This window comes from Heterocephalus glaber, unplaced genomic scaffold (genome assembly GCF_053883595.1).
Source record: "Heterocephalus glaber isolate CG9 unplaced genomic scaffold, H.glaber_assembly_v1.0 deba00001457, whole genome shotgun sequence".
Classification (NCBI taxonomy): domain Eukaryota; kingdom Metazoa; phylum Chordata; class Mammalia; order Rodentia; family Bathyergidae; genus Heterocephalus; species Heterocephalus glaber.
The window spans coordinates 32498002-32570090 of NW_028258305.1; positions in this window are offsets into that span (position 1 = coordinate 32498002).

Here is a 72089-nt window from a genome sequence, read left to right on the forward strand (position 1 = left end):
TGGACCTTAGGTCACTGCAGATCTATTACACTCTGTTTGTCTTTATAAGAAGCATACAAGGTTGGGCATACTACATTGTTAAATGCTTTGACAACATTTTAACAGAAAAAAAGTGCATAAGCATTTTACCTACACAGACAAAGTGAGAAAATGAACTGGACATGTTTAAAGTAAAAATGCTGAATCAATTAGTGAACCATATGACTAATAGCAATTATATTGTCCCTAATTTTTATAGCACTTTATATTTTTCAAAGAGTATTGGCATACATTATTTTATTTGGTCCGCTTATCTATCCCAGACATGGGTGAAGAATGCATTATTATGCTCAATTAGTCATGGGGATAAAGAGGCCAAGCAACTTGCTCACTTTTGCAAGGCTTGACCAAAGAGGAACTGGCTGGACTGTGTATCACTGTACTTCAGCTGTAATTTGATTTTTTTATTAATGTATAACTTTATTATCATTCACTAAGCACACACATATACAAATAATTAAAATTATTCAATGAAAAGCAATGCAAGGGGAAAAAACTGTAATAATATTCAAATATAATAGAACTCAACCAAAGCAAAACAGAAAAGTACTAAAATATTTTTCCATATAATTAAAAAAAACATCTCAAGCACTAACAAGACATCAGAAGATATGATTTGTTTTAGAAAGATTTTCAAAACTAATATTGAACAAACAGTAGTCTGGAGAAAAAAATTCTAATTAACTAGTAGACTCCACATAGGCCAAATTTTTTAAATTTAAATTTCAATACAGTCATGTGACACATGATAATATAATCTGAGAAATATGTTGTTAGGCAATTTCGTCCATGTGTATTGCAAAGTACCACACAGAGTTCCAACTTCTAAGTGCAAACTGAAAGGGTATACGTCAATCATCTGTGATGGCCCCTTGATATTATCCAAATATGCAGTTAAACACGAGAGACATGAGGGTACCACTGGCATAGCAGCACAGTGTTTTACAGTAAACTCTTTTATATAAGTAGGATGATGCTCTAAAGGATGAAAAACACAGCATGTTATGATAAGTACCTAAAACAGTAACAGTCATTTATCACACTATTGAGTACTGTGTACTGTACATAGTTGTATGTGCTTCTGGAAATACACCCTTCTCTCCTTTGATCTCAGTGACTCTTCCTTCCCAACTTACTTATGAACTCCAGCCTAGTCTCTATCTGCATCTCTTCCTGTAGTTTGAAACACAATCTATATATGGATTCTTTCCAGATTCCAGCCTGCAACCTGATCTCTCCTCTTCCTCTCCTCCCGCCCCTACCCCTTTGAACCCTTTCTTCATATTTCAAATTATCCATTATTCATTTGAATCGTTTTAATCCTTAATTATACTTTCAGTTTCTCACACTAGAGAAACTATTTGGTATTTACACATGTGTGTCCTATTTATTTCACTTAAGAGTATGGCCTCATTATGCATTCATTTAGCTATGAATGTTTCTAGTTTCTCATTCTTTATGGCTGAGTAGTACTCCATTTTATTAAAAAAAACCCCACATCTTCTTTATCCAGTCTCCAGTTGATGGGCACTTGGGTTGTTTCCAAGCTTTAGCTATTACAAAATGTGCTGCTATAAACATGGGTGCACATATATCTCTGTGGTATGATTCTTTTAATTCTTTTGGGAAGATACCCAGCAAGGGGGATAGCTGGGTCAAATGGGACCTCTAAGCCTAGTTCTTTGAGGTATCTCCACACTGATTTTCATAGTGGTTGCACCAATCTGCACTCCCACCAACAAGGGGAAAGGGTTCCTTTCTCCCCACAACTGTGCTAGCATTTGTTATTGGATTATTTCTTTATAACAGCCATTCTTCCTGAGATGAGGTGGAATCTCAGTGTTGTTTTCATCTTCATCTCTCAAATAACCAAGGACTTTGAACATTTTTTCATATATTTATTTGCTGCTTTTACTTCATCTGAGAAACGTCTGTTCATTTCAGATGCCCATTTTTGAATTGGGTCTTTGAATTTGAGAGGTCTGATTTTTTTCAGTTCTTTATATGTTCTAGATAGTAGTCCTTTGTCTAATGTGTAGCTGCTGAAAATTTTTTGCCACATAGTAGGTTGTCTCTTAGCTCTGTTGGTGGTTTCTCTTGCAGTGCAAAAGCTTTTTAATAAGATGATATCCCAGTTGTTGATTCTTTGTGCTAGTTCCTGTGCTACTGGGGTTTTGTTCATAAAGTCTTTTCCTATGCCAATGTCTTCAAGAGTTCTACCTAACTTATCTTACAGCAAATTTAATGTTTCTGTGTTAATATTTAGATCTTTAATCCACTTTGATCTTAGTTTAATGCCTGGTGATAGGTATGGGTCTAGTTTTAATCTTTGGCAGGTTGAAATCCAGTTTTTCCAACACCATTTATTAAATAGGCTATCTTTCCTCCAATGAGGGTGGTTGGCTCCTTTGTCAAAGATGAGGTGGCTGAGTATGTCTGGAGTTGTTTCTGCATCTTCTAGTCGATTCCACTGATCCTTGGGTCTGTTTCTTTGCCAGTACCATGCTGTTTTTATCAAGCAGCTTTGTAGTATAGTTTCAAGTTGGGGACTGTGATACCCCCGAGCCATGTCTCTGTTGCCTAGAATTGCTTTTCATATTCCAGGTCTCTTTTGGTTCCAAATGAATTTTTGGATTGTTTTCTCTAGTTCTGTGAATAAACTGATGGAATTTCAATAGGCATTGCATTAAATCTATATAGTAGTTTTGGAAGTATGGCCATTTTCACTATATTGGTTCTTCCTACCCAGGAGCAAGGGATGTCTTTCCATTTTCTTATATCCTCCTCAATCTCCTTTGTCAGAGTGCTATAGTTTTCAGTGTAGAGATCTTTTGCTTCCTTTCTTAGATTGATTCCTAGTTATTTCATTTTTTTGGTTGCTACTGTGAAAGGAATCATATCACTAATTTCTCTCACAGTGAGTCTATTATTTGTATATAAAAAGGGTATTGTTTTTTGAGTATTAACCTTATATCCAACTACACTACTGAATCTGTCAATTAAGTTTAGAAGTTTTTGGCCGAATTATTTGGGTCTTCTGTATAAAGTATCACATCATCAACAAATAATGACAGTTTAAGTTCTTCCTTTCCTATCTTTATTCCTTTTATTTTTTTCTCTTTTCTAATTGCTGTGACTAATGTTTCCAGAACTATATTGAACAGAAGTGGTGATAGTCGGCATCCTTATCTTGTTCCTGATTTTAGCATGAACTTTTTCAGTTTTTGACCATTTAGTATGATGTCAGCTAATGGTTTTTCATAGATGGCCTTAATCAGGTTGAGATAAAGACCTTCTATTCCAATTTTCTGTAAGTTTTTTTTTTTTTTTTATCATGAATGGGTGTTGGATTTTGTTGAATGCCTTTGCTGCATCTATTGAGATGATCATATGGTTTTTGTTCTTGACTCTGTTAATATGGTATATTACATTTATTGATTTACTAATGAATGATCCTTGCATCCCTGGGACAAATCCAACTTGGTCAGCGTGTATGATCTTCTTGATAACCCTCTTTATTTTGTTTGCCAGTATCTTGTTGAGGATTTTTGGATCTATGTTCATTAGGGAGATTGGCCAGTAGTTCTCTTTATGGGTTGGGTCTTTCCCTGCTTTTAGAATTAAAGTAACACTTGCTTCCAGGAATGAATTTGGAAGCCTTACTTCCCTTTCAATTTCCTTGATGAGTTTAAAGAGTAATGATGATAGTTCTTCTTTAAATGTCTTGTAGATTTCAGCAGTGAAGCCATCAGGGCCTGGGCTTTTCTTTGTTGGTAAATTGTTTTTTACATTTTCAATTTCATTCATTGTGATTGGGGTGTTTAAAATTTCTATATCTTCTTCATTTAACTTTGGCAATTCATATGTATCTAAGAATCTGTCTATTTCTTCTGTGTTTTCCATATTATTAGAGTACAAGTTCTCGAAGTAGGTATTGATGATGCTCTGGATTTCTTATGGGTCTATTTTGACTTCACCTTTTTCATTCTTAATTGCATGGATTTGAGCCTTTTCTTTCCTTTTTTGGATAAGGTTGGCTAAGGGTTTATTGATGTTATTCTTTCAGAAAACTAACTCTCTGATTCATTGATTTTTTGGTATCATTCTCTTAGTCTCCATTGCATTGATTTCTGCTCTGATCTTTATAATTTCCTCTTTTATATGAGCTTTGGATTTGTTATGGTCTTTTTCTAGGAGCTTGTGGTTCTGCATTAGGTTATTCATGTGAGTTCTCTCTGTTTTCCTATATGGGCATTTACTGCTATGAATTTCCCGTGTAGAACTGTACTTTATGTGGCCATTTCTTTGTTTTAATATTATTTTATTGGTACATTTTATGTATACAATATAATGACCTTCATCATTGGAAATTTGCACCTTTACATAATCTCTCCTGGTTCTTATTTTTTCCCCTTCCTCAGCCCTCCCTTCAACCCCTCCAGCCCTCCCTATTTACAAAGACTTTGTTTCCATTTTTTCATTTTCTCATATTAATTCCATTCCCTTCTTTCCTTTCCCCTACCCCTCATACATCTCCTTCCACTTTGCCCCTTTTCTTCCTATTTCACATTATCTGTTATACCTTTTAGTCCTTATTTACACTTTCAGTTTGTCACACTAGAGAAACTATTCGGTATTTACACATATGTGTCCTACTTATTTCACTTACGAGTATTGCCTCAATGTGCATCCATTTAGCTATAAATGTCTCTAATTTCTAATTTTTTTATGGCTGAGTAGTACTCCATTTTATTTAAAAACCACATTTTCTTTATCCAGTCACCAGTTGATGGGCATTTGGGTTGATTCTAAGTTTTACCAATTGCAGATTGTGCTGCTATGAACATGGGTACACATATGTCACTGTGGTATGATACTTTTATTTCTTTGGGGAAGATATCCAGCAGGGGAATAGCTGGGTCAAATGGGAATTCCAGTCATAGTTTTTGAGGTATCTCCATACTTATTTCCACAGTGGTTGCACCACTCTTAACTCCCACGAGCAGTGGAGCAGTGTTCTTCTTTCCTCACTGCCACACCAGCACTTTTTATTGGTTAATTTCATGATAGCAGCCATTCGTTCTGGAGTGAGGTGGAATGTCAGCATTGTTTTCATTTGCGTCTCTCCAATGACCAGTGATGTTGAGCATTTTTCATATGTTTATTTGCCATGTCTACTTCTTTGTGTGAGAAATGTCTGTTCATTTCAGATGCCCATTTTTGGATTGGGTCTTTAAATTTGGAAGTTCTGGTTTTACTAAGTTCTTTATAGATTCTAGATAGTAGACTTTGTCTGAGGAAAAGCAGGTGAAGAATTTTTCCCACACTGTGGGTTGTCTCTTCAGACTGTTGGTGGTTTCCCTTGCTGTGCAGAAGCTTTTTACTAAGAAGAGATCCCACTTGTTGATTGTTTGTGCTAGTTCACGGGCAACTGAGGTTTTGTTCATAAAATCTTTTCCTACACCAATGTCGAGAGTTCTACTTAAACTCTGTTCCAGGTGATTCAGCATTTCTATTTTAATATTTAGATCTTTAATCCATTTCAATTTTAGTTTAGTGCATGGTGAAAGATATAGGTCTAGTTTTAATCTTTGGCCAGTTGAAACACAATTTTTCCAGCACCACTTTTAAAGAGGCTATCTTTACTCCAGTGAGGGTGTTTGGCTCCTTCATCGAAGATAAGATGGCTGAATGTGTCTGGAGTTGTTTCTGCATCTTCTAATCTGTTCCACTGGTCCTCAGGTCTGTTTCTTTGCCAGTACCATGCTGTTTTTATCACAATATCTTTGTAGTATAGTTTCCAGTTGGGGATTGCGGTACTCCCTGCCATATCTCTGTTACCTAGAATTGCTTTTGCTTTTCGGGGTCTCTTCTTGTTCCAAATGAATTTTTAGATTGTTTTCTTAAGGACCATGAAGGATACTGCTGGGATTGCAATAGGGATGGTATTGAATCTATATAGCAGTTTTAGAAGTATGGCTATTTTCACTATATTGATCCTACCTGGGAGCAGGGTATGTCTGTCCATTTTCTGATATCATCTTCAATCTCTCTTTTTAGAGTGGTATAGTTTTCAGAGAAGAGGTCTTTGATTTCTTTTGTTAGGTTGATTCCTAGGTATTTCAGTTTTTTGGTTGCTATTGTGAAAGGAATTGTTTGCCCTATTTCTCTCAGTGAGTCTGTTGTTCATGTAGAGGAAAGCTATTGATTTTTGTGTGTTGACTTTATATTCAACTACTCTACTGAATTTGGTTATTGAGTCTAGAAGACTTTTGGTGGAGTTCTTGGGGTCTTCTATATAGAATATCTTGTCATCTGCAAATAATGACAATTTGACTTCTTTATTTCCTGTCTTTTTTCCTTTTATTTCTTTCTCTTGTTTAATTGCTGTGGCTAATGTTTCCAAAACCATATTGAACAAGAGTCTTGATGCTGGACATCCTTGTCTTGTTCCTGACTTTAGTGTGAAGGATTTCAGTTTTTGACCATTTAGTATGATATTGGCTGTTGGTTTTTCATAGATGGCTTTTATCAGATTGAGGTAGAGACCATCTGTTCCAATTTTTTGTAGGGTTTTTATCATAAGTGCATGTTGGATTTTGTCAAATGCTTTTTCTACATCTATGGAGATAATCATATGGTTTTTGTCCTTGGCTCTATTGATGCAGTGTATTACATTGATTGATTTGCATATGTTGAGCCATCCCTGCATCCCTGGGTTGAATCCCACTTGGTCAGTGTGTATGATCTTCTTGATGATCTTCTGCATTCTATTTGCCAGTATCTTATTAAGGATTTTTGCATCTATGTTCATTAGTGAGATTGGCCTATAGTTCTGTTTTTTGATTGGTTCTTTCTCTACTTTGGGGATCAAGGTGATGCTTGCTTCTAGGAATGAATTTGGGAGTATTGCTTCCCTTTCAATTTCAATGAAGAGTTTAAAAAAGTAGTGGCAGTAGTTCTTCTCTAAATGTCTTGTAGAATTCAGTTTTGAAGCCATTAGGTCCTGGGCTTTTCTTAGTTGGTAAGGTTTTAATTACATTTTCAATTTCTTTGATTAATATTGGGTCATTTATAATTTGTAGGTCTTCTTTCAACTTTGGTAATTCATATGTATCTAGGAATCTGTCCATTTCTTCTGTGTTTTCCATCTTATTGGTGTATAGGTTCTGGAAGTAGGTATTGATGATCCTCTGGATTTCTGCTGGATCTGTTGTAATTTCACCCTTTCATTCCTAATTGCATGGATTTGGGCCTTTTCTTTCCTTTTGCTGATATGGTTGCCTAAGGGTTTGTCCATTTTCTTTATGCTTTGGAAGAACCAACTCTTGGCTTCATTGATTTTTTGTGTCTTCCTCTTAGTCTCCATTGAATTGATTTTACTCTGATCTTTATAATTTCCTCCCTTGTATGAGCTTTGAGTTTGTCCTGCTCTTCTTTTTCTAGAAGCTTGAGATTCAGCATCAGGATTTTTTAACTGAGTTTGCTCTGTTTTCCTAATATGTGCATTCACTTCTATGAATTTCCCTCCTAGGACTGCTTTCATTGTGTCCCATTGATTCCAATATGTTGCATTGTCACTGCCATTTAATCGAAGGAACTGTCTGATTTCTTCTTTAATTTGCTCTGTGACACTTTGGTTTTTCAGAAGTGTGTTGTTCAATTTCCATGTGTTTATGAAATTTTTGTGGTTTCTTTTGCTATTGATCTCCAGTTTCATCGCACTATGGTCTGATAATATCCAGGTGATAACTTCAATTCTTTTGCACTTACTTAAATATGTCCTATGAGCTAGCATGTGGTCTGTTTTGGAGAACGACCCATGTGTAGCTGAAAAGAATGTGTATTCTGATTTTGTGGCATGGAACACTCTTCAAACATCTGTTAAGTTTATTTGTTCAACAGTTCGATTGAGTTCTAGTATTTCATTACTTATTTTTTGTGTCATTGATCTATCTATTTGTAACAAACAGTGGGGTATTGAGGTCCCCCACTACTATTATATTAATGCATATATGACTTTTCATGTCTGTTAGTATTTGTTTTATATAGTTGGTGCACTAGTGTTTGGTGCATAGATATTTATTATTGTCGTCTCTTCATGTTGAATTGTTACCTTTACAAGGATGAGGCATCCTTCTTTGTCTCTCTTAATCAGTGTTGGTTTGAAGTCCACTTGATCTGCAAAGAGGATAGCTACTCCTGCTTATTTTTCGGGTTCCCATTACATGGAGTATTGTTTTCCATCCTTTATCTTTCAATCTATGAGTTTCTTTTTGAATTAAGTATGTTTCTTCTATGAAGCATATTGTTGGATTTTGCCTCTTGACCCATTCTGCCCGTCTATTTCTTTTGATTGGTGAATTGAGACCATTAACATTGATGGTTATAACTGAAACGTATTGACTTATCATTGTCATACTTTTCATTTTTGTTGGATTCTCCCCCTTTTCATTTAATTTCTTGTTGCACCTGATGTGTTCATTCTGCTGTGCTTCCTGAGGTTGTGATGCTCATTGTCTGTACCTAGGATAGTATCTAAAAGATTTTGGAGTGCTGGTTTGTTATTCCTGAAGTTCCTAAGGTGCTCTTTGTCATGAAAGTATCTTTTTTCTCCATCAACTTTGAAAGATAGTTTATGGAGGGTACATCAATCTGGGTTGGAGGCTGTTTTCCTTTAGGGCTTGGATTACATCCCTCCAAGATCTTCTTCCCTTGTGGGTTTGCGTTGACCAGTCTGCTGTGATTGTGATGGGCTTTCCTTTGTATGTGATTTGTTTCTTTTCTCTAACTGCTTGTAGAAATTTGTTCTTCTGTTGGGTTTCAGGAATCTTAACAATTATATACCTATGTGTAGATGTTTTTTGATCAAGGCTATTTGGAGTCCTATATGCTTCACTTATCTGCATGTCAAGTTCTTTTCCCCTGCTTGGGAAGTTTTCTGCCATTCCTTCTGTGAATAAGTTTTTTATGTCATCTGCACTCTTTCCTGTTTCTTAGTTGACTCCAGTCAGTCTTATTTTATTCTTCTTTGCATCTTCTTGCAGCTGCTGGATTGATTTCTCATGGTCCCTTACAATTTTAAAGCAATTTTTCTTTTCCTGGTCACTAATTGCAATCTTATCTTCTATATCTGAAATTCTGTCCTCACATTGGCTCATTCTGCTGTGTAGACTTTCAATGGAGTTTTTAATTTCCTGGAAACCTGTTTGTATCTCTGTTATGGATTCCACTAGTTTCCTATGTTGGGATTCCATCATGTTCCTCAGCTCTTCTATTTTTTTATCTGTGTTCTCTGTAGATTTATTAATCATGTGTTGCACTATGGGCACAATCTCTGCTGTTACCTGAGAAATTATTTCTGATTTCATTTTTTTCCAGGTCCTCTTTTGTTGCCCATTCTGGGAGTCCAAGTGGTTGAGTATTAGAGTGTTCCTTCTCATTTCCCTTTGGGGTTGCTGTAGGTGATCTGGAAGTCTGGTTTTGAGACTTGTTTATGTGTCTTCTCATTTTGGTGCAGGGGTGTGGTGGTGCTCTTTGTGCCCATGCAGCTCACCTCCTCTGGGCTGGGAGTGGTGGAACGGCATCTTGGAAGGCCCTTCCTCCTGGCAGGGAGCAGTGGAATGGCAGCTTGGAAATTCCTTCCTCTTGTCTGGGAACAGTGGAATAGTGGCATGAAAGCCCCTTCCTCTGGGCTGGGAGAGGTGGAAAGGTGATCCAGAAGCCCCTTCCTCTGGGCTGGGAGTTTTGAAACCTATGTGACCATTTCTAAACTGCCAGGGCAGAGTTAAATAGTTGTAGTAGAACCTCCTCCAAAGCCTGTAATATTTCCTATCTTGAATTTACAGGAAACATTTGCAGATTCCTAGAATATAGGTTCTTTTGTCCTCAGTTGTAGCCAATTCTCCAATTGTTGATCAATAGAAAATATCCTTTTGAGGAATTTTGCCCCATTAAATTCCACTGGGTTGAAAAGAGAATAAGAGCATTTGCAAACTTTCTACATATGTCCTGATCTTGTACAGAGAGGAGAGGTACATTGCTCCATATGGAAGATTACAGTAGTGATAGAGAAAGAAGGAAGAAAAATTTAAAAAGATAACATTAACTGTATATTAAAAGAAAACATAGGGAATAGTTGCCAAAATTTATAATCAGGGTGATATGATAAAGCCCTCTTATTTTTAAATGAGAAGTTTCTTGGGAAAAATCAAAAGGCTAATCTTATTTTTCCAGGAAAATTTTGCTATTCACTGAATTGTGTCCCTCTAAAATCTATATGTAGAAGCTCTGACCTCTAACATGATCTGTGTTTGGAGAGATGTGGCATTTGTGAGGTGATTAATCTCTTCCTACAAGGTCATGAATCACATGTTGATGGTCACATAGGTTAATTTTTTATAAGAAGAGATACTGGAGAGGTTGACCCCCCCCCCCACCATGTAATGACATAGCAAGAAGGCAGACATCTACAAATCCCAGAAAGAGAGCTGTCAGTAGAACCCAACCTGCCTGGCACTCTAGTCTCAGATGTTCAGCCTCCAGAACTGTGAAAAAATAAATCTCTGTTGCTAAGCTATCCAGTCAGTGGTATTCTGTTATAGTGACCTGAGCTGACTAATACAGACTCCATGACAGGAAAGGAAAAGTGGAAAGTCCAAAATCCCTCCATATTGATCTCTTAGTTGGGAAACCAGGGGAGAGAGCTGAGAAGAGGGCCTCTCCAGCTTGGGAATGGTGGTGTCAGGCACCACTTAGGTCAGGAGCAATAGAGCACATAGCAAAAGCTGGACCAGCAGTAGAAGCCATGCTGTGGTAGGCAGAAGTGAGTGGTAGCTGGTCTAGCAAAGACAAGGTCACAGGGTGGGGTTCCATGGGTAGTTCTAGGCACTAAGAGGAAGTAGAGCACCTAGTGAAAACCTAGAAGTTGGCCTGGAATAGAAGATCTCATAGTTCAGCAGAAAGAAGTCAAATGACCTCTGGTGGAACCGCATGAGCTGGCTGTTGTTTAGCAAACTATACCATTTCTTAACCCATGACTGTGAAGGTGAACGCATGGATGCCAAAGACATTAGTGGAGGGAATTATTGTCCTTTGACTTGGAGTTTTGGCGAAGTGCTTTTTCTGTAGTGTATTAGTTTCCTGGTAGTGCATAACAAACTACCACACACTTTGTGATTTAAAGCAACAATTATTTACTTTATTATTCCATAGGCTAGTGGTCTGGCAAGCTCAGTTCAGAGTTAAGAAGGCGAAATCAAGGTATAGTTCAGTATGGTTTCTTGTTTGGAGGCTCTAGAGAGGTGTTACTTCCAAGCTTTTCAGATTATTGTCAGAACTCGGCTCCTTAGGGTGGTAGGACTCTGGTCACAGTTTCCCTAATGGTTGATAGGAATGGGCACTACTCAAACCCTACAGGCTACCTGCATCTCTTCTTTCTCCCATGCTCTCTTCATCTTTAGGGATCAATTGGCATCAAGTCTGGCTTTGAATGCCTTTGAATTCCTCTAGTAGCACATGTGACTATGGTGGACCTACCCTGATAGTCCTGAATAATCAATGTTAAAGTCAACTGAGTAGTAGTCTTAAATGCATCCACATAGGTTATCTGACCATCTGACACAACAGGTTCACAAACATGATGTATCACGTTCAAATGATCTTGGGTTTAGTGTACGGAATATTGTGGGGGAAGGGTAGAATTTTGCCTTCAAAGTGAATGTGTACAAGTAATCACCAAAGTTAGTGTTGCATTTAAGGCTGTTGGTGAGGTATTTATTGACCGTGTTCCAATTAAATAATCAGAAATTGCCAGTGAGATTTTTGACTAGTCCTGTTTTTGAATTAATGAAAGTAAAGAGGTTTTGACATCCCCAGTCTCTGTCTAGGAACCTCCTTTCATTTGTAGCTTGTTGATTTCTTTTTATCATTAATAGGGCAAACTTTAAACTCCCCTCTCAAGAGAAAGATAGATTATTTCCATCAGATTTGTATGGTATCCAGAAACATCTGCCATATTGGAAACCTTACTGAAGATTTCAGATGCTCTCAGAAGTATTTTTAAAACATCCCACTCCTGCCATCCCACCCTGCCTCTCACGGATTAGGATGGAAGATAGTTCTGGTGAATGGGCCAGGCTCATTGTTTCTCCTTTTTACATTTAATTCACTGGCACTAATGTTCTCGGAAAGACTTTGAGTCGATTCTATTGGAACTATTTGCTTTATTTGTTTTTAGATTAATTTTATTTTAAAAGTCAGTAAGAGCATTTGTATGAGAATATTTCTTCCAAGCAAACTGGTTGGTTCTTTCTTGACATTTAAAAAAAAATTTAGCATGGTTTTGCCTTTTCCAGACTGCCATGTACTTGGATTCATAAAGTACACAGCCTTTCCAAAGTTCCTATATGTCTTTTCCTGACTGCTTTAACTTTTGAAATTGATTTCTCCCTTTCTCTGTTTTTTTTCTGTATCAATTCAAATTCTTTAGCTGTTGTTTAAAATTTTAGAAATATCACTGACTTAACTCTTTTTTCTCTTGGCTTTGATAATATTTAATTTTCTTTTTCTATATTAGTACTTATTATCTATACTTAGATTTTCTAGCTTAGTTTTTTATATATTCTCTGTTTTTTTCAAATAGTCTCATGATATTTGTAAACCTTAAGCAGACAGTGAGTCTGTTCCCTTCCTGTTTACACAGTTTTACAATTTTAGTCATGATTAATGATGCTTGTTTGTTCAGTCTCTACTGCTCATTATAGTAGGTTGATTGTCTGTGTAACCTAGAGGAATAGATTCTTTGCTGCCCTGAGGTTAAAATATAAAGATATGTTAGCGGCACTTGAATATTCTGTGAACTTTTTCTTCATGTCTTTTGCCCAATTTATTTTAATTTTTAAAGTTAATCTTTGTCCTCTTGATTTTTTTTGTCCTCTTGATTTTTAAAAGGACTTTGCATACTAGAGATATTAGTTAAATACTTATTATCCAGTTTATTAAAAAATGTTGAATATTTGGTTTTTATATCATTGAAAGCATTAATGGATGCCAATTCATCAATCTTTCCTATAGATTCTGGATTTTGATCTAATCCAAATGCTTTCTCTATACACAGTTCAAACACTCTCATGATTGGAATTGTACATTTACATCTATGATATATTTAGATATTTTTTCTACTGAAGGATGGAGAGCTCATATAACTTCACTCTTAACAAGAGAAATAAAAACTAAAACTATCCTGAGATGTCATAGTCCATCTATCATATTGGTACATTATGAAAGTGTTTCAGTACCTTAGGCTATTACCAAAAATGTGGGGAAATAGACTGTCATACATTATTGGGAAAAGTGGAAAATGTTATTAACACAGTGGAGAAATATTAATATCTGAGAAAATTATACAAATACACTAATTCTTTCCACTGATAGGATCTGAAAGCAACGATATACTATTACCAAGGAGCACAGTTAGCTTAGATCTTTGTTTCTAAGTTTCATGCCCAAAAGGAATGGGGATGCCTACATTCACTCCCCAGGTACCGAACACTTACAACAAAAGCATAAAGCAACAATAACAAAAAACCCCAAACAAACAAACTCCAAAAACTGCAGCTCATTTGAGAAATTCAGGTTTGAGGCAAAGTAAGCCTTGAGCATGATGTCACAGAAATCACAAAAGTGGGCCGGGGATGTAGCTCAGTGGTGCCGCCGCCTGCCTCACAAGCACAAGGTCCTGAGTTTGATACCCAGTACCAAAAAAAAGAAATCAGAAAAGTGTTTGGAAACAATAGGTTCGTGTCAAAACGACAAGGAAGACCATCTGAAGGGGATCACTGGTGGTAAACTGGACAATTTTGGGACCAAAAGAATATGTGGCAAATATATTTACATGAACATCTGTGGGTTGGGAATGATGCCTGTGAGATAATGCAAGGTACAAATTAAAGCACTTCTTTTCAGAAATAAATCAGCTAGTAAATAGAGAAGGAATGGTAGATCTAGAAAATCACCTTGGCACCCTTAAATGTACTAACTAGTTTAGGCTGTATTTCTTAGTGGATGCTAAGACTTTTGGTGAAATGTGTTTAGAAAATAAGACATTTAGTCAAACTCAGTTGATTCATTTCCACAAATTATTTACTAACTTGGTTTTATAGGGGAAATGTGTGTTTATTAATGGAGATATCTGGCAGGCAGGACTTTAACTGAACAATGAGACATATCATCACTGTTATTGTAATGATGTGGTTTCTTGTGGCTGCTATTTTATTGGTAATAAAAACTACCAATATCTTCTAAGTTTTTCTTTTCAAATATGTTTAACCTGAATCCAATCATGAGGAAACAATCAAAATCCAAAGTGTTATCTATACTTCAAGATAACTTGTTTGGACCACTCAAAAAAAAATCATTATGTTGAAAAACAAAAGAAACATAAAGTATATGACTTCTAAATTATCAAAGACTAAAACATATAACAATCAAATACATTGAATCTTGTATATTAGAGAGTTAAGATACATTCTTAGAACAATTGGAGATATTTTGGATGATATATGATATTGCTAATTTTCTTCCATAGAATTATGTTTTTATCCTTTTGAGACATGTGATGAAATACGTACGGGTGAAATGTCACGATTACTGCAACTTATTTTCCCATTGTTCAGTAATAACTGTCTGATACTGTACTCACATGCAGGAAGAAAGTATGATAAAATGCTAACAATTGCTGAGTACAAATGAAGGATAGTCAAGTGTTCATTGCAGTCATCTTTCAACTTTTTAATCAGTTTGAAAATTTTCAAAATATGAAGCTGTGAATAAAGAGATAGCCACAGGCAGATGTAATGGAGATCATTAGGCAATGCACTGGTCCAAACTGTTGACCGACACACCTTGCGACTGCAGTGCAGGAGAGAGGGATGAGTAAAAGCTTTCAGACATAATCAGCCCTCTGTATCTCTGGGCTTCACATCCAAACAACAGTATATTGAAATTATTCAGGAAAAGAATTTTGTCTATGCTGAGTGTGTTCTGTTAGTCAGTTTTCCATTATTATAAGAAATAATGGGAGACAATCAATGTACAAAGATAAAGGGTTTGATATGGACTCATAGATGGAGAGATTCCAGTTCTGGGATTGGTTAGCCCCATGTGGTTTTGCAAAACTAGTCACATCTTGGTCAGGATGCAAAAGAGAAAGAGGGTGGGCCTGGAGTCCTACAGTCCCTTTCACAGGCATGTCCCCAGGGCTCTTATGATCTCCTTAGTGCCCACCTCCTATTGGCTGTATGACCTCGATAGTGCTACCCTGGAAAGCAAACTCTTACCACTCTGTGGGACAGTGAAGATCCAAACTAAGGCACTTATAGACATTTTTTCCTCATCAACATTTCCTAAACAATACAATGTTAACAGCTATTTATGTAACATTTATATTGCACTAGGTATTGAGTATGCTAGAGATGACTTGAGGTATACAAATGTACATGGCTTATGTACAAATACCAAATACAAGGGAATTGAGTACTTGTAGATTTTGAAATGGGATGGTCCTAGAACCTAGGAAAGTGTACATTCTCTTCTAATGAGATGACAGGAACAGAGTTTCAAGGATACTGAAAAAAGGTCTTCAATCTGAGTGAGAGCCTTACAATTTTTACCCACCTGCTGATCTTCAGCTGCAAGTTAGAAAGCTCTACACACTTCCATATGTATTGTAGAATTAGCACCTGAGCAAGGACTAGTTCCCCCACTAGTAGGGGGGAAACTTTCTCATGAGCACGTTTTGGGCAATAGCACCAATTTTCTTCCTCCACTCCACCCACCCCACTGTTTATTATTTTCTTTCCTTCTATAATCCCTTTGTTTTCAATTCTTTCTTTTCCACTTCTTACTCCGTCCCTGCCTCAAAATTTGCAGGAAAATCTTACACAGAAAAACAGCCCCCCAACTATGAGTTTATCAGACAGTATAGTTACCAAGTTATTTTTTTAGTTGTTTATTTTATAGAATTTATATACAACTTTATCCCATCTGCAACTTTTGGCTTATTTTTTTCCCAAAGTCCAGTGGAAAACCAATCAAGTTTAAATTAATCATTTAAATTTACATTGTAGCAGAAATATCAAGAGTAAGTGGGATAAGAAAAGAGAGATTTAGCGTTAATATAATTAACTGCTAGCCAATTAAGTTGGGTAAGGTATCTACCCTTTACTGAAAAAGGCCTTTTATAAAAAAGTGCAAACTCATTTTTCTAGGCCACCAGGTTTTGTTGAGAAAACCAAACTCTCTCTAGGAGTAATATGCATATACTATCTTTTCTTAAATGACTCATAAAAGAAGAACCTAAAGATAACAAGTTATTTGGATCTAGATAATGGCTATAAGGATTAAGCACTTAAAAATAGTAGGAAGAGTTTTGAAAAAAGTTCAGTGATCCACTTGGGGTTTGAAAACAGTGTGACATGTCTTAGCCTAAAATATAGAATAAGCTTGTTTATCCATACAAAATTTAAATTAACCTTGAAATAACTTCACTACCTCATCATTTTTCATTTGAAAGTAAATATAAGGGAATACATTTATAACACTGGGATGAAGAAATAGACATCATTTTTATATGCTATCAATTGTTGTATGTGGGCATTGCTCTTGTGAGCTTGCTGCCTAAGGCAATTGCATTATGTGATTTATTTAATGTTTCTTGGGATTTTGTTTGACCAATAATATATTCAAAATGAATTTAATGCTATGTTGAATTCACTTAAGGATCTAGTGAGCCCTTGTCTACATGAAATCCATTTATTTAGTCAATTCCTTCTTTGGCGTTCTAGAAAACAGAAAAATCTTACTTTCCTGCATTGTGAAGTAACAAGATGATGCAAATATTGTATTCTCCTTATGTATAACTAGTCTTTGATTGTTTTTCTCAACTATTATTTTAATGCAATTAAGTTATACAACTACTTTTGAAAGTAGCTATGGCTAAAACTATGTGCTGGTTTGGGTAGTATTTGTAGAAATGACAATACATAAGTCCAAACAGCAAAGAATTATCAACCATACACAAGATACAAAGCTGACCATCTCTATCACACAGTGAATCTAATATGAGATTATCTGCATAATTCTTCTAACCTCCTTGAACTCTGAATTTGCTTATGACTTTGAGTAATAGAAAGCATTCAAAAAATGTTTGTTGAATTAGATAAGTACTACATAAATATAGCAGATTACCATGTAACGCTAAACAAAGTACAGTTGAGAATGTAAAGAGGGGAATGTAGTATTACATGTTTGACGATGCAAGGCCAGGCTTCATGGAAAAGGCATAACTTGAATTGAAAACTTGAAATAGGTAAGTCTAAAATAGGTAGGGATGCTTAACTTGAGGTGGGACTCTAACCATGGAAATACAAGTATGCATAATGACCAGCGGCAAATGGAGTGATTCAGGATGCATTTGACTGTGAAAGGTGTAGACAGGTGAATACTGGTGCACAGTGAATATTCCTTGTTTGTTAAATATGCACACAAATGTACAGAAGACTCATGCTATCATTTCAACATTTAGCTTGGCTAGACATGATACTCCAAAAAGAGTTTTTCTATGAAAGGCGTGGTCTCAGGCAATACTTTTCCTGAAACATTGTGAATAAGTTGGTTTTATGTATTGCTTCAAATTTGTTCAAGTGTCACTGCTTTGTTTGTACGGAGTGTAAAAGTAGGTATTAATTCCCAATTGGTGACTTCCTAAAGGTGTCCGACAGCCTGTGGCAAGCACATCTTGGTCAGAAATCTGCCTGAATATATTTAATGTTTCAGGGAAATGAGATGTTTACTAAGAGCAGAGGGATCTTTGACTTAGAAATGAGAAATTTCTGAGGAGCTAGATGTGGGAGTCTTTAAAATATGAGGAAACTGCTGTAAGGCAGCCTGGTATGTTGTAGGAAACAGTTTAAAAACAAACATCAGGCAGTCCTGGCTTCAAATCTGGGTCCTGCTTTTCAACAATGCCATTTTCAGATAGTTTCTTAAACAATTTGAGCCTCATTTTCCTCCTCCTTTGTAAAATGGCACAAAATGCCTCTCAAAATTGTCATGAGGATTAAATGAGGTAATGTTTATACCAAGCGTTTGACCCCTTGTGCATGCTCTGTACTCCCTAGTAGGCAAACGCTGAATCAATTATGTCAAAATGTTTCCCTTAGAAAATGGAATACAAACAATGAATTCTTTCCATGTTGCAGTACTGTCAGTTTATCCTTGTATACAATATTTCTCAGAGATGTTTATAATTTATCTGTCTCTCTGGGGTCTTATTCAAGACTCTGTACCCAGGAGGAACCTAATAAGTACTTCTTAAAAATAATTTCCATCAACACTTCAGTCGGAATTTACTTTGATTCCAAACCACTCTGAACCATATCAGTATCACTGACAGGTTTTGTCTGTATATTGAATTATCAATTTGAATTGATAATGTGTCAACTTGGAAAATATTATTCCTAACAGCTTTATTAAATAAGCAAACACCAATCATGTGGTTTGCAGTTTAAAAAAGAGGCATACAAACTTCGCCCTTAAATTGTCTTCTACTGTCTCACTGATTCTGCCAAGTGCAATTTCAGTGTGCTATTTGGGATATAACCACATTGCCAAAATCAGCAAGAATCAAGCAGGTATTTGGGTACATTGTGTCTCACTTGAATTTACTGCTGACCTCCTTACTCCTGGGTCTCTATATTCTCCTCTCTGAATGTGTTTAATTACCTCAATCACTAATTTTTAAAGTATTTTGTTCTTTTGTGCCCTTTGGATGTCCTTATGCAGCAGGATAGAAATACTGCCAGTACAAGAGAAAGAAGAGCTACTTTTTTCTTTATGCTGAACAAAAGGAAGCCTCTGTTTTTTTAACCCTGGAACCAAAATTATCGAACTCTTCTTCTTTAATATATGCTTAATATCTTGTAGCAAAAGACAGTGCTTCTCTAGAGGATAAGGGAGTCAAGGACATTTTGCTCAATCTACAGGACAATATGCTGTGATTCCATTATAGGACTGGATCCTCACTTCTAAATCCTGAATAGAATTTTGCTTACAAAGGAAAAACAAACATTTTCAGATGGTTAAATTTGAGATTCTGAGTGAAATTCATTACGTTTGTAGCACTTTTATTTGATCTTAGAGAGAAACCCTCTTGAAGCTTTTGTTTCTCAAGGCAATTATTTTAAAAAGTTGAGATATTCAAACAATCATTTAAAAGTATATTTGGAGCAGCAGACTTGGATATCCTTGTCCTTAAATATTAACTTCATTTGTATTGGTAGTTGAACATAATTTGTATTTGTTAATATTTAGTCAAAGACTAATTATATGAGGAAGAGGAATTTAATTGTCTCCCTGTAAGTTCATGTAGCTAATTGAGAGTAGAAATAAAGAATTATTAGCAAGATAGTCCTTAAACCTGCCTTAGGTGCAATAAAAGGAGATAAAAAACTGGAAAATAAACAGAAAACTAAGCTCAAGATCACTTGCTAAGAGGAGGAAGATGGTGCTGTCCTTCTGGACTATGCAGTCTGTTTGTCCTGTTTTTCTCACCTGTTTATTTACAACTTTTTATATCCCATGCCCTTCTTATATTTTTGAAATTTATCTTAAATCCTAAGAATAAAAAAAGATACAAATGGACACTCAAAAATGAATTTCCACTGTTTAATAGAGAAGACAGTTAAAAAGGAAGAATTAAGTTTTCTCCTATTTGTTCCGTGAAAGCATTTTAAACATGGACCTCTTCCCATGCACATGAAACACAATATATAATGTCTTAATTTTACTAAGATAAAGAACAGAGTCACTTTTACTTTGACTGCACAAAAGTCTAGAACAAAATGCCAAGTCATAGTTTCATAGCAACAATGTTACTACCCTCTACCATATGCAGAACCTTCTGAGAAGACAATTAGATGAGTAAAATCTTGGGAAATGAAAATTTGCATTACTCATATATCAGTGATTCTCAAAGTGTGGTCATGAGATCAGCAACATCAGTGTTATCTAAGAGCACACAGTTAGTACAAAATCTCTGGTCCTGTCCTGTACCCACAGAATCATAGGCTTCCCATTGTTCTCTGACAAAGTCAAGTTGAGAACGACCATCTTTCACTTTCTACTGTCTGTAGGAGTAAGCCCAGGTACACTTTCACATCTTCTCTACCTTTAAAATCATCAAGGGAGGTTCAGAGGGAGGGAGGGAGGGAGGGAGAGAAGGAGGAGAATGGAAGGGAATGTAAAAAGAATTCTGATGTGTTATGTATGTGTGCCAACTCCCCATGATGAATATCATTATATGTTGCAAATGTGTACTGATAAAAAGAAAAATTTAAAAACATCACTTAAAAATGATGCAACCTGATTGAGTGGAATTTGAAAATTAAAGAATAGAAGATGAGAAAGAAGGGGAGGAGGTATGAATTAGTTTTCCCATTGCTGTGACAAAATACCCTACACCCATAACTTGAGAGATTTTTTTGGCTCACAATTTTAGAAGGTTCAGTGCATGGTTGCCTGGCTCCAAGGCAGAAATGGCATCTACAAGGACCAGGTGAAGGAAAACTTCTCAATCTGTAGCAGTCAGGAATCAGAAAGAGTGGAAACTTGGGAGAAGAATACACCTTTGCAGGTCATACCCCAAAATGATCTGTGTCTTTCAGTAAGGCCATGCCTCCTAGCAGCACATTTAGCTATAAATTCATCAGTGGACTAATCCAACTGATAAGTATAGTACCTCCACTATCTAATTATCTTCCAAAGCACCACATATGCACCCATGAGATTTAGGGAGACATTCTAGATCTAAACTATAACAAAGGAGATGATGATGATGAAAACCTGTGACCCAACCACCTTTATGGAAGAATATTTTTTTGCAACATGTGAAGTATTCATTTTTATGCTAAGAATTTCCTCACAATACTAAACATTTTAACATGTCTGTGCATCACAGCCTGAAATGTAAATGGAATAATATTTTTCCATGTTATTATATGAATTTATAAATTTCATTTTTAGATCTCCCCAAGATTCTGTTCATTTAACTGTCTATTTTGGGGCATTCACCCTTCACAATTTTATTTAACCCTTTGGTAAATGTATGTATGCATATTTGATAAATGTATGTATGTGTATTGTAAATATATGTATTTTTGTTAAATGTATGTATGTATGAAGCATTTTCTGTATCTTAAAATTTCTCCTTAATAGTGTCTTATAAATAGACTTCCTGGGTAATAGTGAATAGATTATATTGTAAGATACACTACTGGGTTAGATTCTGAACATTGTCTTGACTAATTAAGACTCAAATATTTCTGAGGCCTGCAGGTTTAGCTCAGGAGGCAATCAATTCTATGTCATCCTTCAGTGTTTTATTTCTTTTTGCCCAACTGGTTGAGATTTCTACTAACATTTCTAGCAAATATTTCTAAATTTTTGTCCCAAGCCCCATCTTTTCCTAAGTTTGAAGTGTTACTTGCATCAAACCCCATGTGCAGGTCTTCAAAGGCAACTTGGAAGAGAAGCTGAGTGCAATGTCAGGGCATCAGCAGTTCATGCCTAACCACAACTGGCCATTACCAAGGTTCACCTTTTCCTCCTTTTCCAACTGTTTATTTCCGTGTTCATATTTAAAGATCCATGGCCCTGTGTTCACCTGCAGTGTCCTTTTAACAGTGTTTCTTCATTTGTAGTGAAGCTCTACCTACCTTTTTGTTACCGGCTGTGCTCTGTAGATATCCTGTGTAATACCTTTCTATACGTTTATTTGCAGAAGAGATAATGTTTGTAATTAATGAAGGGCCATGTAGCCAGTCTCCAAGCCTGGTTTAATACTTTTCCTAAACCTACTCATTTTAGGGGGGTTGCAACCAACTTGAAATCCCATAATTTTCTCATTTTATTGTATTTTTTGATCCTCCTCCTTACTTCTCTGTATCCTTATTTCCCACTTCCCTCTGTTCTCTCAGGCATTACCCCATGACTGATGTTTTATATGGAAACTCGTAGGATAAAGGTGCCAAGCATCTTCATACTCCATGCCACTGGATGCTTCATACAATATCTAGGTTTGCCTTCTCTAGAGCTGTATGGCTGTAGATTAGAAGTCTGGAATGAGAGCGGGTCCACTACATATTCTTTCTATAAATGCGTTCAGAATGATTGGCAAATCAATAAACTTTGTAGTCATCTTCCTTTTCTTAAAAGGGCACTTTTAGTAAATGTACTAAAAGAAACTGCATTCAGTCTTTCAGATTAGTGAGAAAGTCCAAAATAAAAGAATTTACTTCTACAGAAGCCTAAGAGAGTGGATGTAGCTTTGAAAGGGTTTAATGTGCACTGAGTGGATAATTTACATGATGAGAGAACCTCTATCAAAGTGCAACAAGAATTTAAGAAATTGGCTAAATAATAGACTAATATTAATAATAACCCAGATAACATTTTGTACCCTATTTCCATGTGTTTACATCTCCTCACTTCACTTTTTTCCTTGTAATATGTCTCCAGATTTTATTCCTAGAAATTTGCAAATTTCAGATGTAACTGCTCAAGTGTTTTCATGGTTTCCCCCTTAAACATGTGTGGAGAAAGCCAATGTGTGAACAGAATGGGAGAGATGACTTCTGTAATAAAGTAAGAAATTTAGTGGATAAGTGACATCTTTTTCAGTACCTATAAAAAGTAGAAATCAACTAATTAAGTAATAAGCTAATGTCCACATCTCAGTGCTACGTAAAGGGAAAGAACATAGGTAGGCTTCAAAGTTCAAAAGAAGCCTGGTAGTATTCTCAGAGGATTAATCATATCAGGTGAAAGCACATTAAAATAAATTATGGTTTCTTAGGCATTAGCTAAGATCAAGTGTAAAATAACTGAAAACTGTCAAAAATCAATTAATTCATTGTTTCAAATGACATCTTTACACAAATTTGTTTTAGAAAGAGTTCTATAAAAAAAATCAGGGCCCTTACACTTCCAATAATACTGAGATCGGGATCTGAAAATTCTCCCATTTAAAGCACATAGAAGTGCTGTGTAAAATATAACAAACATTTTCACATCTTCTTAATACATAGCTCTGCTCATAATAACAGAAGGGGAGCTGATAAGGGCCAACATTAACAAGGAATTTTAAAATAAGAAAGATGTGAGCCATGAATGGTTGGCCTGCAGGCATTTGCCAATTCTTGCAAAGCCTTAATTTGTAATGGATGTTTAAGAAGTGGACACAATACTTTTGGTCTTGTTGTAAGGAAGGTCAGACCTGACACCCTTGCACATCACCAGAACTTCTTCTTTTTTTTTTTTTTTTTTTGGTACTGGGGATCGAACTCCGGTCCTTGCGCTTGTGCAGCAGGCAGCAAAACCACTGAGCTAAATCCCCGACCCCAACCAGAACTTCTTTGGAAGTTTCCTCATCATGTTGTTTTTTAAAACTCTCAGCTTCTCCACATTTTGTTCTTAAGTGGATCCTATAGAAAGGAGCTAGAATCCTGTTTCATGTAACTTTTTATTCTACCTCACAGGTAGCACGAGGAATTGTGATGAGGGGTTACCTACAACCCTCCACCTAACACCAGCAACTAAATCTTTCAATGTCCAGGCAAAATGAGTTTGAGAAGACAGAACCTCTCAAACTCATTTACCACTTATGATGATTTTTAGCTTGGGCCTTTCTCTTTTCTACCACGACTGTTCATGCCTGTCATATTCCATCGGGTATGTCTATGTATTAAGCTTTGGGTTAATTATGGGTTACAAGATTTAAGTTTCTCTCACTGAGCTTATAGTTCTCAGAAAAAACATGGATTGCAGTTTCTGTTATCTTTGATCATGTCAAAGGTAACTGTGTTGGCTTTGTTTATCCAGAGTGCATTGGAACTGCTGATTGTAGAAGGGGTATGAAAAGCAAGGAGTGATCACTGGAGAGATTTATATAAGAGTCTCACATCAACCCACATAATATGTTGTGAGGTTATTGCTGTGTTTATCATATTGGATGTATCTTTTTAGTTAACATTAGTTACTTTTCTTCTCCTTTCCCTATGTGAGTAAAGGCTGGGAGAGACAGTAGAGGATTCCCATGAATTATGCTCTATCAAAACTACTCATTTTCATGGGATTATATGACATATAAAGAAAGATGCTGCAATAGACAATAAGTACAAGTTGCTATGAGCAGTCTGGTAAGTGCTCTTTTGACAACTGGGGTGAAGACAAGAGACAAAAAAGAAGAGAGGCAGATTTTTGGCTTTAGAGCTCTGAGTCTGCTTAACTAGTTTTTCTATTAAGGAGAAAAGATTGTATGCATGTAGTAGTGGTGGGGTTTTTTATACTTTGTATTCTCAATGCATTCCTCATCAGATACTAGAAGATAGAAAAATAAAACCAGAGAACATGAACAGAGAGATTAACATTGTAGTTAGGGAAGACTGGAGAAACAATCCATTATGAAGCTCTGCACATGGAGCATGAGACACTATCAATTTCCATATTTTTTACATGCCTCTCCCTGAAGAATTTGGGCAGAAGGTAATTCCTAGGGCAATGCTTTTATTGTTTGGCTGTTCCTCACACTGTAAATAAAGTGTAAATCTGCATACAGACAGATCACTTTTCTTCCAGTGGGGCCCACAGTTAGGTAGTTTTTATCTAAAAGAATATGTGTTTAACAAATCTTGACATTTGGGTTTAGTGCTTGAATTAGCCATTTTGAGCACAGCTTTGATCTGCATAGATGCTAGCTCAGCACTGAGCTATGTGGACTCTGAATAACCAGGGCAGCGCTTAGCAGAGGCAGTGACCTGGGAAATTCCTTCTTGACCTTTTGGGCCTTGGTTATCTTCTTATTTCATGGAGCTTTAATACTCAAGTATACATCAAAACACCCAAATCCTACTTCAGATTGACTCTGAACATTAAAATAAAGATTTCTAAAAGGTAAACGTTGATTTTGCAGTTTAACAAGTAACAAATGCCAGCCTATAAAGCAGTAAAGTTTATCACACTCTTTTTTTTCACCACACTTTTTCTTAAAAAGCCAAAACTCATCATAGTTTGGAAAAGCTTTTCTAGGTTTTCTATGTGTAAAATGTCAAGATTTTTATGCACATGCAAGAGAGGAGGTGAAGCCATAGCATCTGGAGTCAAATGCATTAATTGGGGTTCAAATGCTAAGTCTCATCTTTCTCATCAGGAAGATGGGGAAACCAATAGCACCTCTTGTATGAGAGCACTCTGAGAACGGAGAATGTGTGTGGGACGTTAGTACAGTGTCACCCTGGGCTCACACAGAACAGACTGGATGTTAACACCATTTTCAGCATATCCGTTTGCACTCCATGGTGTGTTGCCTTCCCCACTGAAACATTGAACAGTATCCCACGTACTCTTTAAACTCCACTTCTCAATCCCTGCATCGAGAAAGAATGTCCCGTTTCAATTGGAACCATTGCAGATAGATTAGTTTTAAAATGATGAGTGCAACAGAACAGGCTTTTAGCAAAGGCCCTACTAGAACGCAGCATTGGAGCAGGTCCGCTGTTCAGAACGGCCCTCGTGCCTGACAGAAGATCGGATATCAGTAAAGCCTGTGCTCTTCTTCCTGGTGATGAGTACTGTGGACATTACAGAAGTTTGTGTATGTTTTATTTTACTCATTGAAATTAATGAACAATGGTTATATTTTTCTTTGGGGTGAAACACCTGCTTCCCACTAGGGGGTTACAAGGCAATGGAAAAAGAATACAGTATGCCCTGGACCCTGCTCATTCGCCAGCACCAGCATATGTATGTATGTCAGCGTATGTGTTTTCCTGAAAATAATTACTTTCCAAGTGTGAACATTTGGCTTAATAGAGAAATATCCTATTATGCCATTCACAGATCCCTTCTTTGAGTGATGATGAATGTGCAAAAGGTAAATCCCTACCCATGGTTATAAAAAACTCTTGCCCTCAGAGGAAAAAAACACACATGCAAACATGAAAACAGCTGCTACCATGTAGTTAATAAATTACACAGCTGTCTTACCATGCCAAGGCCACTTAACTCTGACTGCACATCATTTTGATAATCAGGCAGTAAAGTCCATTTTTAATAAGTGTAACTCTGAAGTGCTGAAGTTCTAAGATCTTTTGGAAAAAGGTGAACAGGCCTAAAAGATATTCAAGACATCAAAGACGCAATGACAGTGGTAATTTAAATCACGCTCTCTGTGGCATAGGTTGACATACTATAATAAATGTGCCAAATGTCATTTTGGAGTACATTGGAATAATTGTGGCTCATTTCTTTGTCCCTAAAATTGTTATTCGAACTTGGAAATCGGCACCTTCAATTCATCCTCTGACTGAACTCACATACTGTTTTTAGTGGCATTCCAAGTGATGGTGTAATTTTTCCTTCAAAGGAGTACAGTATTATTGATCTCATATTAAGGGATTGGCGGGAGGCTATTGTCACAAGTGCCTGTTTCTGTCTGCTCAGGAATCCAACTTAGAGAGAATGGGATTTGAAATGGCATTGGGGAAATCTGAAAATATCTGTACATTAGAGCCAAATGGATTCACCCACGGCATGCAGCTTTTGTAAACACTTCCCAGCCTGTTTTTAAATGCCAAAGCATAGGTAGAAAATGAAAATACTCACTGGTATAAATCAGGGTAATTTTGAGATTATGTAGGGAGGTGATGCAAAGCAAAGTGATAACCCTAAGTCTCTAACTAGAGAACCCAAATAAAGTCTTGCAATTTTAAATGAGAAACTTTATCTTGCTTTAGTGAGCACAACTATTATTTTATTTTATATTAGGCTTTTATCCTTGAATTGACCATAAACAATTCTAAGACTTTTAATGATGGTATCTTCAAATTTTTGATTGTTGTCATTGACAAGGAACTTTGTTCCTACAAATAGATAATGCAAATTTTAAAATAAGTATTATGGTAACTCAAAAATTTACAACTGAATAAATTAGATTTAAAGAGTGTAACTAGTATCCCACTTTATTTACAAACACAACATTGAAATTCCCATGCTAATGAAAAAGTCTCTTGAATCTAAGTGTTTACATAAAATGGTGAAGTTCTGATTTGGAGAGCATGCGCCTGTTAGAGCAGCCAGCCTGTTAGCCTGCACATCACTAAGAAGATCCAACCAGCCAGAAGTACCTGGGTTATGTGGTGAGTTCAGACACTAGCCACCGCATGGAATGAAGAGTTTCCCTCTCCCCCAGTAGGCTGCTGCTCTGGCTGATTCTGTGTGCCTTGAGCAGTGACCTTATCCTTTTATGAAGGGTATAGTTACATATAGGTTTAATTACAAGCACCAGGGCAAGCAGTGAGTGCTGAGTCAATCTGTAATACTTACTACCTGCAGTGACAGTGAGGAATGTTGTCTTACCCCACTCTTTTTAAGCTGTTCTTAGAGGAGCCCCAGTTAGAGACCTCATGGCCAGAGGCAGTTTACTTTGGGATTCTAACCAGCTGGACCCCTTCCTAACAGCTGCTCATGACTAGAGGGGTTGTGTATCTCATAGTACCAATATAATTCTTTTGTAAATCACAATTTGCAAATGTTTAGTAAAGATTTCCCCTAGAGTCTGTAATGACTGATTGAATGTTTATATAGAATAAACAGATTGGCAGTGAATTCTCCCTCCTTCCCTAAGAAATGGCCGAAGATTGTGAAAGAGTACATAGTATAGTTATTTGTTTAATTTTTGTATTTTATATTCTTAGTAAACAGGAGTTCAATAAATATGCTTTGAATCAATGAGTGAGTAATGAAAGAAGTATTTATTCCCGATTGTTAAAAAATAATCAAGGCAGTACAGTTGGAAGGAAGGAACCTCATAAGCCATTAAAAATGTAACTAGAACAGTAGCTTAATTCATTAATTGAACAAATAATTATTTAATTATTTTCATGTTCCTAGCAACATTCTGGGTGCCAGAGATCTCATAGCAGTCAAAAGTATCATAAAAAAATAGGATTTGACAAAAAATATACAATATAACTAAGTTCAAAGTGTATGTTGGATGTTTGTGGGGTTTATAAGAAAAAGTAAATCACTGAAGAGCAGAGCAAGCTAGAGAACTGAACTTCAGTCAGGAGTTTTGGCAGGATGGTATTTGAACAAACATCTAGAAGAAGTGAGGTGTGGGGCAATCGCATGACTAGAAAAGGGCACAGAGCTGTGAAGACACTGAGGCAGGAGCATAGTCTTATGTCCAAGGGACGTCAGTGTGGCTGGAATGGACTGAGCAAAGAGGAGGATCAGCAGAGACAGTAGTGGTCCAGATCACAAGGGACCCCTAGGGTTCCACAGTAAGTACTTAAGGGAGGCTCCTGTGGGATGAGAAACCATGGAGTAGCAGAGGCGGTGAGTAAACATGTGACATGACTTACCCTTGAATAAGACCCCTCTGATAGCTCTGATAGGATTAACCAAAAGAGAAAGAAGACAGAAGCAGCGGTACCAGGCTTTTTCTGCAATAATTCAGGCAAGAGGTTGTGGTTACTGAGCAAAAGTAGGGTGCTGTGCCAGTGATTAGAAGGATTCAGATTCAGGGTAAATGTCAAAGGACAGCCAAGATTTGGTGTCAGGATCACTGTGGAATGTGAGCTACTGAAAGAATCAAGCAGCCTTGAAGATGCCTTTAACTTAATCACCAGAATCATAACTAAAGAAATTGTTGATTAAAATTGAACTTAAATAAACAGACTTTAACTATGTATCTCTAGAAATTTTTTCTTTTGAAAATATTTTATTAAGGATAATATACACGTAAATTTAAAAAGTAACATAATGAACTGGCTTCAATAGTGGTCAGTATTTTATTGGTCTTATATCTTCAAGTACCCTTCCTCTCTATTTTTATTTTTTGAAGTATTTGAAAGCATGCTAGCATGTTACTTTTTCCCAAAATCATTTAATATGCTTCACCAATTGACAACAAAATTTTATGTATGTGTACTACATTATTAACTCAAAAAAGTAAACAACTGTTTCTTAATTTTATCTAATATTCAAGACATATTCAAATTTCCCTAGTAACTGCAACATTGTCTCTTGACAGTTGCTTTGTTCGAAGATGCAAAGAAGAGCCTCCCATCACATCTGATTGTTATGACTTTTAAGTTTTTTCAGTTGAGGATTATTCCTTTTCTTGTTTTTTCTTTATGCCTTTATATCTATCTATCTATCTATCTATCTATCTATCTATCTATCTATCTATCTATCTGCAGAAACTAGATTGTGTGTCCTATAGGATGTTTTACATTATGAGTTTGGCTGATAATTTTTTCTTAGAGGAATTTAAAAAATGTTCCTTGACCTGCCTATTTCTATTAAATTGATGGGTATTTTTCTCTTTATGACTTGGTTTGATTCAATTTCAATACTTCCGTGCAGAATAAGTATAGAGAGGGCTTATTACTTCCTATCACATCATTAGGTTTTAACATCCATTGGTAAATATTGCTTAAATACATTATTCATAAAGTTGGGTTTGCAAAATGATCATTTTCTGGTTTTACCATTCCATCAGTAATATTTTCTAGAATTCTATAGAAAGTGATTTTTCCACATTGAACAGTTGACACTGATATAAAGTGTGTAGAAGAAAAGCAAGATAAATATCTGATTCTTTTCCTTTGTTAATTTGTAGCATATTGGGTTATGTGGAATTGTATTATGGAATAAATATAACTCATGTTTAAGAATCATTTTTTTATTTGCAGATTTTTATATATTTGAGGTGTTGTAATCCATTGTAATTACACTTCCCTCCCTTCCCTTCCCCTCCCTCCCTCCCTCCCTCCCTCCCTTCCTTCCTTCCTCCTATACTTCATTGTGCCTATCCTGGGCCACTGGAAGCCACTTTAATTCAGCTCCTCTATTTCTTTAGTATTGGGTCATTAGTATTGTACATTTCTTGCACTAGAATTGGATGTGGCTCCTCCTTTTAGGTTCTGTAGCTGCCCTTAGTACGTTAGATACTCAGAGACTGCAAAGTATATACTAGTGATCTTCATTGATGTTGATTTCCTTTGCCTCTAGAGCCAGAACATTATAGGGAAAAAGAGTATTGAAACCAGGATTTGAGACTCAATATATACTGGCATTTTGGTAAGGACTGACCTGAGGGTTTCTATATGAACAACATACTACTCCTGGACTCTAAACCCCAATAGGACACCACAAACACTACCAGTCACAGTTAAATTCAAATGCTTTGGGGAAAAGTTCTTGGTTTTGTTTGAGAATCACTAAAATATGTCCCCATTTATGTTATTTCTTCCTTGCTTTCATGTCTGTATTTATAAAATGAATGAATAATTAAATAAGGAAATAAAGAAAGGATGGAAGGAAGAAGGAAAAGGTAAGAAATATGAATATTCTTTTGGCATTATAGTTGTGTTCATATTGGAAAAAGATATCCTGAACAAAAATCTTGAAAATTAAATGAATGAGTTATTCATAACAAAATTACTAGATTTCTTACATTAGCTTAGTATGAATTTGTTCAATATTAGTGCCTATCAAAAGACTGATCAGGATGTACTGATATATTTTTCTTTCAATTTCTTGAAGTGCAAGGCTGAGAACTAGAACTTGGATTTTGGTTAATTTAGCATGGTAATTTCCCCTCTGGAGACTCATTATATTTTCTCTAATGGATCTTCATTTGGCTTTCCTTAGAGATATCTTTGCTCTCTATATTTCTGCTAAAGTCATTGGTGATACATAAATATCCTAGGAGCAAAAAGGATAACAAAGTATCTGGAATTTCCTATCTGCCTACTTTTTAATGAAAAGCTAATTCCACTCCAGTTGCTCACTGGATCAATGACAGATTTTCCTTCAGTTTCCATTAGGATTTATCTGGCTGCTGGCCAGAAAATCTAACTGAGTTGCAGAAACAGGAAGGGGAGTTTATTAGGTCACAAAACTGGTAGTCTAGGATCAAGATACACTTGACAAGACATGGTTTAATTCAGATGATTAAAAAAGTTTTTAGCACCAGATTTTCCAAGTCTGTTGTCTCCACTTTCCTCAGTGACTCTCAGCAACTATGTCAACCGTTTTTGGTGGTTTCCATTTGCTATATAGCGAGATGAATGTAGTGGCATCAAATCTTACATCTTCTATATCCCAGTGCAGAGGTAAAAATACTCTGGAAGTCTCAGAAAACTTTCCTGTGTATGCCTTTGCCTCTGAGTTATCTGTCTACTTTAAAACTACTTGGGCCAAAGAATTTTGGTCTTTGATTTATTTAAAACAAGATCCTATTCATGGAGAAAATCATAGGAGGGCAGAAGAAGAAAGCAATGGTGAAGAGGTAATTTTGGAGGGTAGTTAATGGTAAATATCTAGAGGAAAATTGATGCTAGTGGCAAATAGTAGCTAGCCACTTAACTTCTGGAATCTGGTTTTTAAAGGCTCAAGAATAAAAAATAAACAACAACATGGAGCCTGGCATCTGAAAAAGTTGATTTATTTCAATTTGAAAATTAAGGTTATTTATCACCTTCTAGACTCACAATGAATACAAGGCCAAGGATTTTTATGAGCAATTGATATTATTATTCAGAGCAGAATAAGAACTACTTTGTCACACTGCAAACAATGGACATGGGAAATTTGCAAATCTGCAAGATAAATATTTAATGTTCACCTTTAACAATGCCACAGTAGACTAAGACATCTCATGCATTATCCCATGAAGGGTCGTTTAGCTTGATATTATATAAATTCATTTTTAAAAGCAAGACTTTAAAGGAAGTACACTGAAACCTCTACTTTCTTCTTCTTCTTCTTCTTCTTCTTCTTCTTCTTCTTCTTCTTCTTCTTCTTCTTCTTCTTCCTCCTCCTCCTCCTCCTCCTCCTCCTCCTCCTCCTCCTCCTCCTCCTTCTCCTTCTCCTCCTCCTCCTCCTTCTTCTTGTAGGAAAAATTTATTGTGAGAAAGAAAGCTTTTGTCTAAGAGAGACAGAAGGGGGACTGGAAAGTAGGTTGCCCACCCACCCCATGCTTCAAAGATGTTTTATACAGCAAAGCCATGTGGTAAGGCAGGTACAAAGTGGGATGAAACTATAAGATCCAATAGAAATTTACAAGGTGAACATGAGGTGGGGCAAAATCATGACCAACCAAGAAGATTACAAGTACAGTCACCCAGGAAATAGACGAAAGCTTACATATGACTCATGAATGGGCCAGTTGAATATTGCATACCAAAAATGGATGGTGCCATTACTAAAGTCTTTCTGAGATATTGCATTAAAAATAGTGGTGAGCAAAAGTCCTCACAATGGACCGAACTTTTGGGGATATATCTAGTCATCAATATTATATAGAAAAAGAAGTGGTCCAAGGTTAGAAAATAATAGACTCATGGAATAAATGTCATGATAAGGCTCCTGTAAGAAGAAATATTGAAAGATCAAGGAAAAGGAAGTCTGGGTTAGAGGCATAGAAATAGGCATAGAAGAGTGGATACAAAGCCTAAATCGCATCATATTGCATGTTAATAACAAAGAGTGTATCCATCATGGAAAAGACACTGAAAAATACAGTAAAATATCTTAGCTAGCTCATGTTACTGAGTCTGTGTGATCAGCTGCAGCAGTGTTTGCAGCCATGGTGACAGGAATAGAGACATACATGAGTCCAATAGTTTGAACTCTGACATATTATGGTTGGTTAACTGCTGATATTTCTAAATGATCAGCTGCCAGTGACTGGAACCAAATTTTATCTCCCAATATGGCACCATTGCTTGAGAACACCAACTAGATGGTTTGAGGCAAATTGACTATATTGTATCCTTTTCTTCTTAGAAATGGCAACAATTTATTTGAAAGAAATAGAAATACAGTCCCAATAGGGTTAGCCTTTCCTGAGGCAGCCTCAATATTTGAAGGATTACAGAACTTTTGATCTACCAGTATAGCATCCCCTATAACACTGCTTCTGTCCAAGTAATCCAATTTTCAGCAAAGGATGTGTGAGAGTGAGAATGAACCCATAACAATGGAATATACTCACTGTAAAATTTATTACGTCATCCAGAGGATGATAGCTTGCTGGAGAGATGGATGAACATCAAAGAACAGCTGAAACTCTAGGTCTGAAGTGATGATAAAAAGACAAAGCCTCACGACACAGGATGAAGTAATGCAATTATATCAAAGGCTTTCAGATAGGCCAATAAACAGAACACAAATATTCATGAATCTCAATTGTTAGAAACAGGAGTTACTCAACCTACCGCCAACCTAATGACTCAGGTTGGGGAATTTGTGTTTCCTAGGTTAAAACTCTAGGTTATGTGCATGTATGAGTGAAAGCTCCTGGAGGGTGAAAAGAGTTCTGCCAGGGGACATAAGAAGTTTCACAGGGCTATATTTTTGGCTTAGGTACATTGGGCCTCTCATGCCAAGGGAACAATAGTCAATAACTAGACTCACTCAGTTATGTAATAAGGAAGATGACTTCTGAAACTCAAGTGATTACTCGGGTAACTCCTGGTTCTGCTTTAACTGATTTTGAAGGTAAAAGGGCAAATTCAGTATCCTCAACATGAGAAAAGCACAGTGGTGAGGGGTTTAGACCCCATCAAGGGTGAGCATCTGGATCATACAGTCACATAACTCTATGAGATTAATAAGATATGAAGATGAGGGAAACTTAGAATGGCAAAGGAGGAGGGACCCAGTGATATTAACTGCAGTCCACCAAACCAACTGCAGATCATCTCACTAAATCTCATCTGTGTCCTCCAGGAAGAGACTTACTGGAACCCTAAAGGAGCTGTTCCCAGAACATACACACCTGAGCATGAAGTGCACCTAGGTGACCCACGGTGTGAACTGTTATGGCTGTTGTGTTCACTGCCATGATTTCCTTTAAGAATCCAAGATTAATTCCATAGCTCTTGAGAGTGAGAGAAATATGGCTATTAGTGGAGATTTCCTTTGGGAGATTAGAAAAGGAAGAAAACTGTTTCACCCAAGGTCCTTTCAAGAGGAACTAGAATCCACTGAATAACCAATATGTGAGCATAAGAGCTTGACATCCTTGCCTCAACTCAACATAGCTTTGAAAGGACCATCCAACCCTCCAGGGTCCCACAGGGTTGTTTGAGCTTTCATTGGGATTGCATTCACTATACTTCCTATTGCTAATTTCAAATCCAATTTTCTTTTTTTGTCCACCATTAAGTTTATTGGTACATTTTAGGTATAAAATATATTTACATACATCACTGGGATCTTGTACCATTACATGAGTCTCTTGGTTCTTATTTTTTCTCCCTTCTCCTGCCCTCCCCTCATCCACTCCATCCCTCCCCACTTGCGAAGATCCCTTTTCCATTTTTTTCCCTTTTCTCATATTTTTTCCTCTCTTTCCCCTCCCCCTCTGCCCTCCACTCCCCCAGACCTTTATTTCCTATTACACAATATCAATTACAAATTTTTAAAATTAAAATATCAAGACCTAGGAGACATTATCACATATTTTACAGAATTTAAAAGGATATAGAAAGCATATTTCAAAAATCTGTTTTGAAATAAATTTGACAACTTCTAAGAAGTACCTTGGAAGACAAATTAATGAAACTAACTCTGGAAGAAATATAAAATTTGAATAGCACCTATTAAAGAAAGTATATTCCTAGCTTGAAAACCTACTTATATGACAACAACAGGCTTTTATACATTTTAACTGATAAATTATATCAAACATTTAAAGCAGAAAAAAAAGAAACACTTCTCCCCTCATTTTAGGAAATCAACATTGTGCTAATCCTAAAACTGGATAAAGGTAATAGAAGAGAAAAGTATGAACATAGATAGAAATTTGTTTAACAAAACAAACTATTAGAAGTCAGGTCTGGCAGGATGTAGAAAGTGGTTTTGTTATAGGGATGGCAGTGTTGGTTCAGCATTGGAAGATCCACCCCCAAAAGTCATCATTTTAACAGAGGAAAGGAAAAAGCCATATGATCCTGTCACTAGTTGGAGAAAAAGTATTGGACTAAATTCTACAGCTGTTCATGGTAAAAGCTATCAGGAGCCTAGAAGCAGAACAGAACCTTCTCAACAGATTAAAGACATGTACTCCATACTTCCAGTGAGAATGCCTTATATGAATGGAGAAGATACAATGCTTTCTCCTTAAGGTGGGGAACAAGAACAGATATGCTTACTTTTTATCTGTCCATTAAACTTCAAAACCTAGGCCCCACCAAAATAGTCTGGCAATAAAATGACACTATTAGGATAGGATTGGCAAGGTAGAAGCAAAATCTTTATATGTAGATGAAATGATCATCTACAAAGAAAATACTAAGAAATCTCTAGGAGCCTCCTAGAACTTGTATTTGAATTTAGCAGGATTAGAAAACACAAGGTATATATAAAAATTCAGGTCTGTGTATACTTGCTATAAATGAAGAATTGAATATTGAAATTTAAAAGCTATGTAGGAGTACAAAGGACCTAGAAAAGTTTAAAAGAACAGTGTTGGAAGATGTTTAGTACCTAATTTTAAGACTTCTTCTAAAGCTACAGTAATCAAGGCAGTGTTGGTGTAAGGAAAGACATATAGATCATTTGAATAAAACAGAGAATCTAGAAATAGAAAAACACATGTATGATCCACTGAGTCTTGAAAGATTATTTAACATTAGCATTTTATAGAATATAAACTCAATTCAAGAGCCGAGGAAAAGATAGTGTTTTCAGCAAATGACACTAGAACACCTGGTATCTGTATATAAAAAATTAACCTCAACCCTTTATTTCCATACATAAAAATAACTTGAAGGGATCTATGAACCTAAATATGAAAGCCTAAAAGTATAAAACTTTAAGAAGAAATTATAAGGCAAAATGTTTGTGAATTTAGGGTAGGCAAGAACTGCTTAGGATACAAAAAACATGATATATAAAAGAAAAAAATTGATAAATGAGATTCCATCAAAATTTAGAACTTTAAATGACATCATTAAAGCTAAAAGTAGTTCTTAAACAGACCATATTTACAATACATATAACCTATGACCAGAATATATAAAGAACTCTTACAGCTCATTAATAGACAACTCAATTAAAAAGTAGACATAAGAAGATGATAAATAGCCAGTATAGCACAAGGAAAGGTGTACAAATCTAGAATCAGAAAAATATTAATCAGTTCAATAACAAGATTGAATTATACACTCATTAGGGAGGTGAAGTTAAAAGTTTTAAAAGCCTTGTCATGACTTTTTCTTTTTGTCGGATTCTCCCCCTTTACGTTTAATTTGTCATGCCCAATGGATTCATTCTGCTGGGCTTCCCGGGGTTGTGATCCTCATTGTCTTTTCCTAGGGTATTGTCTAAAATTGTTTGGAGTGCCAGTTTGGTATTCATGAAGTTCCTGAGGTGCTCTTTGTCATGAAAGTATCTTATTTCTGCATCAATTTTGAAAGATAGTTTTGCAGGGTACATCAATCTGGGTTGGAGGCTGTTTTCCTTTAGGGCTTGAAATATATCACTCCAAGCTCTTGTTGCCTTGAGGGTTTGCCTTGAGAAGTCTGCTGTGATTCTGATGGGCTTTCCTTTATTTGTGATTTGTTTCTTTTCTCTCACTGCTTGTGGAATTTTGTTCTTCTGTTGGATTTCTGGAATCCTAACTATTATATGCCTATGTGTAGATTTTTTTTTTTTTGATCAAGGCTAGCTGGAGTCCTATATGCCTCACTTATCTGTATGTCAAGTTCTTTTCCCCTCCTTGGGAAGTTTTCTGCCATCACTTCTGTGAACAGTTTTTTAATGTCATCTGCACTCTCTCCTCTTTCTTCATTGACTCCAATCAGTCTTATGTTATTCTTCTTTCCATCATCCAGCTGCTGCTGGATTGATTTCTTGTGTTCCCTTACAATTTTAAAACAATTTTTCTTTTCCTGGTCACTAATTGCAATCTTATCTCCTATATCTGAAATTCTATCGTCACATTGGTTCATTCTGCCACGCAGACTTTTGATGGAGTTTTTAATCTCTTGGAAAACTGTATGCCTCTGTTTTATGGATTCCATTTGTTTCCTATGTTGGATTCCATCATGTTCCTCAGATCCTCTATTTTTTTTTATCTGTGTCCTCTCTAGATTTATTAATCATGTCTTGCACTATGAGCACAATCTTTGCTGTTTTCTGAGTAACTATTTCTGATTTCATTTTTCCCAGATCCTCTTTTGTTGCCAGTTCAGAGAGTCCAGGTTGTTGAGTATCAGATTGTTCCAACTTGTTTCCCTTTGGAGTTGCTGTAGGTGATCTGGAAGTCTGTTTTTGAGGCTTGTTTACCTGTCTTCTCATTTCCACGGGGATGGGGGTGCTTCTGGTGCACGCGCAGCTCACCTTCTCTGCCCTAGGAGCATGGAATGGTGGTGGGGGAGCTTTCTTCCGGGTGCTGGGTCTGGCTCACCTTCTTTGCCCTAGGAGCGTGGAATGGTGGCAGAGGGAGCTTCCTTCCAGGTGCTGGCCTGGCTCACCTTCCCAAATCCAATTTTTGTTGCCTTTCTTAATCTTTATATTTGAGGAAATTGTCCAGAAGTTAGTAGGTAAAAAATTAAACTTCTCAAGGTTTTCTTATACATCATGACATTAAAGTCAGTAAATGACACACTGCCACTCCTACCCTCAGTGCTGGGGATTGAACCCAGAGCCTGGTAGATAAGTGCCATACCACTTACCTACATTCTCAGCCCAGAAAACTGTCATCTAAAAACCACCCAGTCCATTCTGAAAGAGAACATCAGGCTGTCTTCCACTTTGAGTGGGGTTGAAGCCATTGTGCTGTACAGGAAGGCAGGGTTAGTGTGATCCTACATCTGGATTCAGCTTTTACAAGCACTTCTACATTTCATCAGGTGGATAGCATTCACTCTTCCTGTGCACAGATGTGGTAACATAGTCTCAGGAATTAGGAGCATATTTTAATGCAAACACACTTTTGGGGCCCTGTGGGTGGTAGTAAAACCCAGCCTCTTACAATAAAAAGAAAAATTCGTTTTACTTAATAGTAACCTTGAAAATGTTGGCCGAATGCATATATGCATGATTATAAGTGAGAAGATAAATCATAGTAAAATAAATTGTGTAAAAGCAATTGCAAGATATACTTTCTTCCTTTAAGAATGAATCAGGTTAATTGAATAAGAAATGATTCATTTTGTTTAATTCAATTTAATAACTTGTTTCTTAAGAATTTATTATTTAGTTTCTAGCAATTCTGCTTTTTGGTGTTATAATCTTTGGCAATTATTCTAATCTTCCTGAGACTTCCATCCTCAACTGGGCAGTTACAATAACAATAGAACCTTAACCATCTTTTTTTAAAAAAATTCTTTTATTAGTACATTTTAGGTATACAACACAATTACATTTCTCATTGGGAACTTGTACCTTTACATGGTGCATCTTGGTTCTTAGTTTTTCTCCATTCCTAGCCCTCCCTTCACCCCCTCCACACTTCCCTATTTACAAAGACTTTATTTCCATTTTTTCCATTTCTCATCATTTTTCCTTCCCCTTCTTTCCTTTCCCCTGCCCCTCCCACTACCCCTACACTTTTGGATATTTTCTTCCTATTTTGCCTTATCGATTATTCATTCTAATAATTGGTACATTTTAGGTATACAATATAATGACATTCATCATTGGAAATTTGCACCTTTACATAATCTCTCTTGGTTCTTATTTTTCACCCTTGCCCAGCCCTCCCTTCAACCCCTCCATTTCTCCCTATTTACAAAGATTTTGTTCCTATTTTTCCATTTTCTCATATTAATTCCATACCCTTCTTTCCTTTACCCTGTCCCTCCCACTTTCATCCACTTTGCCCCTTTTGTTCCTATTTCACATTACCTATTGTACATTTTAGTCCTTAATTACACTTTGAGTTTCTCATACCAGAGAAACTATTTGGTATTTATACATGTGTGTCCTATTTATTTCACTTAAGAGTATTGCCTCAATGTGCATCCACTTAGCTATACATGTCTCTAATTTCTCGTTTTTTATGGCTGAGTAGTACTCCATTTTATAAAAAAAAACACATTTTCTTTATCCAGTCTCCAGTTGATGGGCATTTGGGCTGTTTCCAAGTTTTAGCTATTACAAACTGTGCTGCTATGAACATGGGTGCACATATATCACTGTGGTATGATTCTATTAATTCTTTGGGGAAGATTCCCAGCAGTGGAATAGTGAGGTCAAATGGGACTTCTAGTCCTAGTTCTTTGAGGTATCTCCATACTGATTTTCACAGTGCTTGCACCAGTCTACACTCCCACCAGCAGTGGAGCAGGGTTCCTCTTTCCCCACAGCCCCGCCCGCATTTGTTTTTGGTTGATTTCACGATAGCAGCCATTCTTTCTGGTGTGAGGTGGAATCTCAGCTTTGTTTTCATTTGCATCTCTTGAATGACCAGTGATGTTGAACATTTTTTCATGTATTTATTTGCTATTTCTACTTCTTTGTGTGAGAAATGTCTGTTCATTTCAGATGCCCATTTTCGGGTTGGGTCTTTAAATTTGGGAGTTCTGATCTTTTAAGTTCTTTATAGATTTGAGATGGTAGACCTTTGTCTGAGGAAGAGCAGGTGAAGATTTTTTCCCACATTATGGGTTGTCTCTTCACACTGCTGGTGGTTTCTCTTGCTGTGCAGAAGCCTTTTAATAAGAAGAGATCCCATTTGTTGATTGTTTGTGCTAGTTCATGGGCAACTGAGGTTTTGTTCATAAAATCTTTTCCTACACAAATATCTACAAGAGTTCTACCTAACCTCTGTTCCAACTGGTTCAGTGTTTCTATTTTAATATTTAGATCTTTAATCCATTTCAATTTTATTTTAATGCATGGCAAGAGGTATATGCCTAGTTTTAATCTTTGGCAAGTTGAAGCCCAATTTTTCCAACACCATTTATTAAAGAGGCTATCTTTCCTCCAGTGAGGGTGTTTGGCTCCTTTATCAAAGATAAGATGGCTGAGTGTGTCTTGCATTGTTTCTGCATCTTCTAGTCTGTTCCACTTGTCCTCATGTCTGTTTCTTTGCCAGTACCATGCTGTTTTTATCACAGTAGCTTTGTAGTATAGTTGCAGGTTGGGGATTGTGATACTCCCTGCCATGTCTCTGTTACCTAGAATTGCTTTTGCTATTCTGGGTCTCTTCTTGTTCCAAATGAATTTTTGGATTGTTTCTTCAAGGTCTGTGAGGTATCCTGCTAGGATCTCAATTGGAATTGCATTAAATCTATATAGCAGTTTTGGAAGTATGGCCGTTTTCACTATATTAATCCTTCCTACCCAGGAACAGGGGATGTCTGTCCATTTTCTGATATCATCTTCAATCTCTCTTTTCAGAGTGCCATAGTTTTCAGAGAAGAGGTCTTTGATTTCTTTCGTTAGGTTGATTCCTAGGTATTTCAGTGTTTTTGGATGCTATTGTGAAAGGAATTATTTGCCCTATTTCTCTCTCAGTGAGTCTGTCATTCGTGCAGAGGAAAGCTATTGATTTTTGTGTGTTGACCTTGTAACCAGCTACTTGACTGAATTTGGTTATTAAGTCTAGAAGACTTTTGGTGGAGTTTTTGGTGTCTTCTATATAGAGTATCATGTCATCTGCAAATAATGACAATTTGACTTCTTCATTTCCTATCTTTATTCCTTTTATTTCTTTCTCTTGTCTAATTGCCATGGCTAATGTTTCCAGAACTATATTGAACAAGAGTGGTGATAGTGGGCATCCTTGTTTTGTTCCTGATTTTAGTGTGCAAGATTTCAGTTTTTGCCCATTTAGTATGCTACTGGCTGTTGGTTTTTCATAGATGGCTTTTATCAGTTTGAGCTAGAGACCATCTATTCTATTTTTTGTAGGGTTTTCATCAAAAATGCATGTTGGATTTTGTCAAATGCTTTTTCTGTGTCTATGGACATAATCCTATGGTTTTTGTCCTTGGCTCTATTGATATAGTGTATTACATTGATTGATTTGCATATATTGAACCATCCCTGCATCCCTTGGATGAATCCCACTTGATCAGGGTGTGTGATCTTCTTGATGATCTTGATCTTCTGCATTCTATTTGCCAGTATCTTATTAAGGATTTTTGCATCTATGTTCACTAGTGAGATTGGCCTATAGTCCTCCTTTTCAGTTGGGTCTTTCTCAGCTTTGGGGATCAAGGTGATGCTTGCTTCCAGGAATGAATTTGGGAGTATTGCTTCCCTTTCAATTTCATTGAAGAGTTTAAACATTAGTGGCAGTAGTTCCTCTCTAAATGTCTTGTAGAATTCAGCAGTGAAGCCATCAGGACCTGGGCTTTTGTTAGTTGTTAAGTTTTTAATTACGTTTTCAATTTCATTGGTTGATATTGGGTTGTTTAGAATTTTTAGGTCCTCTCCTTTCAACTTTGGTAATTCATATGTATCTAGGAATCTGTCCATTTCTTCTGTGTTGTCCATCTTGGTGTATAGGTTCTGGAAATTGGTATTGATGATCCTCTGGATTTCTCCTGGGTGTGTTGTAATTTCACCCATTCCTAATTGCATAGATTTGGGCCTTTTATTTCCTTTTTTTGATAAAGTTGGCTAAGTGTTTGTCAATTTTGTTAATTCTTTCAAAGAACCAACTCTTGGCTTCATGTATATTTTTGTATCAAACTCTTAGTCTCCATTGCATTGATTTCTCCTCTGATCTTTATAATTTCCTCCCTTGTAGGAGCTTTGGCGTTGTCCTGCTCTTCTTTTTCTAGAAGCTTGAGGTCCAGCATCAGGTTGTTTAATTGGGCTCCTTCTGTTTTCATAATATGCATATTCACTGCTATGAATTTCTCTCATAAGACTGCTTTCATTGTGTCCCATAGATTCCAATATGTTGTTTTGTCATTGTCATTTAATTGAAGGAACTGTCTGATTTCTTCTTTAATTTCCTCTGTGACCCATTGGATATTCAGAAGTGTGTTGTTCAATTTCCATGTGTTCATGCAATTTTTTGAGTTTCTTTTGCTATGGATCTCCAATTTCATCACACTATTGTATGATATTTAAAGGGGATAACTTCAATTCCTTTGCACTTACTTAAACATGTTCTATGTGTTAGTATGTGGTCTATTTTGGAGAATGACTCATGTGCAGCTGAGAAGAATGTGTATTCTGATTTTGTGGGGTGGAAGACTCTGTAAACATCTGTTAAGTTCATTTGTTCAAGAGTTCGATTGAGTTCTATATTTTATTACTTATTTTTTGTCTAGTTGATCTATCTATTTGTGACAGTGGGGTGTTGAGGTCCCCCACCACACTTGTATTAATGCATATATGACTTTTCATGTCCGTTAGTATTTGTTTTATATAGTTGAGCGCACTAGTGTTTGGTGCATAGATATTTATGATTGTCATCTCTTCCTCTTGGATTGTTCCCTTTACAAGGATGTAGTGTCCTTCTTTGTCTCTCTTAATCAGTGTTGGTTTGAAATCTACTTGATCTGCAAAGAGGATAGCTACTCCTTTTTTTTGGGTTCCTGTTGCATGGAGTATTGTTTTCCACCCTTTAACTTGCAGTCTATAAGTTTCCTTTTGAATTAAGTGTGTTTCTTATATGCAGCATATTGTTGGATTTTGCTTCTTGACCCATTCTGGCAGTCTATTTCTTTTGATTGGTAAATTGAGACCATTAACATTGATGGCTATAACTGAAACGTATTGACTTGTCTTTGCCATGCCTTTTTCTTTTTGTCGGGTTCTCCCCCTTTCCATTTAATTTCTTGTCATGCCAGATGGGTTCATTCTGCTTTGCTTCCTGGGGTTGTGATCCTCAATATCTGTTTCTAGGCTATTGTGGAAAATTCTTTGGAGTTCTGGTTTTGTATTCACGAAGTTTCTAAGGGGCTGTTTGCCATGAAAGTATCTTATTTCTCCAACAATTTTGAAAGATAGTTTTGCAGGGTACCTCAATCTGAGTTGGAGGCTGTTTTCTTTTAGGGCTTGGACTATGTCACTCCAAGCTCTTCTTGCCTTGATGGTTTGTGTTGAGAAGTCTGCTGTGATTCTGATGGGCTTTCCTTTGTATGTGATTTGTTTCTTTTCTCTAACTGCTTGTAGAACTTTGTTCTTCTGTTGAGTTCTGGAATCTTAACAATTATCTGCCTAGGTATAGATTTTTTTGGTCAAGGCTATTTGGAGTCCTATATGCCTCACTTATCTGTATGTCAAGTTCTTTTCCCCTGCTTGGGAAGTTTTCTTCCATTACTTCTGCAAAGAGTGTTTTATGCCATCTGCACTCTCTCCTGTTTTTTCATTGACTCCAATCAGTCTTATGTTATTCTTCTTTGCATCATCTAGCAGCTGCTGGATTGATTTATCATGTTCCCTTATAATTTTGAAACAATTTTACTTTTCCTGGTCATTAATTGCAATCTTATCTTCTATATCTAAAATTCTATCCTCATATTGGCCCATTCTGCTGCGTAGACTTTCAGTGGAGTTTTTCATCTCCTGGAAATCTATTTGCATCTGTTTTATGGATTCCATTTGTTTCCTATTTTGGGATTCCTTCATGTTCCTCAGCTCCTCTCTAGATTTATTAATCATGCCTTACACTAGGAGCACAATTTCTCCTGTTATCTGAGAAATTATTTCTGATTTCATTTTTGCAGATCCCCTTTTGTGGCCAATTCAGTGGGCCCATGTGGTCGAGTATCAGAGTGTTCCATCTCATTTCCCTTTAGGGTTTCTGTAGACGATCTGGAAGTCTGGTTTTGAGACTTATTCACGTCTTTTCTCATTTTGACTGCGGGGGCAGGGTGGGTGCTGTTGGCGCCTATGAGGATCACCTCCTCTGAGTTAGGAGAGGTGGGACAGGGGCCTGGAGTGGTGGTAGGGATTGTGGCCTGGAAGCCCCTTCCTTTGGGCAGGGACCAGTGGGACAGAAGGCTGCCCAAATTCCTTTCCTTTGGGCTGGGAGTGGCGGGAGCGATGGTGACTGTGAAGCCCCTTCCTCTGGACCAGGAGCAGTGGGAAGGCATCTCAGAAACTCCTACCTCTGGGCCGGGAGTGGCGGGATGGACGGCAGCCCAAAAGCCCTTTCCTCTGGGCTGAGAGCAGTGGGAGGGATGTGACTGGCCAGCCCCTTCCTCTGGACCAGGAGCAGTGGGACAGCATCTCAGAAACACCTACCTCTGTGCAGGAATTCTTTAAATGCTGTGAACCTGATTAGCTCCAGTACAGTGGTCTGGTTGTCTGCTGTCCTCTGCATCTTTGTAGTGTGGAACCTGCTGGCTGTACAGAGAAGAGGCCAAAGGAGCAGGGGCGGGGGGTGTCCAGTGGCTTGCTGCTAGGGTGCAGGCTGATTTGTTGTTTTTAGTGCAACTGGTGACCTCAGGACCGTGTGTGCAGACCTGCCTGTCTGCAGCAGGCTGATTTGGTGTTTTCCACGTGGCTGGTAACCTCAGGATCGCATCCGCAGACCTCAAACCATCTTTTTAAACATTTTATTTTTATCTTATTTTTTGTATTTGTAGTACTGAGGATTGAATTCAGTGCCTTAATGTTGAACTACATCCCTGGCCCTTTAAAAAGTACTTTAAAAAGTATAGTCAAGAGCAAGCATTTAATGAATGCTTGGCACTTCTACAATTAACATTAAAATGGAAGGAGAGGGAGTTTTAGACCTGTTACCTTTCCTGTGGCATCCCTTGTCTTCATGACCCTATCCATGTATCTCTTGCTCATACTGTGCCCTTGAGCCCGTGGCTCAGCATCCTATCAAGTGTGTGGCTCCTCTCAGATGAGGGGTCTTGCCCTTTTCCGAAGGGTTGCTTTGTTTTCAGAGTGACATACTCAGCTCTTCTCTGAAGGGAATAAGTTCTCTCCAAAGGGCTCAGTCTGCTTTCTTTTTATGTGCAATAATGTCATAATGCTATTTTCTAAACTGTACTTTTCTTTTTCTAATAGCATCTTGTCAAAAAAAAGTGCCAAGGTAAGTGATACTCAGTTCATAACCTCTGCATTGTCCCAAGGGGATTATGATGGAGTGGATTATTTGGGCTAACACATGCAGATACTTTTTCTGAAAGGAGGCATCACAAGCAGAGCTGAAGAATGTTGGACTCAGAATTACCTCAGCTCATGTTACGGATAAGCTTATAATATTTCATATGTGATAATTCTTCTCACTCTAACATATTCACAACTCTGTGTGTGTGTGTGTGTGTGTGTGTTTTACACCTTCTCTCTGAGAGGGTTGTGCTTTCCTGAGGTTGTAGCAGAAGGTTCTGTGGTTTATCTCATAGGTGCCCACATTAGTTGAAGGAATGGTAGTAGGTGCAACATGCAGTTGCTCTACATCTGCACAATGGGGCGGTTTCTGAAATCTTCACTTTCTTCAATTTTCCAGTATTCCAAGAGTCTCAAAAAACCTGCCCTGCCACTTTTAGCTCAGTAGTGTCTAGGGTCTACGTATCATCCAAGAGTGTTCCTCCCTCAGATCCATCACTTCAGCTGCTTTGTCAAATGATGGTTACTTTTCATGACTTGCTCATACTTTCACTATATCTTAAAGAATTCTTTTAAAATTTTTGTCTCCATGACAAATAGCTCCCCTTTTTAAATAACTGATAGAAATTTTAAATACAATTTTAATTTTATTTTCGTTGTTTTACAGATAATTGGGGAAGAAGGAAAACTAGTTAGTTGGCTTTTAACAACCATTCTTTGACACACATAATAAGTATATTTTTATAAAACAAACTCTTTCAGCGCTCAGACAACTTTGTGAAATAGTTATTTTTCCTAAAATGCATCTTTATTAGTATATGTTTGTTATACATAATAATAGATTCATCATGGGAGGATTGGTACACATACAAATCACATCTTGATCCTTTCTACTTCCCCTTCCCCTCCTCTTCCTTCCAGCTCCTCTCATCTCCCACCCCCTTCCCCATCTCCACGAAGTCTATCTCCCTGTTTTCCATCATCTATCTTTTATTCTAATCCTTAAATTATCTATGCTTTATGGGATATTTAACCTTTGGTATCTGACTTATTTCGCTTAGCATTATGGTTTCAAGGTACATCCGTTTTCCTACAAATGACTCAAATGTATTATTCTTTGTGGCTGAGTAGTACTTTACTGTGTATATATCTCATTTTCTTTATCTGTTCATCTGTTGATATCCTAAGTGCTGCATACTCATCCATAGTTTTGTAATGACAGTGGAAGAGAGGGAATGAAGTTGATATTTCAGGTAAAGAACACTCTAGGAACATTTCTAAAAGGACCAGGTGGGCTTGCCTCTGCCATCCCTGCATAAATTTCTGATTGTGGGACAGAGTGTGAGACACAAAATATAGGCCAGTGAGCAGTCACATGTCTCAGAAGCAGCCATGATATCTTGCTGAAGCTCAATTTCATCATAGGGAATGTGAAAATTTAAAGGGTGTCAGGGGAGTTCCACATATCTCTCATTCCTTAGGCTGGTTTCATGATTTAGCTACTATTCGTTGTGCTATAAACATGGATATGCATGGATCTATGCAACACAGTGTCCTTACCTTTCTCTGGAAGATACCCAGAAGAGATAGTGCGGGGTTGAATGGAATTTCTGTTTTTAGTTTTTCAAGGAGCCTTCATACTGATTTCCAAAATGATTGCATTAGTTTACATTACCACTGACAATTTAGAAGGGTTTCTTTTTCCCCACAACCTCACCAGAATTTGTTGGTTTTTGAGTTTTTGATAATACCCATTCTTTCTGGAGTAAGAAGAAATCTCAGGGTGGTTTAATTTGCATTTCTCTAATGGTTAAAGATACTGAAAATTTTTTTTCATGTACTGTGCTTTTTAGAGAGAAACTTCTTATTTCCATTGCCCATTTTTGACTGAGTCTTTTATTTTGGAGTTCTGTCTTTTTTAGTTCTTTTTATATTTTACATACTAGTCTTCTGAGCAATAGCTGGAAAAATTATTTTCTCATTCTGTAGCTTGTCTCTCCACTCTCTTGGTTGTTTTCTTTCCTGTGCAGAAGCCTTTTAATTTAATAGAATCCCATTTGTTGATTGTTGATATTATTTCTTGGGCAATTGGGGTTTTATTGATCAAGGCCTTACTTATTTTTATTTCTTTGAGATTTTTTTTACCTGATTTGACTTCCAGGAGATTCAATGTTTCTGTTTTTATATTTAGGTCTTTGATCCATTCTGACTTGATTTTATTACAAAGTGAGAGATACAGGGAGCTCCCTCCTCCACCACTTTAAATTTTCATATTCTTCAGGATGAAACTGAGCTTCAGCAAGATTATATGGCTGCTTCTGGGACATGTGACTGCTCACTGGGCTATATTTCTTGTCTCACACTCTGTCCCCCACTCAGAGATTTATGCAGAGGTGGCAGAGGCCAGCCCACCTGGCCCTATTAAAAATGTTCCTAGGGATGTTCTTTACCTGAAATATCAACTTTATTCCCTTTCTTCCACTGTTGTTACAAAACTACTGGATAAGAGGATGCAGCACTTAGGACACAGCGAACATTAATTTTCTTTACTGCAACCAATTTGAGAAAATTGATCCGGACCACACTGGGGTATGCACCTTCTGATTTGTTGGTATCTGGCTTCATTCATTTGATTCCTTTCCTGCTCAAATGCATCCTATTTCCACAACTGGTAGTTTAAAAAGCAAGTGATTTGTATCCATCAGCCCAGCAGTGACAAATCCATCACTTGGTCTTCCTGTACAGCCTGCCAAATGCCTTCCAAAGCTGCTGAAAGTGATGGTGACAATTTTCCACATTATTCATCTGTGGTTTAAACTGTGGCTCTGTTCACCCTCAATCTCTCAAGGGACCAAGCTCAGTCTGTTTTGTGTTAGGTTTTGCAGTTACAATCCATTTCATCTTTTTCAGTTGCACCTTGAAAGAGACTTTGCTTAAATGTGTGACTTGTTAAACCTCTTCCTGTAGGAAGGCCTCTTTTTAGACCTCTGTTGTCTCTTATTGTTTTCTTTAAATTGACCGAGAGCATTAATTATAATTTGGTAGTGTCAAATGCTACCAGTACGTCTGCTTTGATTTGCTCATCTCTTCATTGGGTTTTATTTTTCAATGACTTATACTTCTGATAAATTGCTGTCTACAATCTTGAGCTAACTCTGTTCTGTTGGACTGGTTATGTTGACAGCATGTCTGATGGCAGGCCATCAAGTAACACCTGCTTGGCTAATAGGAGTAGTCTGGGTGCAAAAAGAAGAAGTAAACATTCTGGGTAAGAAGCAAAGAACAATTTTAGCTATGCAATACTGATAGTAACAGCTGCTTTCCATGGTACCAATGAAAGACAGGCTCTTTGTTTTTTTAGCAAAAGTATTTCATAATTTATTAAGTGAAGAGAGAAAACTTTAAAAAGACAGAAGCTACCAAGACTAGCTAATGCTGTCAACTAGAGTCATGTCCTCAGTGTAAAATCCCTCAATTCACTTATCCATACCAATGGGACATTTTTTTACCTGTAAACATTGAATTGGCCTTGCAGTTACATGGCTGAATATGGAAAATATTTTTAAACTTGCTACTGTTTTTACACTTAGTTATTTTTGAATTTGTTCTCTAACATTAATTAACAACTGAATTTCTCAACTTGAAAAATCTGTGGAATTTTCCCTACTCTGCTTAGCACCTTAACACCCTGTTTTCCTGTTTATGTTTAGTTAATTCTCTATACAATAGCTCCATTTTAGCCAATTTTCTCTATGTGTGTTTATCAGTTACATCCATAAAATACATTTGAATTAAGACTGATTATAAAACACTAGCTTTTATGCTTTGATTAAATAGTGTGATAAATGTCCCTTTGAGACAGAAATGTCATTTACATTTAGGCAGTTTGTATTCACCTTGGCATCATTTTGAATGAGAGGTAGATTTACATAAATTTTGGTTATAGAAGATTGTCAATAACAGATTTGCTTCTAAGAGCACAAATACTAAAAATTCCAATTGATATTGTTTGAATTTTACAGGCATAATTTTTATCTATTTTATTACTTTTACATTAATCTTAAAAGTAAACACATAAGAAACACATGTATAATATATAAAATAGAAATATAAAAGTAAATAGATGGAAAGAGAAATGTTATGTACACATTTACAAAAAGAAAATTGAATTGATGTAATTATATTTTATCAGACAAAACATATTAAAGCAAAAAGATTTCAGAAATCTTTACTATATGTAAATGGAAACATTTTATATAATAATAAATGCTTCAATTCACCAGGAAGATGTAGAAAATAGAAGTTATATGGCCACAATTTATATTTGAAAATAATTAGGATAACTGAAGGGAAATGTACACATTTGTGATGATGATAGATTTTAACACAGTTCTTTCCAAGAGTCATAATAAACTGTCAGGCAGACACTCAGTAACAGATTTACTGAACAACACACTTAACAAATTTAACCGAATTTACATACATAGGACCCTACACCCAACAGTCATGAAATATATAGTAATTTCAAGTATATGTACACATTTAGAGAAATTGACAATATGTATATAACATTTTGAACTGAAAATAAAAGTAATAAATATCAAAGCTTATGAGTTAGATAAATCTATAATTAGAAATTGATAGCATAAGAAATAAAACCTGCTCATAGAAAAATAAAAGAAAGGCTAAGTACATAAAATATTACAGTTCATTAAATATAATTTAGTCATAGAGATTTAAAGAGGTGAATATCACTAGAAATATTTTAAAATTTTTAGAGAAATCAAAAAGAATTTATGGAAAACAATTTAGTAAATATTAATATTTTCACAAAACAGACACATTCTAAGAAAAATACACCTGGACTCTGAAATAGAGGTAAATATTATAAATCATATAGTTTTTGAAGAACTTTGAGTTAACATCTTTTAAACACACATACGCAGAAGTCTCAAACCTTTACCAGTAAGTGCTACAAACTATTTAAGGAAGAAATAATTCTAGTTCTTACACAAATTCTTCCAGAACAGAAAAGGAAGAAATTTCTTGAGTCCTATTTTTAAATTAATTTTATTGATACACTTTAAATATACATAATGATCACATTCATCATAGGGAATTTGTACCTGTACATAATATATCTTGATTCTTTTTTCCCATTCACCTCCTCTCTCTTCAACTCTTCTTTCCATCCTCATTTACAGAAGCTTTTTTCTATTTTTTCCTTCTATTTTCTTTTCTTTTCCGTCTTTTCCCCCTTCCCCTTCCCTTGCTCCCCTCCCCATTTGAACATCTTCTTCCTACTACTCAGTGTCTGTCATCCATTTTGGTCCTTATAAATGCTTTCAGACAGATGAATGGATAAAGAAAATGTGGTTTTTATATACAATGGAGTATATTCTGTCATTAAGAAGGAAAGAAAGGAATGGAATTAATATGAGAAAATGAAAAAATGGAAACCAAGTCTTTGTAAATAGGGAGGGATGGAGGGGTTGCAGGGAGGGCAGAGAAATGAGGAAGAGAGAGATTATGTAAATTTCCAATGATGAACGTCATTATATTGCATACCTAAAATGTACCCATAAAATTAATTTTAAAAAAAGGATAAATGAGACATTTTAGGTAAATATATGTATCTTGAGATCATACTTTTAAGTAAAAGAAATTGGGCACACTTGTTTAAATACCACATTGTTCTCTTGAGTTCTGTTTTGAAGACAACATGACATTTGTCCTTAAAACTGGAAAATTTTACAAGAAAAGAAAATTATTGGAAAAGAGAAGGCTCTCTATTGTTGGTACACAAACTTCCAATATTATAGAAAAGGAAATTAAGTGTATAATTACTGGGAGAGAAGAACTAAAAATGTAAAATAAAAACAAAAAAGTGTAAATACCACTATATAAACATCAACTTGGCAGAATTTTCAAGTTGAAAACATCAAATATTGGTGAAGATGTGGAGCCAGGTGAAGTCTAAGTGACAATGGAACCATGACAGGGTAATGGCCACTGTGGAAGGCTGATTCATCCTCTCTAGAAGATGTGCAAAGGTACATATTAAATGATATAACAATTCAATCCTTACAAGTGCATAAGAACCCTAGGAAACATGGTCCAGAGTATTCCTAGCAAGGCTGGTAATTCTAGCCCCAAACCAGAAATATCCAAATGTCTGTCAACATTAGAATAAAAAAACTTGAATAGCCACTGAAAAATGCCACAACTCATACATACAGAGGCATGAAAATAAGTAAGCCTGCAGAATGTTGAGTGAAAGAAGCTAGATATTTAAAGAAAAGTATATTATGCCATTTATATACATTTCAAACACAGGAAACAAATGAAATTGTTTTAAGATCCATAATTAGATAGTAAAATCATACAAAAAGGCAAAATAAGTGATTTTCAGATAGTTAGTAGCATGATTATCAATGAGGTTGAGAGATTTTATGACCCAGAAGAAATATTCAGGGCCTTGTGGTTACTGGCTACACCGTGGTTCTTGAAATTGGTGGAGGCCACAAAGATATTGTGATATTTGTCTTTTTGGATTTTCTGTATGGTTAATACAGGTCATGATTTTAAAAATAAGGCACTGCAGAAAGACAGAAGAAATAAAATGAATAAGAATTGGCAAGGAGGAAATATAAATTTTATTATTAGGTGATGATGTGTGATTATATCTGTAGAAAAAAGATTTTTACAAATCTATGGATTCTCCAGCCTGGAGTGTGAGGCGTGACTGTGAGGGGTGAGGAGAGGCCAAGTGAAATTTCACTGAAAAGCTTTCAATAGGAGAGTGACTTTACCAGACTTGGCTTTAGATGGAAACCACTGTATTTTAATGTGGCTTGAAGTGCTGAAGCTTTTCCCACAACTGATATTAGATGCTTCTAGTTGCCTTAGTATAGTGCTTTCTTCATGGGGTGATACCAGTGGCTATTGGGAAATTGAGTTAATCAGAAACAGGACCAAATTAAATACTGTATTAGTTTGCTCAAAATACATTTTGTTGGTCATTGTACTATCAGCATAATAATACAAGGCTTCGGAAAACTACCAGGATTGTATTTGTAACTTTCCTTGTTAACACACAAGTATAATTAGCGTGGATATTTTGTGTACATATCTAATGTGAAGTGATGAGTAAAGATTAAAACCTTTGGTAGAATTCAGGCTGAAGGCGGTTTTAACCCACGCACACACAATAGCGAAGAAAATAAGTAGACAAAAACGTCTTGGATAAAGTTTTATCTAATTATTTAGAAAGCTGTTTTATTCTTCATTTAATATTGCATATATAGGTACAGACTTGATGGGTTATGAAATGGTTTTAAGTTTCTGAATGCTTTCATGCGATAAATGACTTCAAACCAGTTGTTTTCAAGCTAACATCTTAGCATCATACTCATGATTTTCTAAATAAGATATCTATGAAAATGGATAGTAATTCAAGGCCTCACAGTGGTGCTATGTTTATAATGTACAAATACATTAGCTATTGTTAATGGAATATAAAAGTTGTGACCTGAAATAAAATGAACCCTAGAAGTACTAGACTTAAATTAGCATTGTAATATTGTTTTAACACTCAAAGAATATTCCATGTAAAAATACATTTTGCATTAGAAATTATAGTCAAAATATTTAATAAGAATATTTTTTGTATTTGGAACCTTATCTGTAAGGTTGCAGGGTTACAATCTATTGTTTTTCTTTTAATTTAAGAGAGAAGTTAAGATAATAGTGGATAAAAAAGAGTTACTAAATGAAATAATTGCTTTATACAATTATAGGTAATTTAAAGTAACCCACAAAGATATATATTTGGCCAGTATTATTTAAAATTCTCTATCTATCTATCTATCTATCTATCTATCATCTATCTATCTTCTATTTATCTATCATCTTTCTATCTCTTTGAGAGAGAGAATCTGTCTAGTTGAGGTGTTATATATAATAACATTATATTGCTCCACTTCCTACATCATATCGCTCCATTTAAAACAATGGTTTCCAAAGAGATCTATATTGGAGAGGAGAGTTTTACAATTCTTAAGGAGTATTAGCTGATTGTTTAAAGAAATACCCACCAGATCACATACAACTCCATGCCACATAGCAGTTTTTGGCACTAAATTACTCTGGGCCCTACATCATCTGGTCAAGGGTACAACAAAGGATAAAAGAGACAGAGAGAATAGTTTAGAATGCAAGGGGATCCAGAGGGAGACGTGCCTCTAGTGGACACTCTCTCTGGTGGACCTGCTTTTATTAGCCAGCAAGAAGCATAGGGGGAAGGGTTGTGTGTCATTTGTGGAACAGTGACTTCCAGTAGATGTCATTAAATGTGTAACTACTGAGTAATGGGGAGCAAGACTAATGGGGAATAGATCCTTCCCTCTACCCAGATGCCTATGATCTATGTATTGTCTTCAGCAGTAGTTATCTTGCCCTAGGAGTGCTGTACTTATGAGTTTTCCCACACACAGCCAGAAGCCTGTGGTTTTTTATTAACTTTTCTGTTCCTGAAGCAAGTTACATTGGTCTTGTACTCTCTGAGACTCAAGTCACATATCCTGGTCCCCAACAGCTGTGGCTCAATACCAGAAACTGAAATCTGCCTCCTACTACCTAGACTTAAGGCCAGTAATTTTGTATGGACTCCAGTGATCATTTTTGATGTCCTCTCAGATATCTAAGAATTGATTGGTAAAACTCCATGTTGGCTCTCAGTATGCTGATAGTCAAGTCTTTGTACAATTTGCCTTGGCCTTTATTTCCAGTTTTAATATCTGCTCTAACTTAAAAATGTCACTCTTGCACATATTATCTATGCTTCCTTCTTATGCTGATGGTTGTTTATGTGTTCAGTTACAGAAATGTGACTATTCTGCCTTTGTTCCAATAGGAAGTGATCCTGCCCTCCTTTAAAGTTCAAATCCACCTTTAATTTTCCCATGAAAAATTTCTGATGAGGCTTCTCTGGAAAGAGTGAATCTTCTGGTAGTTTCCCTCCCCTTTTGTTGAACAGTCTTCATTTAGAGACTCCCGAGGTTATAAAAGTCCTTTTAAATGGAATGAATTCGCAAAAGCAAAAACTTTCGCAAAAGCAAAATCTATCACCTTTCTCTCAGACCTTGGTGCGAAGCCTAGCTCATAGCAAATGCCTATCTGACCTGACTTTTAAAAGATTTCCTCCTGGATTGGTTAGTGCCAGTGGATGTTCAGTGCATTAGTTTATTTTCACTGGGCAAGGCTGTAGGAATAATCTCCCAATATCATTGACTCCTAATACAATGTTGACTATAGTGGCTTCAGCCATCATTGACCAGCTCTCCATCTGGCTCCATTTTTGTTAGATGACCCTGCATTTTGTTCGGCTTTGAGGCTAGACCTGTACACTAAACACTGTCAGTGACTATTGTAGAAAATATTCAGTAATTATGTATCTAATCTGTGTTTAATAATTAAATTATTGTTTAACCAGTGGAATTAATTTTAAATCTGAATCATTTTCTGTGGGACTCAAGAGCCATCTTTAACTTTGAATGCTAAGCTTACTATTTTATTTTTTATCAAGTTTACCTTTGGAGGCATTGAAGGTACAAATTGTGAGATTCTAATTCATGAAACTATAGGAAAAATTTACCTCCATCAGTTTTCTGAAATGTTCTTCTCTACTAACACAGCCTGTGTATTGTCATCTTTATTGTCACTCAAATCTAATACCCAACACCCATAACTTAAAGGAAAGAGGTTTAATTTGCTCAGTTTCTGTCCATAATTGGCTGGCTCCAAAACAAAGACATCATGGTAAAAGGGTGTGTTGGAATCAACCTGCATAGTTCACCGTGGCCTGGAAGAGCAGAAGGGGAATAGACATACACTTAGACCTCAAGGCCATGCCTCTATGACCCACCCAGTCATACCTAGAAGTATGTTTTACCACATCTCTGGGGTGGCTTCCAAAGTTAGTCAACTTGAAAATGACTTAACCACTACAGCCTGGAAGAAGAAAAAGAAGAAAGAGGAGAGGAAAGGAGAGGGGGAGGGAGAGAGGGAGAGGGAGAAGAAAACTAGTCAGGCCATATATTTTGTACCTTATAGCTCCTTTAGAAGTGTTCTTGAGTAAGAAGAGGTGAATTCTGGCCAGAGTGACTTTGGTAAATTCATAGTGCTGAAGGACAACTTTAAGAGTGAAGCTAACTCCCCAGGAGAATTTAAATTATGCACTTTTACTTGTGACCAAGTCTTCACTAATTTTGCTAAAATTTAAACATTGTTATAACTTAGATTGTAAGTATAACATAAACAATGTATAGCAAACAAGAAGTAGCAAAGAAAAGTGGTTATTTGTTTCAAAGCTATTATTAGCTTCACCCTTTTGATTTGTAGGTTTACATTTATTTTACTGTGATTATTTTTCCTTAGTAACAATCTAAACAACATTACATTGTGTAATGTTTTGTAAGATAGATTGTTGTCATATAATCATATATAATATCAACTTGTTTTTTTCAAATACCATTTAATAATGTTTTACAAATGAATGTATTAGAATTTAATAGCAAATAAGAACATCATCTTATAGTGGCACAGTTTGTAAGAGCTAAAGCTTGGAACCAGCTCAAGTGGCCATCAATTAAAAACTGGATAAAGAAGATGTGTTTTTTTTTTATAAAATGGAGTACTACTCAGCCATAAAGAATGAGAAACTAGAGACATTTATAGCTAAATGGATAAATATGAGGCCATACTCTTAAGTGAAATAAATAGGACACACATGCGTAAATACTGAATAGTTTCTCCAGTGTGAGAAACTGAAAGTGTAAATAAGGATTAAAATGCTTAAAATGAATAATTGATAATATGAAATAGGAAAAGGTCCAAAGGTGTAGGAGTGGTGGGAGGGGAAGGGGAAGGGAAAGAAGGGAAAGGAAAAATTATGAGTAAAGAAAAATAATGGAAATGAAATCTATATAAATAGGGAAGGGTGGAGGGGGTGAAGGGCACACAAGTAATAGGGGAAAAAATAAAAACCAAGATACATCATGTACAGGTACAAGGACCTGATGATAAATGTAAAACATATTGCATACCTAAAATGTACCAATAAAAGAATTTTAAAAAAGAACATCATCAATGAGAACCTAAGCATTGGAGATGTAATAATGAGCAAAATCAGAAATTTTGCATTTCTGGAACTTACAGTATATCAGTAAAAATCAATCATTATAAAATGGCTAGAAAACAAATACATAATAAGTAATCTTGATAAATTTCCTGATGGAAAGAAATAGTCCAGAGATGATGTATAACCTCATCACATGGGCCTGATAGAACAATTTTCCTTAGCAATAGAGTCTCAAGCTTAGGTCTAGAGTAGATGACAAGTTGGAGCTAAGTAAGCAATGTGCATGGTGAGTGTAAGGAAGGAATGTCACTTCAAGCATGGCGAATATCATATGAAAAGGCTCTGTGCCTGCTGCTTGCATAATAAGATCTAGGAACTAAAAGAAGGTCAGGATGTGTGAAAAGTGTGAGAGGAGAATGGACATAAAGATGGAAAAGTTTTCTGGAATCAGTGCAATCAGAGAGTAGAAACTGTGCTGTGGATTCTGCTCTCCTAGGTTCAGTGGGAAATTATTGACTTATTTTAAATGGAATACAGTCAAGCCATACTTAAATTATTACATTTTCTTCAATTATAGGGTAAAAGTATTTCTGAGACATGGTGGCATGTGCCAGGTGAATGGAGGAAGATGAGCAAGTGGAACATGGCCGTTTATGTGGGACTAGGGTATGCATAATGGATGTGGAGAGGAGTAAATGAATTTAAAAGAGATTTAGGGCACATGCAAACATGACCCCTGTATTCTAGACTTTCTCAGTCAGGTGAATGATAGTTCCATTTAATGAGATACAAAACATTACAAGATAACCAGATTTTATTTCATATTGAAGATTTAAAAGTTTTGTCTCAGAAATGTTGAGTTTGAGATATTAAGACACTCCAAGATCAATAAATGAGTAAGCTGCTTGACACAAGTATCTGGTCTCAAAGAAGGACATCTGGCTAGTCATATACATTAGGAAATTATCAGCCTAGCCTTTAAGGAGCTGCCATTCTTACAGTCCAACTTGAGAATGATGACTCTGCAAAGAGTTATGAACCACAGTGGCCAGAAGGATAGGAGGCAAAGCAGGAGAATGGGAAATCTTCAAATCCAAGTGCAGAGGTCATTGAATAAAAAAAGGGAAGACTATTCAACAGTGTCACATGTCACAGAGAGATCAAATGCTATGTGAATAGAAATTGTATTGCATTATGCAATTTGAAAGTTGTTAATTAATTTGACAAGAGTGGTTTGAAATGGTAAACAGAGTACAAAAAAGATTAGACTGAATTCAGAGTGGAAGGTGTGTAGGGAAATGGACACAGTGATTTTAAATAACTCAGAAGTGGTGAAGAATTATCAAAGTAATTATAAGGGAATATTCTGATAAAGAGATTTGGTCTTATTCATTTAAATGGTAAGAGAATCCTGAGCATCTTTAAATAGTTATGGAATAATGCCTTTAGTTATTATTAAGAGCCAGATAGAAAAAGAATATACTGAATTATAAAAAAAAAGTTGTTTCCAGAATGAAAGTGTGTATCCTAGAGACTGAAGTAGGTATATTAGAACCTACCATATATATAAAAATTTATGTCTCTATGAGATAGGATCAATGTATACAGTGAGTATTTAAAATTAAATTTATTACAATAAAAGACACATTGTCATTAATCCAACTCAAAATGCTCCACTTTGCTTTGAATACATTTACTTCATCACTCTTGGCACTTTGTGGAGTATTTCTGGAAGTTCTTTTTCATGAGTGGCTTTCTGTGGCTGCCTTGAAGTCCTGAATCCATTCAAATGTTTACAGCAATTTCTGTCAAACAAAAATATTTCGATGTGTCCTCATTCACCATATTCACTGAATCTGGCTATGTGACTTTTACCTCTCTCTTGAAGTCAAAATGAGCACAAAAGGTAAACGTTTTGGATTTATTCAGGACATTGAGACATCCATGAGAGTGCAACTAAAAGATACTCATGAAAGAGAGCTTCCAGAACTGCTTCAGAAAGTGGCAAGAACAATGGGATGTGTGTTCTAAGCAAGAATATTTTTAGGAGGATTCATGGCAATGTTCCTTTTTCTATAATACACTTGGTCTTAGCCAAAAGGCCGAGAAGCGATTTTCTATAATAATTTTAAAAAATATAAACATCATATTTTTCAATTACACTTTATATTTATAAATATAAATTTAAGAGATAGCCTCAAATTTACTTTTAATTTATAGTACATAAAATACAAATTTGTTGTTACCAAGAGACTACATGTATGAGACTTCTAAGAAACCTGGAGAAGAAAATCTTTTTTTTAAACTTTGTTGGGAGAATTCTATATGTCAAAATGAGCCACAAAATTATAAATTAACAAGTACTCAACTATTTTATCTTTCATTTTATTTATCTAAATTCTTTCTAAAATAGTCAAGAAAATTACCTCACTGGATTTTCCTGCATCATATAAGGTGATCCTCTCTTCTGAGGTTAATATATTCTGAGTGATTCTGATTTCTTCCTGGCTCCTACATCCTTTTGTTTCAATTCTTTTTTGGTAAGTTCCTTTGCACCTATGATACTTGAGCCTAATGCCCAGGTTGGGAAGCTAAGATTTCCAGAGAAGCTGAGATTTCCTTAATCCAATCCCGTGGGTCACATAATACCTTGGGGAGCCTTGCAAGAAATTCCAGTGAGAACATTGGCAGAATGTGTCCATCTGCCCCTTTGCAGACTCTTCTTTCCCATAATTCCAGAAAAGACTGAAAGAACAGAGCTCCAATATCTAGGTCTCCTCATATCTGATCTGATCCCTTGATATTGAAATCAAAAGTTTATTTCAGGGGCTGGGGATTTGGCTCAGTGGCACCGCACCTGCCTTGCAAGCTCAAGGTCCTAAGTTTGATCCCTGGTACCAAAAAAAAAAAAGGTTATTTTCAAAGTTGCCGTCCTTGATGCAGCAAGCTGCCATCTGCCATGGAATTTATGCAGCAAGCTGCTTTCCTGGATACAACCATCTGCTGACCTGACCTGGCTCTACGTTTTGTTTCCTCTTGGCATGGGGCAGCAGAGGCAAAGGCTGACTAAAAATATCCTGGAGGAGACAGATGCTTAGGAAGAGAATATAACCCTGGAGGGCTAGCTGGCCTAGGGAGGAAGTATGGACCTGGTCAACAGCTTCAGGAATTCCAGAATTACCTTTCCAATGTGACTGTATTAAAGAAAACCACGGAGACCAACACGGAAAGGGTGCCGGTTAGACATAGACAACATAGACAACATGAGAATTTTAAGCTCAGGTTGGGGAGGACATGGGCCCTGTCCTCCATAGTGAAAACACAGGTGTGGGAGTGCAGAGTCCAACAGTCTACTTGAATGCCCACCCTGAGGTCTATATCTAGCAGAGACCAGAGTGGTGATTGCTTTTCCTATCTAATACTGTTAGCCAGGACATGCATTGACTTGGACAGTTATCAGAGTCTGGAATGAGTGGATGGACAAAGGGGCATCTAGTGCAGGGAAGGCAGCTCACAAACCAACAGGCCCTGAAGCTAGGTAGAGAAAATAATGACGCTGGATTCCAAGACTGCTGATCCTGGAAAGAGACTCCTCATTCAAAAACACAAAGGAATATTTTTTGACTCAATTTTTAAAAATACATTTTTTTTGGCTTAAATCCTTTTATTGGTACATGTTAGGTATACAATACATTTACATTTATCACTGGGTGCTTGTACCTGTACATGATGTATCTTGGTTCTATTTTTTCCCCATTACCTGTGCGCCCTTCACCCCCTCCACCCTCCCCTATTTACAGAGACTTTGTTTCCATTTTTTTCTTTTCTCATAATTTTTCCTTCCCTTCTTTTCTTTGTCCATCTCCTCCCACCACCCCTACCCCTTTAGACCTTTTTCTATTTCTAAGTATCAATTATTAGTTATTAATCCCTTTAATCCTTATTTACACTCTCAGTTTCTCACACTAGAGAAACTATTCGGTATTTACACATGTGTGTCCTATTTATTTCACTTAAGGCCTCAATATGCATCCATTTAGCTATAAATGACTAGTTTCTCATTCTTTATGGCTGAGTAGTCCTCCATTTTATAAAAATAAAACCACATCTTTATCCAATTTCCAGTTGATGGGCACTTGGGCTGTTTCCAAGCTTTAGCTATTACAAACTGTGTTGCTATAAACATAGGTGAGCATATATCACTGTGGTATGATTCTTTTAATTCTCTGGGGAAGATACCCAGCAGGGGAATAGCTGGGTCAAATGGGACCTCTAGCCCTAGTTCTTTGAGGTATCTCCATACTGATTTCCACAGTGGTTGCACCAGTCTGCACTCCCACCAACAATGGAGAAGGGTTCCTTTCTCCCCACACCCCTGCCAGCATTTGTTATTGGTTGGTTTCTTGATAGCAGCTACTCTTTCTGGGGTAAGGTGGAATCTCAGTGTTGTTTTCATCTGCATCTCTGGAATGATACATTTTAATTTATTATTATTTTTCTCTTTCTGTTATCAGTTTTTTGAGCATTTGAGGTTTTCTCTTTGGTTTTCTGTTTTCTTCTTTTTCTTGTTCATTCTTTTCTGTGCCTGTTTTCTAATAATATTAATTTTCTTTTACTCCTCAGTAGGACACCCTATCTTATTTTTCCTTCCTCTTTCCCATCTTCCATTGGATAATTTTAAAAACTTTACTTTTTTCCGTTCACCAGTTCCCCATCTACTCTACCTTTGCTAGTAAAACTATTAAGCTTAATGAATCTTTAGATAGCTAGTTATCTTTATGCTATTAGTGTTGAATAGTGTTCTACTGTTAGTGGAGGTAAAAGTGTTCCATTTAGCAGATTATTTACTGTAGGTAAATATTTGATTTGTCTTGTTGTTTATACTACAATTACAGATCTCTTTTCTAAGGTTACAGGCGGTACATTATTTGTTGTTAGGGTATGTCAATGTTCAGTTTGTCTTTGACACTATTATTGCTGATTTTATTACTATAGCCAATAATTGTTGGTATTAACTGGTTTTCTCAGGAAACAAATATCTGAACAGTTTGTGTCATTAACAATGCTGTGGCACATTCTCAGAAAACTGTGTGCTGGTTCAAATATGCTGCAGTCTCCCTGCCCAAGTAAATGTAGGTAGTTGGATACTGGGACAGAGGCAAAGGCCAATAGTTGGCTACACCCAGAAGGTAATGCAGAAAAGCAGACATTAATTAAAGTGGTCTCTATACAAGCAATAAAACTTTCCCCTATAATCAACCCACAAGCCTCATCATAAATAAACAAAACAGCAACAACAAAGTAGAAATATGAGAAGACAAGGGAATAAAATGCCTCCTAAAAGTCCCAACTCTCCCAAAGTTCATCCATGAGCCATTAAAGGAGAGGAAATAAAAAGCCATACAGTCTAATTATTCTAAAGGATAGCAGAGGAGACAAACAAAATAGTTGCTTGGGGAGCTCAAAGGAAATACTGTAACTAAACAGATAATATGAGCCTAATAAACAAAAATATCAGAGAGTCTACAGAAGACACTAATAAAAAGCTAGCTAGCCTAAATAAAATTATACAAAACATGAATGACAAGAGTAGAGAAGAATTAGAGTCCAGAAAAAGGTACTATACAGAATTTCAAGAGATTAAAAATGCTACTGAGCATATGGGCAGCAGAAGTGACCAATATGAGGAGAAAGTGTCAAAACTAGAAGATAGGGCTGTTGTTAGTAAACAGTTAATGTGAGATACATTAAAAAAATAAAAGAACGTGAAGAATTTAACTAACAGTTGATAGATGATTGAAAAAAGAATAATATAAGATTAATTGAAATTAGAAAATTCAGGACACAGCACAATTGGAAAAAAACCTCCCCTGCTTACTGAAATAATAGCAGAAAACTTTCTAAATGTGGGGAAAGAATTTAGTATACAGACAAGTAGTCATATAGAACCCCAAAGAGCCATGATCAGTCAAAACCTGTCCATGACATATTATAGTAAAAATCCCAAAGGTCCAGAATAGGAACAGAATCTTAAAAGGTGTTAGAGAAAAGCAATAACTCAACTCACTTATAAAAGTAAATACAATAAAATTTCAGCAGACTTCTCAACACAAAGTCCAGGAGAGCTTGGAGTGAAGTGTTTCAAGCCTTAAAAGAAAACATTTTCTAACCCAGACTTGATATATCCTGGAAAACTATCTTTCAAAACTGATGGATAAATAAGATTTTTCCATGACAAAAAGCATATGAAGAAACTTATGACCAACAAATCAGAACTCCAAAAAATAATGAAACATGTTATAGAAAGAAAGTTAAGCAAACAAATATAAAAGGGTCAAATAGAATGAATACACTAGGTAGGAAGAGCAGATGAGTAAAAAAGAAAGGAAATTGACAATGTTAATGGTCTCATTTTTCCAATTAAAAGACACAGATTGGCAAAATGGATCAAGAAACAAAATCAAGCAGTATGCTATATACAAGTAACACATTTAATGGAAAAAGAAATTTGTAGATTAAAAAGCATAAGATGGAAAACAGTGTACCATGAAAAGAGAACCTGAAAAATAGCAGGAGTGGCTTCCTTTTTTTTTTTCAGACAAAGTGGACTTTAAGACAAGACTGATCAGAACAGTCTAAGTGACTACATATTGGTTAAGAAAACAATTTTATAGGAAGAGATAACAATTGTAAATACATATGAACCAAACAACAGCACACCAAACTTCATAAAACAAATACTACTGGACATTAACAGAATTATAGTTAGGGGCCTCATAAACTCACTGTCACAAATAGATAGATTAACTAGATTAAAATCAACAGAGAAATACCAGAGTTGAACAAAAATTTTGAAGAAATGGACTTAATTGATATCTACAGAGTGTTCCACTCAACAACAACAGAATACATGTTCTTTTTAGCAGTACATGGAACTTTTTTTTTTTTTGGTACCAGGGATGGAACTTGGGACCTTGCACTTGAGAGGCAGGTGGTGGCACCACTGAGCTAAATCCCAGGCCCTAACAGTACATGGAACTTTCTACAAAATAGAACACATGCCAACCAATAAAACTGGCTTAAGTAAATGCAAAAGAACTGGAATTGTAACAGGCATATTATCAAATCATAGATCAATGAAACTAGAAATCAATGGCAAAACAAAACACAGCAATTATGCAAATACATAGATATTAAACAATATACTCTTGAATAATCACTAGGTTATAGAACAAATCAAGGAAAAATTATACAGTTTCTAGAACTAAACAATACTGCTAGTACACCATACCAGAACATACAGGACACAGGGATAGCAGTCTTAAGAGGAAACTAGCTGTGAATGCCCACATCACAAATAAAGAGTGAGCCAACATAAATAACCCAACAATGCACCTCAATCTCCTAGGGAAAAAGAGAACAATACAAACCCAAAGCTAGTATAAGGAAGAAAATTATAAAGCTCAGAGCACAACTCAATGAATTTGAGACAGAAAAAAAAACCCACCCCAGAATCAATAAATTAGAGTTGGTTCTTTGAGAGAATAAACAAAATAAATGCTTTGCCAGCCTTACCAAAAAAGGAAAGAAAAAACCCAAACCAATGCAATTAGACATGAAAAATATGAAAATACAATGCACACTGCCAAAATATAGATCATTAGCAACTACTGTGCAAACATGTTAGTCAATAAATTGGTGAATTCAGAAAACAGTGGTGATGTGGAGGGGACTCCTAGGAAGTGCAAAGCAATAACCATGGAAACAAAAGTGAAAATAATTGAGAGATTGGATTGAGGCAAAAAGAAGGTGGACATTGCTTATTCTTTTAACAGAAATCATTCAACCATTAAGCATGATTCTAAGGAACAAGGACAAAATCATGGAACATGTGAAGTCTGCTATGCCAATGAAGTCAACAGTAATATCCAAAAAGCTTGGTAAAGTGATAGAGGAGATGGGAAAAACTCAGTGTGTGGATGCAGGATCAGCATTAGCATTGAGTCCCACTCAGCTCAATATTTATTGAAGAGAAAGCTTAAAGCTTATGCGAAGACTTGAAGAAAAAAGAGGCTGAACAGGGTGCATCTTTTACTGCCAGCCATAGGTGGTTTAACATATTCGAGGCTAGAGCCAACCTTCACAACATAAAAGTAAGTGGTGAGGCTGTGAGTGCAGCTGCCCAGGAATTCCAGAAACACTTCAAAAATTAATGATGAAGCTGCTTATTTGCTTCAATAGATTTTTAATGTCAGAGGCAGTGCTGTACTGGAAGAAGACGCCAGAACAAAGTTACATCAGGAAAGAGTAGAATGGAAAAATATTTTTTGCCAGCTATTCCTCAAACAGAGGAATGATATGAAGCATATGTAAAGAACCCCCCAAATCAGACCCCCCAAAATAAAAGACCTGATCAAAAATGCACACATAAAATGAATAGACACTTCACAGAAGTCCAAATTGCCTCTGAATACATGAAGAAATGTTCATCATCACTGAGCATTAGAGAAATGCAAATTAAGCAACACTGAGATTTCATCTTACCCCAGAAAGAATGGCTATCATCAAGAAATCAAATAATAACAAATGCTGGTGAGACTGTGGGGGAAAAGGAACACTTCTACATTGTTGGTGGGAATGTAAACTAGTATGATCACTATAGAGATCCATATGGAAATTCCTTAAAAAAGTAAAAATAGAAATTCCATTTGACCCTGCTATTCCTCTTCTAGGTATCTTCCCAAAATAATTAAAGACGTCATTTTATAGTGATACATGCATACTCATATTTATAGCAACAGAATTCATAATAGCTAAATGTTGGAAGTAGTTTATATGTATATAAACAGCTGAATGCATAAGGCAAGTGTATTTTTTTCCCACAATGGAGTACTACTTTGCCATAAAGATAGATAAACTTGATTCAATTATAGAAAAATGGATACATCTTGAAACCAAAATGTTAAGTGAAATAAACTAGATACACAAGCTCAAATATTTAGTTTCTCTTATATGAGAAACTCAAATTATAAATAAATGGCAAAACAGAAGATATATAATATAACACAGGGAAATAGATCTTTTTTAAATGGGAAGGAGATCAATAGAAGGAGGGAAGGGAAAAAGAGGGAAGAGGAAGGGGATGAAAAAGAATTAAAATGTGTTATGTGCTTCGACTAACTCCCCAGAAGAAATCCAATTATTATGTACTACAAACATATACTAAAGAAAAATAAAAAAAAAAATAAAAGCTGATGAGATCATTTTATGAAAGAAAATTTCACTTTTTTCTAGCTAATAGAGACAATGAAATGCATGTAAGAAGTGAATATTTATGTTCAACTTCTTGAAATATTAAGGGAAAAAGTATTTTACATAATCAATTTTTAACTGATATATTAGAAATATATGTATTTATGGAATACTGTGTGATGTTTCTATATAGTATACATTATATAATGTTCAAATAATTTATATTATATTTAATTTATATAATTTATATTATATTCAATAATTTATATTATATTCAAATAATGTATATTCTATATTTATATAATGTTCAAACATTTATCAAGTCTGAATTTATCATTTATTATGTTAAATTCCATCTCAGTCACTTTTCACTTATTGCTGAAAGTCACTCAATTTCCCTTATGCACTACACACAGATCTCTTTTGTTTGTACTTCTGTTTTTATTAGTATATATATGTGATACACAGTAAGTGCATCAATCACGGTGAATTGGCCTATAGACATCCTGTGTCTTGATCCCTTCTATTTCCCTCTCCCCCTCCTCTCTCTGTGTTCCCCTTTTTCAGATCCTCTTTGCATCCTAACAAAATCTATCTCCTTGTTTCTTGTCCTCTATCTTTTATTTTGCTCTTTAAATCATTTACACTCTGGGTTTAGTACATAAGAGAAACCATGCCATAATTAACTTTCCCTGTCTGATTTCTTTCACCTTGCATTATAGTCTCAAGGTACACTAGTTTATTACCAAAATTATGAAATAAAGGAAGCAAAGATCTATATCTGTCTATGCTGTCTAGTTCTTCCTACAGAGCAAAAATATTTTAGAATGAAGCTGGATAGGAATAAATAGCTAAACAAATACGTCATCCTGAAATCACTTGTGTGAATATTATCCATTATTGTTTTTGTGTTTTGTCTCTCACTGTCTCATACACATGCATACCCTTCATTAAAGAATTTTCACATTCTAGAAAGTTAAAATTTCTTAGGGGAATTTTAACTGCAGTTCTCTTCTTGTGTAACTTTGGGTGAGATTTTCACTCTAAGTAAATATGGTTTCTAGGGAGCTCTTATAGAGTGTTGGCAGGCACATAAATTAATATAGCCATTGTGGAGAAGAGTGTGGAAGTTCCTCAGAAAACTAAAAATATATATTCTATTTGAGGCTGATATCCCACTTCAGGGTATATATTCAAAGAAAGTAAAATCAGCACATCAAAGCAATACTTATACTTGCATGCTTATTGCACTGGTATTCACTATAACTAAGATATGAAATCAACCTATGTACCTATCTACAGGTGAATGGATAAAACATGCAGTTTATGTACATAATAGAATACTTTTCTGCCATGAGAAAGAATGAAATCCTGTTATTTGGAACAAAATGGATAGAATTAGAAGACATTATGTTAGGTGAAATAAGCCAGATGCAGAAAGACAAATACTGCATGTTCTTTCTTATGTAGAGAAGCTAAAAATGTTGATAGTAAAATAGAGAAGAATGGTAGTTACTGAAGGCTAGGAAGCCCAGGGAGAACAAAGGGAGGTTGGACAACAGGTACCAAAACACACTTAATTAGAAGGAATAAGTTCTACTGTTCTACAGTACTGTGGGGTGACTATAATTCACAATAACATATTATATATTCATTACAAAAACAAGCTAGAAGAAGACTTGCGTTTTCTAAACATGGAAGAATAAGGAAATAAAATGCTAATTATCTTGATTTGATTAGTATATATTGTATACGTATACTGAAATATCATTGTACCCAATATGTGATTGTGTGCTAATTAAAAATTAAAAATTTAAATTTAAAAGAGAATACTTATATTTTTTCATTAAAAATATGGTTTTCAGATGAACAGTAGGCTGTTCCTGAAAGGCACACACACACTCCACTGTGGATCATGTTTTAGGTCAGAAAGATCATAAAATCTGCATATTATATATCTATAATTAACTAATAATATAATTTCAATAAAGCTAATAATTGAAGCAAACTTTCCATTCCCTCTAATAGAATACACATAATAAATTTCTACAAAATTGCATCATTTACTTGTAATACACACATTGTAACAGGTAAATATGTGATTATCTAAGGAAGTGTCATTTATGGATAATTTATCTCCAGCGCTTTTCCCAGATATTGATGTTTCAAGTAACATCTTCAGGGAAAAGAAAGAAGCATGCTTCATTGCTATTTTAATCAAGTTTGGCAGATGATTAGTGGGAACTTCTTAGCTTAAAAATAAAGTTAGGACTTTCAGATGGAGAAATAGGAAATGCAGGCCAAGTGGTTATGTATGTATACTAGAGAACTGACAGGAAGGAAACATGCACAGATGCAGGCTAAACTGTATAGCTTGTGTTTGTGACTCCATATAGGAGGTTTCCTGGAAGAAACACAGGCCATTCAGTTTGCTACATTGCAGTCACCAAGCCATACTCCTCCATGTAGTGGGCCATGTGAAATAAAATATGAATAGTACTCTTCTAGCCTGGTGCAATGGTGTGAGCCTACAGTATTTTATGCATGTAAAATTGAGCACAAAACATTATTAATAATGAAAATACAGTGCTTATAGATTTAAGAATTTTTCCTAAAGAAGGCCGTGAGGGGCTGGCTCTCTGTACTCATTGCTTCCAGGCATCAGAAAATTTCATCTTACTTTCTTGGCTGACAGGTGATGTGTTGACTAAATGACAACTCACTGCCTATATCTAAGTAAGGATTCTATTAGCCAAGGAATCTGATGGGATTCCATTGTTCCCTGGAAGAAATTTTTGTAAGACATTTAAAAATTAAAATGATATTTCAATGCACCCAAAAAACAAATTTGGGGCTTTACTTCATGGGTCTTTTTTTCTTCATAAATATATTGGTAAATTTATTAGCACTTAGTAAAGTCTCTATACTCATGTTGTATTAGGTATTTCCTGGACCAGGCAAATGAATGCAAAATTAAATTACCTGTCTGGAATTCACTTAGCCTGACAATAAATGTCACCAGTACCTTATATGAATAGAATTGTATATTTCTCTTCTAAATAATGAATAAATTTTCTCTTGAATAACATTTTAATTTAGACTATGTCAGTTTTAAATGTAAAGGACATTATTTATATAATGGAATTATTGGCATCTTCTCTTATTATGGAATTAGATAAGAATTATTTTGCTAGATCTTTTTGATTATTTATTTATGCATACATGTTTGCAGCCCATAAGTTTTATTGTGGAGAGTTGACACATGTACGTAGTATATCTTAATACTTTTTCTTCTCCTATAACTCCCATCTCTCCCTGTTCTTTCCAACTCTTGATGGAAATTCTATTTCCTTTTTTCCCTTCTATTCTTTCTTGGAAATGGGCTATATACCAATCAACAGATAAATAAAGAAAAAGATATTTATATACAAAGGAGTACTACTTTACCATAAAGACTGAGAACCCTGAGGCATTCATAGGTAAATGGATGTAACTTGAGACCAGAATATTAAGTGAAATACATCAGACACACAAATTTAAATATCGCATGGCTTCTCTTATAGTAGAAACACCAAGTATAAATAAAGAATAGAATAAAAGATAGATAATGGGAAGCAGGGAGATCTTTTTAAAATGGAAAGAGGAACAACAGATGGAGGGAGTGGGGAAGAAGGGTATGGGAAGAGGATGGAAAATAAAAAAGTATCACCTCTTAATTAAAAAAAATTCAGGACTATACCTAATGTTCAAAGTCTTACTTATTTTGATGTAAATTCAAGCTTTAGCCATTTGGAAACAGTGAGACATTGAGAGATGGATGAGCTAGGTGGGAGAGAAGGGGAAGAGGAAATAAAATGGATCAAGATACAGTATGTATATGTATCAATGCACCATAAAGAATGTACTTATTATGTATTACAAATATAGACTAATTTAAGACAAAAAGAATTGCAGGAAATCTTAGTCATTAGGTATCTATGGTATCTCATGGCCATAAAGCCCTTGAGCTATGGCTAATCTGAAATGAAACTGATTACATGCTGACATATTTTAGATGCTACTTTGATTAAATGTAATCAATACTAATAATGTTGATTTTACCTTCCCTTTTCCCCTTTTTCAATGTGGATTCTAGAACGTTTAAAGTTACATATTTGACTCACATTATATTTCCATTAGAGATCACTGCTCTAGATTAACTTCATTTTATGGGTTAGAATACTGGCTGCTGTATAATTAACTAAATTTCCTAATTTCTAGGCCAGTGATATTTACCCTGATCTACACTTGTGGAAGCCTTCATTGTCTTTGATACACATTTTATTATTCAGCGTGTATAGCAACCTAGTGGGGAACATAGATTAAAAATTATAAATTCCAATTTACAACATAGGCAGGGCAGTTTAAGAGAAGTAGTGAAGTTTGCATGCCTTTAAATAGAATGTGTGAGTGGGTCCAGTCTTCCATGAATCCTGGATCAGGTAGTTTATTACCACCAGTCATTATGAGTAGAAGGAAAACTGTAGTGGAGCAGCCAGTTTTATTTTTGTAACCTAGTACAAAAAAGAATTAGAAGAGAACACCTGGCCATGCTTTATAAAGTCCTTATTTTTTATAGTCATGATCAGTCAGCTTTTGATACAGTATAAAAACTAGAAGAGGGGCCAGGGATTTAGCTCAGTGGTTTTGGTGCCTGCCTCGCAAGTGCAAGGACCCAAGTTCAATCCCTGGTACCAAAAAAAAAAAAAAAAAAAAAGAAAGAAAAGAAAAGAAAAACTAGAAGAGGTGGTGAAAAATACTATATTTGGATTTCAACAAATTCCGAGGTAAAACTTCCAAACATGTTTGAGGATACACATGGTAAAACATGAAGTACTGAAATAAAAGTCTTAATTTCTGGCTTCTCATTAAAAGTCAGGATGTCTGCTAATATCGGCGTGGCACAATGAGATGAGTAATTGCTTGACACAGAGTCACAGCTGCATAGTCCAGTTTGACATTCTCACCCACTACTCGCTATTGTGTTCAAAGTATTAACTGCCTGATCTGAGACTCAGTGCTTTCCAAAGTGCTTTCTAACTCCCAGTGCTAATGACCCATGTATGACCCTGTATTTATCTAACTGATTTGTAAGACTCACAGTTGAAAGCTATTCAATGGCCAGTTAGATGATACTGTCACTGTTTTCACATTGTGCATACAACAGAATGTGATTTTTTTTCATTTCAGGTATTTATTATCTTTATGTGTTTGCCAAATGCATTGTACTTACATCTTCATGTTTATTGATGCTGTCTATTCTCTTCCTCTAATGTGGTGTTTTAAGGATATTTCATTTTTCTAACAATGCATAGTTCCCTATTGGCCATTTTACAGAAGTGATATGATGAGTATTAGCCTGACATCTAAGCTCTGCATGAACAGTTCCATAACCAATGTTCTTCCTTACTTTTTCATTATACTCCAACACAGAGATTTGAGTATAGCCACATTAGTCTCCTTGTTGTTCCTAATGAAGATGTGGTATAGGGCTGTGGACCTCAAAGACTAGCCAGTACCCTCTCACTACATATGAATGTTTATTTCCCAGCCTTTATTCCAAATTTAATGAATCAAAATCCTTGGTGGTAGGATCTGTCTTTTGCATGACATAGTGTTTAATATTTACCTTGAAATGAAGACTCATACATTTGGTTTCTATATTTATTAGCTGTGTGCGCAGCGTAAACCACTCAACCTCTCAGTGCTCCAGTTCCTCTTTTACAAAATAATAGCGTGTACTTTAAAAGATTGTTGTGTGGATTAAACGGGGTAATGCAATGTCTATAGAGTATTAGAAAACTTTCAGGCATAGTAAGCACAACATAAATATGTGTTAAGTAGATAAATTAAAGTTCTTTATATGATTTTGACACACACAAGATTTAAGAATCAATGGAATTGAAAGAAAATGGTTTTGTGATATTGGTCCATTCCTCTTGGATGATCTATTATCTTCTACTTAGCTGTTCTGAAAAGGTAGCGCCAGTCTCAAGGAATGCCTTCACAAATATATGAGGATGTTTTCAATTGGCACATGACTGGACAGGGATGTTAGGGGGAAGATATTAGACATGCTTCAGTGTGAGGGAAATCTTGCACAATAAATCAGTGTTCTAAATATCACACTTGAATGGCCACTGGTTTTTCATATAAATAGAAATCATGTTCCTAATTATTTGAGTCCAGAATTTAACCCTGTAGTCTTATGGAAGACTGAATCGTTGTTAATTTTTTGTGCATTTGTTTCACAGATCTAACGCACGTTAATTTTTTTCACAAATGTAACTAACATACAAATAAGAGACTTGTCTTCCCTTGAAGCATTAGTGAGTGTTAGTCAACACTTGGGAAACTATATTTCTGACAGCTATGCTCCTCCTGACTTTCATGTCACCAAAATACTTGTACTTGACATGTGTAGAACCAGCATCTGATTCTGCATAATCTCGTCTTGTACTGTGCATATGTCTGATCAATGTATTTTGAAATACACATTATATGATCA